This window comes from Phoenix dactylifera, chromosome 6 (genome assembly GCF_009389715.1).
Source record: "Phoenix dactylifera cultivar Barhee BC4 chromosome 6, palm_55x_up_171113_PBpolish2nd_filt_p, whole genome shotgun sequence".
NCBI classification, from domain to species: Eukaryota; Viridiplantae; Streptophyta; class Magnoliopsida; order Arecales; family Arecaceae; genus Phoenix; species Phoenix dactylifera.
In genome coordinates this window covers 4369171-4439707 of record NC_052397.1, presented here as the reverse complement: position 1 = coordinate 4439707, position 70537 = coordinate 4369171, and the positions used below count along the sequence as shown (strand labels likewise).

The 70537-nt window shown below is 38.2% G+C and overlaps 5 protein-coding genes across 12 annotated transcripts in view; 3 read left to right on the top strand and 2 right to left on the bottom strand.

Moving 5' to 3' along the window:
- The window catches only part of LOC103702434 (sucrose synthase 1), a 7542-nt gene extending 1177 nt beyond the window's left edge, over positions 1-6365 (bottom strand). The window contains exons 1-13 of the mRNA XM_008784876.4: positions 6220-6365; positions 3762-3891; positions 3199-3328; positions 2956-3107; positions 2644-2839; positions 1884-2002; positions 1540-1756; positions 1361-1456; positions 1026-1199; positions 804-920; positions 544-710; positions 206-430; positions 1-124 (exon numbers count right to left, since the gene is read on the bottom strand). The exon at positions 1-124 is cut by the window's left edge and continues 195 nt beyond it. Of these exons, the coding sequence (XP_008783098.2) occupies positions 1-124; positions 206-430; positions 544-710; positions 804-920; positions 1026-1199; positions 1361-1456; positions 1540-1756; positions 1884-2002; positions 2644-2839; positions 2956-3107; positions 3199-3328; positions 3762-3859 (1815 nt within the window). The 5' untranslated portion in view covers positions 3860-3891; positions 6220-6365. The remainder of the gene's footprint in view (positions 125-205; positions 431-543; positions 711-803; positions 921-1025; positions 1200-1360; positions 1457-1539; positions 1757-1883; positions 2003-2643; positions 2840-2955; positions 3108-3198; positions 3329-3761; positions 3892-6219) is intronic.
- A 13610-nt stretch (positions 6366-19975) lies between these two features.
- On the top strand, positions 19976-26479 carry LOC103702423 (eukaryotic translation initiation factor 3 subunit K). Its single transcript, XM_008784866.4, has 8 exons — positions 19976-20225; positions 22209-22265; positions 22354-22404; positions 22527-22589; positions 23183-23233; positions 23314-23380; positions 24476-24558; positions 25929-26479. The coding sequence occupies exons 1-8, from the start codon at positions 20106-20108 to the stop codon at positions 26130-26132; spliced, it is 696 nt and encodes a 231-aa protein (XP_008783088.2). The 5' UTR covers positions 19976-20105; the 3' UTR covers positions 26133-26479.
- Positions 26480-27729: 1250 nt separating this feature from the next.
- LOC103702376 (40S ribosomal protein SA-like) lies at positions 27730-32147 on the top strand. Its single transcript, XM_008784788.4, has 5 exons — positions 27730-28004; positions 29743-30005; positions 30090-30287; positions 30803-30983; positions 31783-32147. The coding sequence occupies exons 1-5, from the start codon at positions 27875-27877 to the stop codon at positions 31908-31910; spliced, it is 900 nt and encodes a 299-aa protein (XP_008783010.2). The 5' UTR covers positions 27730-27874; the 3' UTR covers positions 31911-32147.
- Positions 32148-33708: 1561 nt separating this feature from the next.
- On the top strand, positions 33709-41645 carry LOC103702381 (protein WHAT'S THIS FACTOR 1 homolog, chloroplastic-like). 5 transcript variants are annotated; one of them, XM_039127190.1, is made up of 6 exons: positions 33709-33816; positions 33960-34166; positions 36132-37406; positions 38894-38979; positions 40219-40379; positions 41171-41645. In XM_039127190.1, exons 2-4 carry the CDS (start codon positions 33981-33983, stop codon positions 38951-38953), a joined length of 1521 nt encoding a protein of 506 aa, XP_038983118.1. In that variant the 5' UTR covers positions 33709-33816; positions 33960-33980; the 3' UTR covers positions 38954-38979; positions 40219-40379; positions 41171-41645. The 5 variants fall into 5 exon arrangements, with proteins under 5 accessions (XP_038983118.1, XP_038983117.1, XP_038983121.1 ...); XM_039127189.1 differs by having other exon boundaries at positions 40199-40379; XM_039127193.1 differs by having other exon boundaries at positions 38855-38979; positions 40199-40379.
- Positions 41646-41877: 232 nt separating this feature from the next.
- LOC103702399 (phosphoinositide phosphatase SAC2) lies at positions 41878-59522 on the bottom strand. 4 transcript variants are annotated; one of them, XM_008784855.4, is made up of 16 exons: positions 58963-59522; positions 58002-58206; positions 57725-57890; positions 56794-57016; positions 55808-55884; positions 55461-55648; positions 55251-55348; positions 54975-55108; positions 54749-54871; positions 52458-52860; positions 50278-50399; positions 50020-50133; positions 46193-46390; positions 45617-45685; positions 44005-44101; positions 41878-42596 (listed from the first exon to the last, which is right to left on the bottom strand). In XM_008784855.4, the coding sequence occupies exons 1-16, from the start codon at positions 59107-59109 to the stop codon at positions 42477-42479; spliced, it is 2484 nt and encodes an 827-aa protein (XP_008783077.2). In that variant the 5' UTR covers positions 59110-59522; the 3' UTR covers positions 41878-42476. The 4 variants fall into 4 exon arrangements, with proteins under 4 accessions (XP_008783077.2, XP_008783069.2, XP_008783061.2 ...); XM_008784847.4 differs by having other exon boundaries at positions 41880-42599; XM_008784839.4 differs by having other exon boundaries at positions 41930-42596; positions 45617-45772; positions 58963-59521.
- Between the last annotated feature and the right edge of the window lie 11015 nt (positions 59523-70537).

Genomic DNA, 70537 nt, shown 5'->3' with positions numbered 1-70537 from the left:
GTTGACCAATTCCCTCAGACGAGGATTCCTGCCGTACAACTCAACTAGACCGGTAATGTTCTTCACTCGGTCCAGCCTTGCCATGGAGAATATAACGGGTTTGTTTCTGTCCTTCAAAACAAACCTGCAAGAACCTCAAGAGTCAATAACTGAATTGAACAATAACATACGGAAAGACATGCAGGTAATGCAGACACGCTCTCACTTGTGGTCAGAATTCTCGACAGAACTGTAAAGCAACTCCTCGATCTCTGGATGGAGGGAGGTGAGCCTCTTGTGCTGCTCTGTGGCCGGGAAGTAGATGGACATGTCAGCTCCAGGGGATACAATATTGAATTTTGGATCAAAGACATCAATCCCATGCACGACGCGGTAGAGCCCAGGAAGAGTGAAGGCAGTGTGAGATTCATACTGTCCCACAGTATCCTTGCTGAAATAACAGAAGAACATAAAAAGAAACCAGTCAGGTAACGGTAGCATTTTTTGCATCTTAATATGAACGAAAAATTAGTGCATTAAGACACTATCGGCATGAACAGCAACCTTCCAGCAATCTCTTGGAAGGTACTCGTGATGATGAAGTCCGCATGGTTCATTGCAATTAAATCAGCTGTGAACTGGCAAGAGAAGTGATACTGGTTCTCAAACTTCTTCCAGTATATATCTGAATTTGGATACTTTGTTTTCTCCAGGGCATGGGCGATGGTGCACTACATGTGGAAGAACAAAGATTATTAAATTCAGATGAAAAAATAACCACTATTAAGTAGAGCCAGGGGTCAATGATGATCTAGTATCAAAACCTGAGTAACTCCCAATTTATGGGCCAATAAAGAAGCTACTAGGTTTCCATCACTGTAGTTTCCAATTATCAGGTCTGGCTTGGCTTGCAATTCTCCTGTTAGTTCATGTGCAACATCCTACAGCATAAAGGAAAACAATATAAATTTACTTTCGTAACTGAAAGGTAATGAATGGGAAGCAAGTGCAGAGAGAAAGCTTAGAAAGATTGATGAAAGATGTACCTCGGCATAGGTCTCCAGGTAAGGCCATACTTCAAAACGTGAGATCCATTTCCGGATAATCCCGTTCTCTGTTCTAAATGGAACTCGAAGGATGTGTGTGTGCTCTGTTCCAAGGACCTTCTCAAGACGCTGACCACAAGTGGTGCCTACTGCATCAGGTAGCAATCTGGTCACCTGCAATAGATCACAGGGGAGTCACGTCAGAAGACCATTACAAGTGTGGACCATTCCATATTGTTACTAAATTGACACCATGACATTCTCCATGATTTCTATATATTGGAAATAAACAAAGAACATTACAAGAAACCCGCCAGAAATCAATTTGAACTTACAATGAGAATACGAGGTGTGATATCGAGCCCTTGTTTCTTTATTCTTTGTAGCATCTCATTCTCCAAAGCACGAACTTGATCCAAAATATAAACAACCTGCAAATTAAGATTTAAGGTTTTGTATGTTAAAGAAGTGAGCTCAGATATATTTCTAACTCAATTTTATTTTAGAATTATACCTGGCCACCAGTGTCAGGATACCCCAAGACATTAGCTTGGGCAAAGTAGCCATGAGGAGAAAGGATGACAACATTAAACACCATAGGAACCGTCCCCAGGAAGTTCTCCAAGGTACACGGATCAGGTGCCTCCAGAAGATCTAGGAGGAGATGGATGGTCTCATGACAACGCTGAGTTGTGTCACCCCAGCCCTTGTCCAAACCAAGCTCTTGAAATCTAACATCATGCAAATGGGAAACAATGTGAGCAGCTGTGATGACTTAAACTTTCAACTGCATAAGAATCTGTGGGTAACATACTTCAATATCATCAATAACCACAGAAATAATGGCACAGAATTTACCTGTGGTTGAATTCCGAGTATGGGGTGTCTGATGGGATACTCAACAAATATTCCTCGGCCTTCCTTAGTGCAGCTTGGAGAGCACTAAGGCTGTGAATTCTATCGTTTAGCATCATCGACTGCATGGCATAACAATAATATTAGTGTAGGACTTAAACTTAATTAGAAACACATTAAAATTTTAACACTTGGATGATTTATGTAGCTTAAATAAAATTAGCATAGAACTTAAAATTTGTCAGCAATAAATTAAGATCAATAGCTCAGATGGTTTATACAATATGATCCTAGGATGAAACCGAAAGCACCAAACAGGAAATCCCGGTGGTAAAGGGTGTTGATTTTTCCCCATTCACCAGTGCAAAAGTTCTGCTAATGTTTGACCATCCACAGCAGATTAACATCAAGATCTATCACTGATTGAAAACACTATTATCTACTGCTGTTAAATTTATATAATACTTATTACAGAAAATAACAACAATCTAGTTTTGATGGGAAACTCTTCCATTACATAATTGCTTGTAAAATATTCAATTGATCAGCCTAAATACTTTTGCATTGGATCAAATTCTTAATATCATATCCCTTGGTTCAGGTTATTGCTCACATCATACTGGAGGTCTTCTTATTATGTTTCATTCTGGATTCTTAACAGGACCACAGATCTTATAAAAGCAGAGATTCATCAAAATGAACTTTAGGAAAAAAAAAATGAAAGAAAACAGATAGATGCATTATACAGCTGTAGAAAGTTTACCGTCCCCTTGTAGTTATGTGCTCGGAGGAAATTAAGTACTGGGTACATGCTTTCTTTGTCATGGAACAACTTTGAGGAAAGATGACGATTAAGGAATTGCACTCCATTGCCAATGGATTTTGAAAGCGAGGGACGAGGGAAAGAAGCATTGAAGGGCTCGAAGTCCAGCTCCAGCACAAAGTTGTTATTTTGGCTACTGAAAGATGGAAAGGAAAAAAGGGCAGAAATAAGTTACTCAACTAAATATGATGATTTAATCAAAATACATTAGTTTTGCCATGGAAAACGATCTATTGGATTCGTATCTCCTACCTTCCATCCACAAGTTCTTCCTTGAACTGCAAGTACTCGGGCACAGTCAACTCTTCCACAGCAAGCTCGCTCACATTTACCCGTACATACTCCCAGACACCAGGCCTGGGGCGAATAGCAAGAGCAACCCATGGAGGCAAAACAATGGCTTCCTGTATCACAAAAACAATACATAACACAATGAAGAACAAGATTTTAGAAGTTAAGCATAACACGATGCAGTAGGTTCCAGCTATGCTTCACCTGTGCAGCTTTCAGAACATCCTCAAAGACCCCATCCTTCAGCTTTTCTCTATCCCCTTCGGGTATTACAGCTTCGTATTCAGCTAACAACTGATGAGGCAGCAGCATTCCCTTTCCCTGGTTAACAAACCTGCAAAGAAAAGAACGATCAGATAACCCATCAGAAATCCTCATAACCTGTGCACTAAAGAACATATATCACAAGAAAGCCAGTGAGCGTTTCCAGTGATCCAGGATGAATCATGCAATCAAAAGGACTTAGATAATTATGCAGGATAATCCATGCCATAAATAATTGAGGTTATGAGAACTGGAAGAGAAAACTTTGGGGAAAGAAGATATGCAGCTGGGTGATTAGTTCACTGATCTTGGTCTTCAAACATTAAAAGCATAGAAAGCTGTCTCCACAGTAGTTTGAGCATTCATTTGTATGTTTAATATCCATCAAATGTCTAAATCTAAGTATTTAACCCTCCAGATTGACAAAAAATCATGGATGCAAACATTAAATATCAGAAAATTTCCAGAGGAATCGTAAAACACAAAGGGAGTTAAGACACAACCTTGAGAAGAGGGCCACCAATTCATTCGGATGGGCAGACAGAGTGTCACCGAGGCGCTCCCGCACACTGTGAATGCGACTCAAAGTAGGAGTTGCCATGGCTTCTGTTGTTTCCTTCTTCAAGCCTCAGACTACAGCACAACAAAAGCAAAAAACAAGGAAGAAAACAGCAACCAAAGCCTATCAGATCAGAAACAACTGGAAGCAAGACTACTATCAAAGAGATTTTAAGGGGGGGAAAAAATCAAAATAAGACGACCCAGAAGAAAATCTAAAACCCACAGGTCTAAAAACCCCTCCACACGCACCTAAAATTTTTGACATTACGGCACCAAATACAAACAAATTTGAAATTTTGATCATATCTTAAAATAAAATAAAATAAAGATAATGCAAACTTAAAAGGGATGTTTACATTAAAATAATGAAAAAAAAAAGGTAAATCCAAAGTCCAGAAGCAGAGACAAGTGCAGATCTCAGAAGGATATTAAATCTAGAACAGATAAAGTTGGGTAAAAATTAATAACTGAGATAATTAGATATAGATACAAGGAGGGGAATTAAATGTTAATTAAGATAGACTCTTTTCCTCTCTGATATATGCAGTCGGTCGAAATGAATAGTAGTTTAAACTACCACCAATACTGACAGATGGGCTCCATAAAACGACAGGAATTGCGGTCAGAGTGAGCGAGGAAGGGCAGGTGGCAGGTGGCAGGTGGCAGGTGGCAGGTGCCAAACGGCGTTTTCCGAACAGAGATCTATTTTTCCGACACAAAACAAGCTGTATCGCATTCCGAACACGAGAGAAACGAGACCCTCCAAGCTCAAAGCTGTAACAGTTCTTTGGTTTCTCCGGATCTCCTTGGAAAAAGCTTTCAAGCCGACAAAAACTTAAGTTATTTTTTTTAACTGTTATTAATAAGAGAGAAGACAGAGACAGAGGAACTCGCATGCTTATCCATTAGAGAGCAAAAGGGTGACCAGGGAAAGGGAAGAAAAACTTGCTTCAGCTAAAGGAAAGGATACATATTAAGAAACTTAGAATTTTTTACTAAAAATGCAGAAACATAAGTAAGAAACTTAGAATTTTTTTACTAATAAATTGCAGAAACTTAATTTAAAATACATGCATACATATACACAAAGAAATTGATAATGAAAAGAGTTAGAAGAAGAAGAAGACGAAGAAGAAGAAGAAGAAATTGCAGATGCTTGCAATATGAACTGAGAGCAAAAGTATCATTTTTGGCCTTCAATAAGTAGTTCAGTTTCCCATGAAACCCTGAGTTTATACAAAAAATTAAAAAAAAACCATATTTGTGGAAAGAGAGGACGGGATCTAAAAGAAAACAAGATAGGAAGTTCTAAAGAGAAGGATTTTTTTGGCAAATAATCAAGAAGAAACCAGATCTGCCACCAAATTATGATATTTTGCCGAATCTTCACAGATTTCTCAAAAGATCTCTGCTTATACTCGACTAGACAACTTAAATCAGACGAGATCCTAACTAAGTTTGGAGAAAAGAATATAGCTTGTAGAAAAACGTTACTACTGAGAAGATCTCTGATCAAAAGTGGGAAGAAGGCAAAATTTTTTCAGTTACTCTGCGACGACCGACCGAAGCTACCCTATTTCTTACTAGATTTTGGAGAAAAAACAGTGTTGGGCCGTCATCAATCCAAACTACTCCAAAAAGAACAGATTTGTTCCATGCAAACGAGATCGGTATTCAGTACGAAAGAAAGTCGTAATCTTTCACCAGATCAGAGAGAGAAAAAAGAGATGCCGTCATCGAAACAAAGTACTCGATAAAAAACCATGCAGACGAGATCGGTACACGAGAAACTCAAAATATTTCACCAGATCGGAGAAAGAAACAGGTTTCGGCGGCAATAGAACCAGAACTACTCGAAAAGAACAGCTCTCTTTTTCATGCAAACAAGATGTAGTAGTCGACAAGAAGAAGAGTCGAAATCCTGCACCAGATTTTGCAAAAGAACAGAGTTTCTTTACCTAAATCTAACCAAGCTACTCGAAAAGAAACAGCTTTTTCCATGCCACCAAGATCGGCACGAAAGACACCAGATTACACGGAACAGAGTTTTTCGCTGCAACCGAACCAAAAAATAAAAAAATCCGAAAAGAACGTCTCTTTCCCATGCACACAAGATCAGCAAGTTTAAGAAACTCAAAAACTTTGACGAGATCAGAGAATAAACCCAGGGTTTTTTGCTGCAACTGGACCAAACTACTCGCAAAGAAACCGATCTTTGCCATGAAAACAAGATCGACACCAAAGGAAGTCGAAATCTTTCACCAGATCGGAACAGTAACAGAGTCCTATCGTGGAAAACGGGCAGCTACTCCCCCGTACTCGCAGAAAACTCCCCGACCCCCCCTAAGCCCAGAAGACCAGCACTCCCTCCCAAGCAGAGACTAGAGAAGAGACCCTTACCTTCCCGAGAGACCCCAATGGCGCCCCAAAGAGAGAAGAAAAGAACGAAAACAAGAGAAACGAAACAACGCAACAGAGAAAGGGGATCAAGAAAACGGAGTGAACGGAGTTGGGGGCAATGGGATGAAGGAAGCCATCCCCCTGAGGCCCCTTTTATACCCGAAAAAAGATCCCACCTTTAGCTTTGGTGGGGTCCATCTCCCTTCCCGTCTCTCTCCCCCTGTTTCTCCCCACCAATACCGCTCTCGGCCGCTGGTGCCGGTTTTTCTCCTAGCTGACAGAATTTGATAACCACTTCCCGTATTTTCCTGAAGTGCACCCCCCTTGACTCTCGGTATGCTATAAATAAACGAACTCTTTTATGAAGATGGAGAGCATTTATCCTTTTTCGGGTTCGGGTTTTGTAGCTGGGAAGCGGACAGCCGTTGATGGGTTTCTTTAGTTCGCGTTTGCTGAAAATAGAAGGTTTTTTTAATATTTCGAGTTGGTTCGGACTTCAGAGCTCCGACTTTTTCTCATTTTATCCAGCCCGAGTTTTTGACGGTTCGGCGAGTTTGTCAGAATTCTAACATCGAGTCTCTCGTCAAGTCAAGAGATATTTACCTTTCCACCCCTGTTTTCAACTTCCACTCGCCGGGTCGCAAGAGGCTGCCGCCGCTCAAATTTTATCTCTCGGTCTGTTCCATTTATTTTTTATTTACCGAGTTAAGTAGAAGAGAAAAAACAAAAGCATAAAATAAATAAAGTGTGTACAAAATAAGCAGCCAATGGAATATAATGTAATAATGCCCGGTGAATTATAACATCTTAATGCCCTTTTATTGAATGTAATATGTATGAAACCACACATATTTATAAAAAAAGCAAATAATACGGTAGATTGGGTGACTCATTCACTGCCCACCATGCTGGATTCTTTATTTAGGCTGCTCGTGCGGTGGTGCCTCACACTTTTTTTTATTTAACTGGTTGGTTTCATGCCCGATATGGACGAGCCCATGAACTACCGTGGTACCAACAAAAAAAATTATGGCATATGTCATAATCCAGATGAATTATATCTATATTTTTTTTGGAAAAAGTATAAATTTTAAATTACAATTGTATGGAGGGTTTCTTAGTACTATCCAAGATTATTTAAAAAAGGGATGGAAAAGAGCACTAAAAAAATTGTATGCTGAGTAAAACCCGGCAAAAGGCATATCGAATGTACATAGAAAAATTATAGAATAAGTTTTTTTTTCAAGTGATAGCACACTTAGGTTTTGAAAAAAATATTGCAACCTCTTTATGAACCGTATAAAAAAGTATAGATAACAGCATTTTCTCTATAATGCACCATGATATTAGATTTGTGACACCTTGGTTCAAATGCCCATGTGATCTAGATTTGTAACCGAGGAAAATTATTTATTATTTTCTTGAGAACAAAATTTTCAAGTAACGATGGTGTCGAGTGTTAGCCTGCAGTTTTATGAATGTGCTAAAGTCTTTGAAATTTGTGCTAAGAAAAAGCCTCTAAAAAATTATGTGCAAATATAGAACCGCCAAATGCACATAGAATGTACCTAGAAAGATCATAATCTAGTTTCTTCTCGCCTAAAAAACATATCACCTCTCTTGTAAACTATATAAAAAGCCTAGATTGTAATCTTTTTGTCATCTTTCTATATACATGAAATGCCTCTACTTACATCTTTTATTTTTCTTATTTTGCTTTTTTACTTCATGGAATTTGGCATGACTCTTTTTAAACTCACCTAACGTGATAATATCAGAACTTTCAGCCAGTGGATTCTCAAAAGATTTGTTGTTAGCTAGAAGACAATGTGTTGTATTGATATTTTAGTCCATCACTGTTATCATTATCATTCATTTCCGATATCATTAATCTGTTATAGATTTTTTCAGAGCAATATTTTTTTTTTAATCACTTTGTAACTGAGACCAAAAATTTTCTCCTGGAGAGCTAGGTGACTACTAGCTAAGTTAGCAACTGTCAGCATGAACAGTTGAGTAAACAAAAATATAAACAGTGATGAAATTTGATTTGTTTTATTAAATAGAAGATTCAAGTTATTAAATTTGGTTTGCCATAACGTTCCTGATACTTGAGATGGTCATTTTACACTACAAAACACATGCTTCTCGCATACTCATCAACAATATTAATAGCACATTAATTGTATAACCGATCGCTATTATATCATTAAATTCAGCATTGATTGATAAATCACTTATGAATAGATATTAAATGGATACATATTAGATAACGTAATGAACTTTTGACTTTCGAGCAATGTCACCGTGTACAAGATAAGTATCTCGAGATAGTTGATACATATGCCGATCTATACTTCAACAATGACACATCAATATTGTAACCAACCACCTTGTAGTTATACTTGGTTTTAGCATTTATTGATATTAATTAGTTATAATGTAATGGATGTTCAGCCAAAGTTGGATGTGTTGGGGAAAAAAATAAATCGCCCCGAAACACGTGAGTGCATTGCCAGCACATGATTGAAGGCACCCGACCTGAAGGCGCCTGATCTGAAGGCGCCCGACCTCAAGGCATCCGACCTGGATATTCGACCTCAAGGCGTCCGACCTGGATATTCAACCTCAGCATCCTTGATCTCAGAAGCCTGACCTCACTATCCACATGCTACGGTCACATCCTTTTGCAGCTCGAGTGCTCAACCGGGGACCATGCCCTGCAACATTTAATGCACATGGCCTCCGCAGATCTCCGGCTCACTCAACAATCAATGCGCATGACCCCCGTTGATCTCCAGCTCACTCAACAATCAATGCGCACGCTATCTACGGATCTCAAGCCCTCCATGGCAAACAGTTGACCCACTCAGCTACGTTCGGTTAGCCACAACGACTCACTAGCTTCGGCCTGATCTCCCACGGCAATGCATTAATTCACACGATCGTGCATTAATTTACACGACATGTTCAATCATGATGGTAACCCGTTCGCCCCATCACATCACAGGTAATCCTGTACCCCTCTATAAAAGAAAAATTCCTCCCTCTTAGAGCGGGGCTGGACTCTGAAACTCAAAAAGATACTTCCTCTTCTTCTACACATTAGCCCCCTTTGACTTAAGCATCGGAGGGCCGACGCCGGAAATCCTGGCCACCAGCTTTTTATAGGTCTCCCGGAGGACGCCGTCCGCCGACGGACCACCACTCGCCAACTCTCGCCGGAGCTCCTTCTTCTCAGCCACTGGTCACTCCAATTTCCAGCAACAGGATGGATGATCTTTCAAACATGTCCCGTGAAAATAATTAGTAAGGCATACTTTTTTTTTTGACCTGCATGAACCATAAAATTGATAAAATATCATTCCATTAGTCTAATCATTTCCATGTCGATGAAAAATTCATATCACAATAGTTATCATTTTATAAGCCACCCCATCAAGTTTTTTTTTTAAAAAAAACCTTTTAGATAGAAGATCTAAGTACTGTAATTAGATCTATACAATATATTTATCAATACATGGTAGTTATAAATTAGATCGGGCGAGGCGATTATCCCGCGAGCGGCGATTCCTCGGCGCTGGCACTCGTCGGGTTTGGAGTTTGATTACGTCGGTGGTGGTCCCACGGGAGAAGCGGACGGTCAGGCGTGTTCCGGTGGGTTGGATCATGGATGGGTCCTTGTCGGTTGAAAGTTCCAGATGCTGGAGCGAGAGCAGAGCCGTCCATCTCGGCAGGATGCGTCACACCAGAGCACTGGTGAGGGCTCGGTTCACGGGAGGTCTCGCGTTGGAACGTTCTGCATGCCAAGGATAGTCCAAGTGCCAAAATGCCAAATCCCTCTTTTCGAAAATGAAAAAGTTTTTTTTTTAATGAAAAAAGTTTCAAAATAAATCCAAAATCAATCTGAAAAAGAAAAAATAAAAAACCTAAAAAAGCTCTAAAAATACTCTTGAAGTTTCCAAGGATTCACATTTCTAAGCTTGCATCAAGGATGAAACATATGACAATCATGCATTCATCTTGGCGTGCATTGAGTATTGACACGTCACTCATGTGGTATATCAGTATCGAATCGATATTTATACAGTATGATTTATATCATTTAATTTGGACTGATATGGTGTACCAGACTTTCTAATTTATAACTACCATGTATTGATAAATATATTGTATAGATCTAATTACATCCCTACGAGTTTCGGATCCGCAGGGTTTCGACCCGGATCCGGTCCGCACGGCCGGGGTGACCTCGTGCTGAGCTGGCGCGCACGCAGGCGCGGACTCCAGGTTCCGGCGGGCCAATCCGATAAAATCCGTTGGCGGATCCGGGGGGCCCACGATTCTCAAAGCACGGCGATCACGTGCTCCGGCCGCTCTTTCGCTGCACTCGCTGGCAGAGACTCGCAGAGCACGCAGGGTCTTAAAATATTCCATCTACAATGTAGCCTGATGTGATTGGCACAAATATTAAAGATGGAGATAAAATAAAAAATTGTAGCCATAAATTATTTTTTCTTAGAGAATGGACATTTGTTTAGCATTTCTGGGTCGATTATGTGACATCTACGCTGATATTTATGAAAATAGAAAAATAGTTTTGAGGTACAATGTCTCCTCCTCAAGTTCCATTCATAAATGGCTATGGTTGGTTGAGGGATTAGCCACTGCTATAAGCAACATGTTAGGTGCAAAAATTAATGTTAATGACTCTAGTTGTAAATATACAAGAAAGTTGTATTGTATTGTATTTATTTTCCATCCAATGGATAATGGCTATCTAGATTTTTTTGTTTCAAAAAATACTAGTATCCTTTTGTTACATTAGACTAATTACTAACAGTTAAGTTATTTAGATGATGAACTTTTAGAGGCTAACTAGAGGGGGCAAAAATGATAATTCCGCAGCGATGTGTAATGTTCTATATCAAAATAAAGATACAAATAATGTGCTCACTAATTGTTCTTTTCAGTTATATCCTAGGTCCTTTATATAAGATTCGTTCTTAAAGATGGAAAAAAGTTTTTCGATCTCGAATGTAAGATGGTATGTAGCTTTCTGACTTTAAATAGAGGGGAAAAAAAGGAAAATGATAAGTTGGCTCATTGAAATAAAACTAGTGGTATAATTTTGTCCAACTTTAATCTCTTGATTTGCACACCAAATTATGGTTGGTAGTATAAAGTGATTTATTCAAATTTGATAATTTTTAGTCCACGAATTTTTTGGATGATTAATGTGTCGCCTTCCAATCGGTCATCTCTCCAATAATTGATAGTTTAAATGGACTAAAACAACTATTTTTTTTTGCTATATTTTGTCGCCTTGGAATGTGTTCATCAATTATTTATCAAAACATTCAAATAATGCACCTAATAAGTGCTTAAAAAAGACAACCTCCTATGCAATCTTATTATCTAAGATCGTCACCCTGTTTACTTATATCTTGATAAGCTACCTTCAATTTCTCCATCCCTTGCACATTGAAACTTGAAACACCATGCCGCCCCCTCTGTAAACAATTACACTTCTCCATCACAGTAGGACACAAAAGTCTCGCGAAGTAACAACTAACAAAGAATCTCTTCTTCTTACTTTTTGTTATATTTTACTTCCATAAGAAACCATCAACACGGTTGACCTCAAGCTTGCCATCCAAACAAATGGACGGACTCCTTTTAACGTTAATAGATTATTTCTGGTGTCCCGCATTAACAATAGAGCCAGAACAAAACAAGAGCAACTGGGGACTTTCAATCGGGAAGGCTGCAGATCCTATTATTTTTAAGGACGATTCGGCCATAATAGTCGAGTGAATCTGGAAACATAGAAGTACTGCTGAGGATCGACCGTTGATCCAGAAGATTCGTAAATTGATGAAAGAGTGCAACTCCTCCTATCAGACTTCACACGTATTCAAAAATACCAACGAGACAGCCGACTGCGTGGCCTCCTATATATGCGGCCTATTATTTTGGTGGTTTTGTTTGGATGGACAGTAAGTCCGTTTTAGGGCTATTATATGGTGTTTTATTTTCTGATTTTGCTACCAAATTCATAGTGTGTGAGCGGTAGATGCATTAAAAAAAATATATAAAAATATAATAGGTAAGGGTGAGGTGGGACCGCCCTCGACACCGCTTGGAACTGATCCAGCGAGACGCGAGGCCCCTACCTAACCCAAGGTGGCCCGCGGGGTCCCGCCACGTTCCTGGAATTGCACGTAAAGGCTTGCAATTATTCGGCTGCCTAAGCGTCAGAAGCACTCGCGAAAAATCCACCAACTGATGTACCCCACTGACCCAACCGGGGCTCCCCCTCTCTTTAATTTCTACCACGTATAAAGTAACCAATTTCTTACAATAGCCACATGCCCTCAAAATCCATCCTTATCCATGGGCCATGCATGACAGAGATTGAGGAGGGAAACTTATAGCCATCCTTGAGCACCATCCATCTCACCAGAGGGATAGTCATGCCCGTTACCTCTAAGATCGACCAAAGTAAAGATGGTTCATGCAAGTAAAAATCACTCCAGCATCATTTTGAGAGCTCCAAAACTTTAGAATACTGTATGTCTTCATGCGACATTGCTGAAATAATATGCAACTTGATATAGAGGGGATAGGCAAGCTTCAGCTGTTCTTTGTTGGTGCAACTTGCAGCAAGTAGATCTCATACTCTGTAGGCATCCAAACAATCGAGCCAGCGTGCCGATGTAGATGTTTATCCAATAGGGTTTAGCTAATATTGTGACTCTTGAAGAATGATGAGCCATTAAAAGCCCGGGACCATCCAGATCTGGTGAGCTGTGGTTGTTCATGTAGGTGAGATATGATATCTATAACCCAACACCTTTCTTTGTCTCGTGCGATAAATGAAAGAAAAATTTTACCATGTGATTCTATGGTACGTATGTCATATGCTGAAAAATATCAAGTTGCTTGTGTTGCGCCTGCAAAACCGGCTAAAATGACGTGGCTCCACGTGACAAGTCATGTGCTTTGCTCGTTCCAGAAAACGGACATTATTTTATTATTTTCTAATTTGCGCATTTAGGTTATCGATATGAAGGGGTCATTTTGAAGCCTTTATGCAAGTCCTAACCAAAAAAACGAAGTCTAATGCAAGCCAAGAAGGTGGTTTGAGATGTGAAGGACAAGGTTTTTGATGGCCCACATTGCCTTGGATTTACCAAATAGAGTGATTTATTTACTGCAAGTTGGCGAGGTATTAGGTTGGAGGAGGGGAAATCTATGGGCGGTTTTGTTAGTTTATATGGCTTGATGAACTAGGATATTCGTGTTGACATAGGTTTATGAGAAAAACTAATACGCTTCTTGTATGGAGATTAGTGTTTGCTTTTGCCTTGTCGATGAGCTAATAGATCCAAGATGGTTTGCTTAAAGTAATTGTTCGAATGTGGATCGTGTATTGGTCGAGGGAGATAGGTTAAACATATTGCCATCAGCTTAAAACATATCATATCAATGAACAAAATGGATTATGCCCTTACAAAATTTTTTATTTTTTGGTATACTGGATTTATTAAACCAATTCAGAGTAAATACATCCTGTAAGCACAAAACATTCATCAGAAACAAATCACATGAATTGCACTGATTTCCCATGATAACATTACTTTTATGCTTTAATATGCAAATTAGTGTCTTGCATGCTCTTCCAAAATCCCATTTTTTAACCCTGGTTCATTTCTTCAACGCTCCACTCCCCTATCACGACGGGTGCTGTTGCACTTATTGCCTCGATTGATCCTCTTCCTAATTGCCATCGCCTTCCTTGCTGCCAATGTCGTCGGCATCTTCTACGTCCTCTACCACCCTTAGCAACCTAGCATCTCCATTGACTCCTTCTACCTCTCCACCCTCAACATCACCTCTCGCCTCGATGTTGCCGTCTCCATCCGGAACCCGACCAGAATGTCATCGTTCTCTACAATGACATCGCCATCTCTGCCTACTCTAATGGAGTGGAGATTGGGGCTGAGTCGTTCCTGATCTTTATCTACAGCACCGAGAATGCCATCTTTCTCAAAGCGACGGTGCTAAGCACGAGTCAGAGCCAAGAGAGACGGTGGGTTTGACAATGAGGAAGAAATTCCATTGGAGATCGAGCTGAGACAAGGATCAGGATCAAAATTGTAGGGTTCAACTTTAAGCGGATCAGAATTAGGGTATCGTGTGACAGTGTTGCCAAGGAAAAGGCGACAGTTGCTGCCACTTCGTCGGCCAATGCTTGGTGCAAGTAAAGTTTTGAATCAAATATATATATATATATATGAAAATTTTTCTTTATTTTTCTGATTTTTTATATTTTCATAAATTTTAGAAAAACAAAAATATTTATGACATCAGTATGTTGTCATGTTAACGTTACCGGTTGAATTTGTCGATCAAACCGGTCTGGCCGGTGAATTAATGTATTGGCTAGGGCACCAAGTCGCCTTCCGGCCCGGTTTTGAGAATATTGCCAAAATCTAAAGGTGCTATTCATGCATACCAGAGCTAAATGGCGACGACGGTGTGACTAAATCAGGCCAATCAGACGACCTTTTGAGGGAGATGCACATGCAAGGGGCTTGGTCAAATCTATTTGTTTATATTCGCTGTGGATAAGAGCTTTGTAGGATGCAATTAGATTATGTTGCCCTTGTTGTAGTGATATAGATATAAGAAGTTGCATGTTAGGTGAGCAATGAAGTCTTCATTTTTTTGGTCGAAATATTAGGTACAAGATGTGACAGCCCTTGTAATTTTAATGCTCTATGTATTATGTTTTCAGCTTGTAATGGAAATAAATTTTTGTTATACAACATACAACCCTTGCCTGTATGACTTTTAGCCTAGTTTATGCGAAGAGGCAGAAAAAGATGCTCTTAGAACATTGGATATGCGTATTTTGTAGGATATTTTCTTATGCTAATGCCAATTAGAATTACTTCTTAATTTACTTTCATCTGCATACATCAATCAAAATTTTTTGACGCCGGTTTCCGTCATGTCGATGACATGAGATGCTTATGTTTGCTTACAAGTCTCATCCTTTATTCTACCAGCTAGCCAAATGGTTAGTTAAATCTCTCTTTCCCGATGTCTCTTTCTATCCTTACTTTTATAAAGATTTTATTGAGAAATTACATATTTAGCACACAACACATTATTCCTACCTCCTTCCAGTTGTTTATGATGTGTGAATCATGAAGTGCAGTTACCATCTGGCTTTTGTATGCTATTCTCTCAGCAAAGATTTAGTAATATATATGCTTTCACTTCATCAATTATGTCTATTTAATTTTGAGATATAATGAAATGAATCAAATAAGTATTTATTATTTTATGATTTTTTACGTATTTTTTAATAATTTATACATGTAGAATTTCTCCGAGCGAAGAAATAAGGCCATGGCAAAAGAAAATCCAATAATTTCTTTCGAGGAAGAAGATCTTGGGTAGGCTTCTACCAATCACCAAAGAGAGGATGAGATCAAGATTTAGACTCTTGTAAGCAAGGTCACATCGTGTGATCTTGCTTCAATATTTTGGTTGATCAATATTATACTATAGAATTGAAGAAATTTACTCCCTCTAATTATCTTTTTCTACTCTATCTATTTAATTAACGCATAAAAAAAGTAAGGGCGATCTCATCTTTACCAAAAAAAAAAAAAATAAATTTAGAACACCTCAAAATCTAACATAATCACTTATCTCCTGCTCGCGTCTCTAGCTAAATATGAAAAGATCCTTTTTTTTCTTTTTCTTTTTTTTGTTTAATAAATCTATTCCTCCTGTTGCAGGGACGGCATTCTGCCGGAGCCTCACACAACAGCCTAGCCCACATTAAGCTAGCAGAGAAAGAGGACTGCGTTCCTCCCGAGGTATTGTCCGCTTTGGGCGCTCCGGCCTGCGCGTCCAGCGCAGACAGAGGGAGACCACTGCCCTTTGGGCGCTCCGGCCCGCGCGTCCAGCGCAGACGGGGGGAGACCACTGCCCTCACGGTTTTGCCCTTCAAAAGGCGTCTCGAGAGGAAAGGTTTTCCAACCCCCATTTAAGGCACAGAACCTCTGTTGCGGGGACGACATTCTGCCGAAGCCTCACACAACAGTCTAGCCCACATTAAGCTAGCAGAGAAAGAGGACTGCGTTCCTCCCGAGGTATTGTCCGCTTTGGGCGCTCCGGCCCGCGCGTCCAGCGCAGACGGGGGGAGACCACTGCCCTCACGGTTTTGCCCTTCAAAAGGCGCCTCGAGAGGAAAGGTTTTCCAACCACCATTTAAGACACAGAACCTTCCCACTACTAGCCGATGTGGGACTAAATTCAAGGCCCCTCCCCCTCCCGCAACATAGCCCCCCCAGCAGGAAGGTTATTGAGCCTCCACAGTCCTGAGGGGTAGTCAACGGTCGGAGGAGGCGCCCCTACCTGGCGCGCCATCTGTTGCGGAGACGGCATTCTGCCGGAGCCTCACACAACAGCCTATCCCACATTAAGCTAGCAGAGAAAAAGGATTGCGTTCCTCCCGATGTATTGTCCGCTTTGGGCGCTCCGGCCCGCGCGTCCAGCGCAGACGGGGGGAGACCACTGCCCTCACGATTTTGCCCTTCAAAAAGCGCCTCGAGAGGAAAGGTTTTCCAACCCCCATTTAAGGCACAGAACCTTCCCGCTACTGGCCGATGTGGGACTAAATTCAAGGCTCCTTCCCCTCCCGCAACACCTCCAATGGTATAAAGAATATCCTTTCCATACTTTGTTACACACAGGAGGGAAAAATACCAATGATTCAATTAAGAATTGAGAAAACAACTATTCTAGTTTTATTTTTCCTCATGCATATCAATCTCTTTCTTATATTGATCCCTTTATTTTCTAATTCCTCTGTCACATATTTGTCGCAGATGGTAAGAGATTCTTATATTATATATATTTTGTTAGCTAAATCTTTATACTTCGGATGTATAGGCCTAAAATAGGACTACGAAGGATGGCCAACGAGAACAATCGTCGTCCAACAATCATGTCACTGCCTTCCGTGCCCCTTCCATCCAACTCCCATTTTATCAAGCGTGATAAGTTTCTAGGTATTGGTTCATGGCGAAAGGTGGCTGGCTGCATTCAGGGATAAGGGGGGTGACCATGGAGAGAGAGAGTTGGAGCCCCAATAAGTGCTCATTTTTCTCTTGCTTGGATGACAGGGAGAGTTTAGGAATCATGGGAAAGATTTCTTTGAAAAACTTTTCCAGATATATGAGTAATCGGTTCATGTACATGAGTTCGAACTAGGGACCAAGCCTTCGAGACCTGGAAGCAAAATAACTTATTACTATTTGTTGGCCGGCTTTTCCGTCCCATGCAGGCGAGTACCAGAAAACTTTGAGATTCCAATAAACTTAGTTGATCGTTGGAGAATGACATCGAGTTACAATCTTAACGAGGTTGTAGTGTGCAGGCATGTTACTGGCATTTGATCCGCCGACAGAATGATAATAGCAATTGAATGGACGATAGAGAGCAGTATGGATCCAAGTATCTTAATCTCCAAGGACTTTCATCGTCACCGTACCATCGTCTTGAATATGGATAAGGATTATAACATTGGGCTACAATAAAAAAAATAGCATTAGGTTGTGATAGGAGTGTAGCATTGGGCTATTGAAAAAAATCTAAGTTACATCTATTCTTAGGAAAAAAGCTATTAGTAGAGTAAAACTAAGATAAAAGACATATTGGATTGATTGTCGAAGGGTTTCTTCCAAAGCACAATTTTCACTTATTTATTTTTAATAAATAATAACTGCTTATTTTGACGATTGCTCCTACGTCTGGCCTCTACTTTTAGTGGTTCTTGTAACTGTCACCAGTTATCCCCCTACTATATACGTTCATCAGCATGGTTGCTTTACAGTTGTTAGGCCGATAATTATATAACAGTTCTATATTTGAGATTATCTTGAGACTGCTTCAGTCATCTTAATCTATTTCTATGTATCATGGTTGATCAGGGCCAACGTCTAAGTTTTCAGCATGTTTATGACCGAACTCTTCTCTTTCGATCTATACGAAATTTATCATGATCGACCTTTTATCAATCTAGCAAGACTCATATGATCTCTATTGCTCTAATTTCATCACTTTTAATCAACATGGTGCTTGCTCATGGTTGCTAACTAGATTATTGAGATGGGATGGCAATACTATTATTCTTTACTTTTTGAAAATAAATTACTCAACTATATATAATAGAGTGACTTATTCTTAAATTAGGTGGAAACGGGGCTGGAAGGCAAAAACTTGTGCACCAGTATTCATAAATACATATTTTGCCCTTTCAAAATTATCCAACTTAGAGCACTCCAATAACTCTTGTTGGGTTAAACGACTTTTACTCTCTCTCTCTCTCTCTCTCTCTCTCTCTCTCTCTCTCTCTCTCTCGTTCTACCTTCAAATGTAGCTTAGATATTATTATGTAGATTGAATAATCATTTGAATCATGCATGCTGATATATCTATAGCCCTAAAATTATATTCAATGCTCTAAATGTCAATGAATTCTTACTTGAATTGGTTCCGTTAGTCAAGCCAATATAGATGGTGAAGGGGTCAGAGAGTTTTGGCGAGACCAAGTGCATGCCCAACCAATTTGCAGATTTCTTGATCCAGTTTCTTTCTTGATGTTCATGGACACTTTTCTTCTTCACGTCACCGCTGCTTCACCTCTCGCCCATCTTGTGCCGCAGTTGGATTGCAAAACCAATGCCTAAGTTCAAAGAAAAATAGGAAATGGGATTGTGGATAAGAGAGTTTTGTTGCTGCAATCTGACCCATTGGGAATGTTGTATCCCTAAACCTTTTTACGTGCTGCATTTGACACCCTAGCTTTTGACTATAAATTAGGAGTCTTGAATTTTGAAGTTTTGTTTGCGTGATTAATTTTTGAATTGTGATATTGAAAATTCTTTAAACATCACCCGAGTATTCTCTCTCTAGTTTGGGGCAGGGTAGGGAATTTAAAGTAGAGGTGATAAAAACTAACATGGCTTGGAAACTCGGCCTGACCCGACCTATTATCAAGAAATTTTAGTTAAGATCGGGCATGAGTTTAAATTATTCCAAAGCATATGAGAGTCCTCCTCTATTCAGATTAAAATTATTTAGGTCGGTTTGAGTCATGGTCTTGAATGAAAATTTTAGAGTGGCCGATTTTTTTTTTATAATACTAGTTGCTTAATTATTTTAAAAATTAGCTAATAAGAACGGTAAGGATTGTATTTGCTGCATTAAGTTAGATTTATTAGAGATTAAATCTTGCAAAATAAATAAGTTTTAGAATTAAAGAGGTGACTCGAAATGACCTATGGCTAGATATGGATTCGGAGGTCTTGACCTAATACTGGATCAAGTTAGTATGAATTAAGGTTTTCATGTTGCTGTCTTGAACTTCCTCTAGGCTAAAGGGCCTCGCCATCGCCAGGCTAATGGATCTTGAATGACTCCACCTTGTGCGACGCCACGAATAGATGGATGCGATTGTTTCTATCGACACGACGAACGGCGCGGATCAGGTCCCTGCATGGATTTCGGTTGCACGTGGGACATCCACTCCTTCTGGCAGTCAATCCAGGCTTTTCGATCAGTAGTCCCTCGGAAATGAGACTGCCATAGAATGGGACCCATAAATCCAACGGCCAGGATCATCTGATCTGCGGTCCACTCGGGTATATATCCCTTTGCTCGTCGAGGCACCGGTCTCTTGCAAGATCAGGGTCAGGGTTAGGGTTTCTTCAATTCTTCCCCCAGTTCTCCGGTCTCGCCCCAGATCTCTCTCTCGTCTAGGGCTTTTAGGGTTTTTGATCTAGGGTTTCGATCGAGAGATGGTGAGAGAACGAGAATCCCAGCAGCAGCAGGTCTCGTACACGGTGGAGCAGCTCGTCGCCGTGAACCCCTACAACCCCGACATCCTCACCGATCTCGAGAACTACGTCAATGAGCAGGTGAGCTTCTCTTAATTAATCTCTTGATCTCCTACCCAATATCGAGCGTTTATCGGGGAAATGTTGAACTCTGTAGTTTGTTTGAAGAAATATGGATTTTTAGTTTTGTTTTACTTTGCTATATTGATTGCCGGGAAATGTTCTTTGGAGTGATGCTGTTACAATCGGATCTTTTAAGCTTTTGGATTTCAAATTTCGCTATTTTTATTTATTTAATTGCGAAGATGATAGCCTTATTCATTTGCGTGATTGCTGGTCGATCGGCTTCGAGTTTCTTCAGTGAAGGATCTTCATTACAGTGATTATATGAAAATAATATTTATAGAAAACCAATTATATGAATTTCTGTTGTTAAATAGTTTTCTCTAGCTTGGCATTTGGCTTGGTGAAACCTCCAACAATGTTTCATGTCCTCATTACATTAGAAACACATTGTACCAATCAGGGAAAGCTCAAGGTGGATTGGGCGTTTCACTCTCTTTAGAGACCCTTAAGTTGAACTTAGGATGCCTGATTAGGAGGCTGGCTCCATGAACTATCAAATAGAATTGAAAGTTTTGTCTCCATGAACTTAGGATGCCTGATTAGGAGGCTGGCTCCATGAACTATGGCATAGGCTTCTCTATGGTTGCAGACTGTTCTGGAGCTTTAATCCTGGCAAAATAGTTAAATTTCTTTGTGCTCATTTGCCCAATACCTAGCGTTTGATAGCAATGATAAGCCTTGAGTTGTCCAAGCAACCAAATTTCCAGTATTGCTCACCTAGCAATGCCAAATTGACCCTCCTTAACTTGCAAGTTTCTATAAATCGTTACCATGAATTTAGGCCATATCAGGCCTTTTTATGATTAAATGTCGATCCATTTATCTGTTCCTGCCCAAATGTGTATTTTGCTAATGATTTTGAAGCAGCATGAATCTCTTCTAGATTCAAGAACATATTGTTTCATGCCTTTTCTTAGATGGAGCAACTTGATAGCCTGTGAAATATGTTGTTTGGAATTCTTAATTTGCTGAATATTACATTCAACATGATTCCACAAAGTCTAGACTTTAAGTTGATTCTGTAACTTTCTTTTAGGCACAATGTTGCTGTTTTCTGCAACAATATATTGAATTTCTGATACCATCTTGTTTGTTTAATAAAACCAACCTCACAGTAGTCAAAGTCAGATGTCTTGCTTCACAATTGTTGTGATATTTGATAGTATTTAAGTTTGTTTTTACTGAATGTTAGCCATCAATGCCATGAAGCACTTTATTCATTGACCTCATTTATGCACTATGGTTTATGAAAGCACATATGGGTCTTTTCTGCCTCTCCTAATTTGGAAGAAGGTTTAATATTTGTAAAGAGGAATAAGGGGCTAACTTCATCAGATTTAAATAGTCAGGTATATATTTTGGATGCGATCATCTGCTGCAAAGTGGAAACTTAATTTCACTTTCGGCCTGCTTGCTATGCATGGTGGATTTTGAGATATGTGTTTTCCATCACATATGAAAGGGGTATGCTTTAAAACTATTGGACAGCCACTTTGAGCCTGGCTTTCCACTTCATTGAAGACCTAAACCACACTCATATATATTTTCTTTCTTGCTTGTTTATGATGTGCACCTACTGTCATGCTCATCATTGCAGGCGTTTAGTTTATAAGCATGCATTCAGCTAGCAAGCCACCCTTTCCCTTGGTTAAAGATATTATTTAATAGAAAGGATTTATGACGTCTCTTGTATTTCCAATTTCAAATAATAGAGTTTTTTAACAATTCTTTCTGTTAAACTTGAGCTAGAGTTACTTGTATATTATGTTTCCCTAATTTTAGAATCCGGAATCTGAACCAATTGTGAATTCTGACTAAGCTTGCTGCTTATATGTTGCACTTTTTCATTTCTTTCTTTCATTTTTCTTTCTTTTTAATTTTGCATTAGGATTCCTTGTACATGTTTACAAGTTTTTCCTTGATTGCTTCACGTTGCAGGTTTCATCTCAAACATACAGTTTGGATGCAAATCTTTGCCTCCTTCGGCTTTATCAGGTTATTTATACCCATTTCCTTATCTATCGAATATGTGCTTGTAAATATAAGAATAATTTTCCTCTACTGACATTATTTTCTTTTGTAGTTTGAGCCCGAACGGATGAGCATTCCAATTGTAGTTCGGATTTTGATCAAGGTTTGGTTAACTCCAAAATTAACATATGGAAGCAGGATATTAATTAATTTTGAACAAGTTCTATTCCATGCTTTGCCACATCTCATGGCAATATCATCATTTACCTTTTCATCTTTTAACAGGCTCTCATGGCAATGCCAGCACCAGATTTTAACCTTTGTCTCTTCCTGATTCCTGAACAAGTGGTATGTAACCCTTTTTTTGGCAGTGCATCTGTGTATATATCCCTATTGCATGAACCTGTCTGGAGAAAGGTGAGCTCTTGTCAGTCATAATTAACAGTGTTCTTGAAAATGAAATCTGTGCATGAGAGTTTCATGCAAAAAGAAATGAATGATGCTAATGAGGTTGTGCATGCACATATGAAGTTTTTGGATATACACGCATCATTCTAGTGACAAGTACTTTGATAATGGTAAATCCTAATTAGAGAATGGAAAAGATGTATTCCTTTACAATCAAATGGTTAATTTTATTTGGCAATCCCTCAGATCTTTAGCACCCCACCTTTGTAGCTGACATTGTTGCTTGAGGTTAGATATCTTCTATTGCAGATAGCTTGATGGGCAAGTTTTGGCTGGGTTTAGCCCTCTATTCTTGTTTGATATTCAGTGGTCCATGTTACATTACCTAGATTAGTTTACCGCTAAATAACTCCACTTTGAGATCCAATTGTTCACTCCTCACGATTACTGTGCTTTCAGACTTTTGATGATTATTGGAAGTAAAAATCTTATCATTCTAATCTTCTCTTCTTTTCCTTTCTGCCTCTGGACAGCAAATGGAGGAGCAGTTCAAGACACTGATTGTTCTTTCTCACTATCTAGAGGTATGTATCAGTGCTAATTCTGATTTTTGTTTATGTTCAGAATGAACGATGCTAATCTAAAATCCTTTTGATGACTACAGACTGCAAGATTTCGTCAATTTTGGGATGAAGCTGGGAAGAATCGCAGCGTACTTGAAGTTGTTCCAGGTAAAGAGATCGAAATGTTCCCGATCCATCCTCATATGTTAACAAGCTTGCTACTAGTAAAATGTTGTTCAGCATATCTCATCTCGCCTCTCACTTTTTCCTTTCTTTCTTTTCTTTCTTTCTTTTTTGCATGCATTTCTTTTGAAGAGTGGGGTTTATTGCTTCTCAGACATGATTAATTTCAACTTTCAATTAGTGTTCAGTTAGTTATTTGTCCTATTTTTGTCCTTTCCCCCTTAATTCTTTATAATTATGAGTCTCAGCTCAAATGAACTTTGTATAGTGAGCTGGTAATCAGGCATATATATCAATAACAAATATGAATGGAACTATCTTTAAGTTGCCTGAAACCATATATTATGGAGATTCTGCTTCGTTTAAATTTCAACGACTCTCTTGAAATGCCCCTTGAGTTATGGTTTTAAGAGTTCAACTAGTTCCAGAGTAGTTATCCTTCAGAGAACTTGAACTACTTTCCTGAACTTTTATGTATGTATTCTATCCTTCATATCTTTGATATGATCCGAACTGCCTTCTGAAGAAATATGTACCCTTATATTCCTTTGTAAATGCTTTGTATCCTTAAAATGGAAAGCTTATAAAAACCATCCTGTACACCCAATTTTTGTAACAGAAACTTTTGGCACAGGTCATCATAGGAGAGCACCTTTTCTTGATGTTTATGGGCTGACAGAAAGCTTGAACAACATGTGATATTTGGGAGCTTATCCCTGTAGACACTCGCTCACTAACAAAATTTTTAACTAATCCAAACTTCATATGAAGCTGTCAATCGAGCAAACTGGCTAGTTATTTGGCCATGGGCCAATATTTTACCGGATTGGGGAAGTTGATCTGGGAAAAGATATTCCTTTTGGATTTTCTAGCTTGTTGGTGAAGGATCTAGCAGGCATCTTTCTGCCGGGATCTTTTTAACCAAGCTCAAGAACACATCTTAAGCTTTTGTCTCATTTTGCTAACATATAGAAAAATTACTCCCTCCTTTCCTTCCTCTATGCGTGTGTGGAGTGCGCACGCGCACATGTGTATCTATATCATGGTTAAGTTATTTTGACTTAAATAAATATGGCACAGGTTTCGAGCAAGCAATCCAAGCTTATGCAATTCACGTCCTTTCCTTAACATACCAGAAAGTACCCAGGCCTGTACTTGCAGAGGTAAGATTGCTTTGTTCTTCATCTTTTTTCTTTGCTATATTTGGCTTGAATGTGTTTGGTGAATGATGAACCAAGATCCGCCGTACTGGTGTCGGTCGGCAGACCGGTGGCGGCCCGGCCCGGTACCGCCGATATGCTATCGGTTCTAGATTCCACGCTGATTCCGTACCGGTTACATACCGATTCTCCAACGATAAGCTGCCGGTACCGGATTCCACGCTGATCCGGTACCGGATTTCAGGGCGGGCCGGTACGGACCGGTTCAGCAGATCTTGTGATGAACCAATTTTAATAACTTTATGCTTGGGCATAGATTGTTGTTCCATATGCTATGTGATTTGCAGAAGCATACTAACAAGGCAACTGATGTTGAGCATTGCTTCGATACTCTGAGTTGTAGGTCAAAATTTACTGCAGAATAGTAAAGGGCCTAAATTTTGCTTTTTGTTTGTTGTTTGGTAAAGTGAATATATGTTCAAAATGCTAAGGGCTAGCTCAGCTTATGTCTGACTGCATCATTGTGAACTTTTAGATTCAGTTGGCTCCGCTAAGGCCTAAGAATAATTCAGTATTGATGGTTTTCTAGTCCTTTTATCCACTAATCCTCTGCTTATCAATATTAATCATTGTTGGAGCTAATGATATGCTAGACACCACTGTAGTCTTTCATTTTGAATCTTTTTCCAATTTTGTCAGATTTGTGATATTGGCGTGTAGTTAAGAGATTATTACAATTTTTTGATGATCCTTGTGTGTCTTAATCCTTGAATAGTTTCTCTGCAGAACTTGCTATGTATTATGTGTTGTTGCAGAATTAGTTGCATTCTACATGGTGCTCAGGGTAACTTACCATATATACCCTTGACTTTGGGCCTATCCTACTACAGGTTGCTGATCATTGTCCAGACTCAGCATACACAAACCCTTCCACTCTTCATGCCCATACCTCCATCCATTACTAGGGGTGAAACCAGTAACTTGGGAAACATCAGAACTTCCATTTTCTCCTCCCTTAGATTTGCAATCACTGGCATGACTCTGTGATCTGTCCTGTCGCCTGGTTCTCCAACTACTTATCTCATCACCATGTTGCAATGATATGGATTTGTGAATTAGAGTTGGCAGTTAAAATTTGAACTCATTTGACTCATCCTACATGCAAATATTATAAACGCATTGTCACACTCCTAGAGAGAGCAATTAATTCGTGAAAAGTGTTTCATTTGGAAGTCAATGCCTAACGCCAGTAGAAAATATTTCTTTTTCTCCGAAAGCTAAAGCACAGAAAACTGCCTAGACAAATGATTTCAGGTGTCATTTTGCTGTCTGTTCAAGTTCTTGTTCTTAGAAGCCATTTCATGTCCGAGCAGGCCATCAACATTGAAGGTCTCTCCCTGGACAAGTTTCTGGAGTACCAGGTGGCCAACAGTGGCTGGGCCCTCGAGAAGGGTCATGGCCGCTCCCAGCTTATCGTCCTCCCCCGCAACGAGTACAACCACCCAGAGCTGAAGAAGAACACAGTGGACAGCATCCCGTTTGAGCATGTTACCCGCATCTTCCCCATCCTAAGTTGAAAAGATGGTTAGGATTCAATGCCACTTGAAGCCGATGCAGAATCCAGGTATATCGAGGACCTGTCCGATGTAATGGTACAGTTGCTTTGCTCTGCAATTTTGGCTTATAGGAGAATTTAGATGTTGTTTTGAACAGAATATAAGCCAAGTCCATCATCCTCAATATGAGCGATCAAGGATATGTTAGTATGTTGGATTTTGATGAGCATGCAGGAAGTGTTGTTTCTGCCTGCAGGGATGTTGCTTGCTTGTGACCCAATGCATCATACAGGTTATGAGACTTCCCTTTTTCATGCACGTCCTTGTTGTATGCCATGGTGATGAAAGACTATATCTGATTTGGTGCATCGCTAGTATCGGGATAATTCGAGACTTATTTTTCTGAGATTTTTTGCTCTCGTATCAAATATTGGAGCCTCCGAAACCCGCAGGCTCCTACTTTGCAAGATATGCTGTTGTGGCGTTTCCTACAATTGCTAATGCATGCGAGATGAATACAAACGAGGCATCACGATGTGCGTGTAATGTGGTACACAAACTGCTGTAACCCGGACTTCTTTTAAACTGGCTGCGTCACGAAGAGCCCAAAAAAAAAAAAAACCAGAAAACAAAGTGGCTGATTCAAAGCTTTTAAGAGTTCATAATTGGAATTAAACCTTGCCTGTGAGCGTTCGTCTTCATCGTTGACGGGATCATGTGCTTACTGGTCTTTGGGTTGCTTTGCTGACTGGACCTCAATTTGCAAACCTTTATGTTGGCTCTGCCCAGAATCATGTAATCATGAAATTGTAGATGTAAAATCAGAGTGTCTAAATCAAGGCTTTCCAATTAGTTGCTTGTCTCGGAAGTCTAGGCTAGGGCAATATGGAAACTCAAAATTCAAAATGAGTTCGGTCAGTGTTAAGATTGGAAACTCGATTGGATCTTCAATTGACGTTAGTGAGCTGGTTAAAATGCATGGAGTGAGTGTGAAAAGCTTCATGAGGCAGAGGGAGAATGGCATAAGTCTTTCGCTGTTGAGGTGCAGTTCTAATGTAATGAGGGATTTCCAACCGGAGATTGTAGAAAGACGGTAAGGACTACCCATTAGTACCGTGTACGTAGTTGTTAAGATGACTAACTCTCATTCTCAATTGACGAATGCCTAAATAAAAAGCATCGATGAGTTCAAAGTAACTGGTTTGGTTTTCTAATTTGCTCGTCCTAAACACAGTAATTCTATGCAATATGGGCTGAGTGATTTCTCTTTTCCTTGTTAATAATGTAAAACTAAATTTAAGCTGATGTAGTCTTCATTGATGCAGTGAATGGTCCACTAATTAAGAAATACAAATATACTATTCCAATCCATACTAGATTTTGCTCAGACAAGAAAATAAGAAGACGTAATAAGAATCAATTAGTTAGAAACTATGCAAAATATAAACATCTTCTTCAAAGCGGTCTGACCCAATCGCTCAAACCGGCCCGAACCAATTTCTCCGCCTGGTTCACCGATCCATCGGGCAAACCTGGCCCGCTCTTCCAAGGGGGCATTCCAGTCATTTTACTACGGACACTAGGGTTCTGAGAGCACAGAATAAGAGCCCCTCCCTCCTTTCTCCCGCGGCTCCTCCATCGTCGCCTGTGGATTGAAAATAATAATAATAATAAAAAGCGAGGCTAGGGTTTCTGGGATCCCCTTCTCCCTCTACTCCAAAACCATAGCCCTCGAGCTCGGCCTCCAGGGGACTCTTCCAGCCATGGCGACGACTCGGATGCTCTCTCAGAAGGAGCAGGACATCCAGATGATGCTCGCCGCCGAAGTCCATCTCGGCACCAAGAACTGCGACTTCCAGATGGAGCGCTACGTCTTTAAGCGAAGATCCGACGGTATCCAGGCCCCAACCCTAGACCTTAGAATTCTGTTTCCTATCTCCTAGATCTGTAGGTTTATGGCGTTATTGCTTCCGATGAGAAAAGATTGTAGGATGAAGTCTTCATAAATAAGTTTATCAGTTATTTTAAGTTATATTCAAGTTTTACGGATGAGGTTAGTAAAGAATTCAGCAAAAGTTTCGATTTTGTTAATGGTTATAATGTTTGGTTAGCTGCAAGCCTTTTAGTGTTTTTGGGCTGCTTAAGTTCAATCTTACTTTCTTTTTTTTAAAAAAAAATTCTGACGCTTGTTTGATCAGATTCTGCTAGATAAACGGAAATTTGTAAGTCATGGCTCGCGAAGTGTTAGATATTTTCTTACCGTGCCTTGATATAACTGTTGATGTCGCTTTCTCTTATTTTCTTTTATTTTTGTTGGCTTAGAGTTTCTGATAACCTCTCTCGGGTAGGGACAGACTACCCGTGATTTTGTGGGGATAAATCGTATATTTTTTTCCGTTTGTGATTCGTGTTGTTTTTCTTCTATGACATGTTTCATGTAGTTCTTCCTGTTATTTGTTATTTTGTCATATTTTTCTGTATATATTTTCAAACTGTTGAAATATGACTTTATCATATACAAGAATGGATGATTATCTTGTCGAACTGCTGTAAGCTCCTGAAAAAATTTCTTCGATGAAAAGAAATAGGTCTTTTCCTGTATTCCTGGAGAATTTTTGGCGACTTTCATGTATGCAAGGAGAATTTTTGTTGGATAATAATATGATTCCATGTTTTATGGACAAAGACGTCAGATGATTGATAAGGTCATCGCACATAAGATAAGCACAGAATATATGAGAATCCTGTGGTGGCCTGGGGCAAAATCTGCAGTTAACGATAGAAAATAGTACTATTCCTACCTGCTAGAAATGATTGCCACACGTCTTATTGTTATTCAATGTTTCGGACCACAGAGTATATGCATAATTGGAGGGGCCGTTGATGGAAGTTGAGGAAAGATTGTCCATAAAATCTTTACGGTAACAATGGACAATCATTTAACTCTCTATGTATTGGAATGAATCATGTGGAAGGATGTATACCACCAACTACAAGTAGTTGGAATAAAGCTTTTGTGAATTTGGTTTTAGATGGGTCGTGTTATAATTAAGCACCAAAACAGTGTTAAAGTTGCCAGATCTGCCAACTGCAAAGGTCACTGTACCTGTTATCATGAAGTTGAGGGCAGTTTTTGGTAGGACTGCTTTAAGAATTGAGATTTTGGAATGGTAGGTGTGTGGTTTGCTAACACCAGTAACCCTTTATCCTAGGTTATGGCAATACTTTCATCAGTATCATTGCTTAAATCTTTGAAAAGCTAAACACTATCAGTGCATTTCTAAAACAAGCCATATCTATTCATATCTATTTTTAGAAGATAAAAGAGGCCAGATTGCTAAATGTTGTTCAGTCGGTTGGATTTGTATAGCTTTCTGCAACTTTGTGGATCTGAGCTGCTTCCACAACTGTTATGCTTTGGGATTCTTAAATCTAGATGAGTTCCATATAAAAGTAGTGTTTTTTATTATAAATTTGATATATATGTATTTTCAATTACTACTCATAATTGTACTGTGGTTATAATAATTAGTTGCTGTCTTGTTCTATCTCTCTCTATTAACTATTTGCACCTTTTGACTTCCTACATCAGCGAGTGGTTTCTGAAACTCATGTAGTCTTAATTTTTCAGGTATCTTTATCATCAACCTTGGTAAAACTTGGGAGAAACTTCAGCTAGCAGCTAGGGTCATCGTTGCGATTGAAAATCCTCAGGATATTATTGTCCAATCTGCAAGGCCATATGGTCAAAGAGCTGTTTTGAAGTTTGCTCAGTACACAGGTGCTCATGCTATTGCTGGGAGGCACACCCCTGGAACCTTCACCAATCAGCTTCAGACATCCTTTAGTGAGCCACGGCTTCTCATCCTCACTGATCCTAGAACCGATCATCAGGTGAATTTATCAGTAACAAAGGTGTGATTTTATTACTGGCCAAGGAAATGGATTATTAATTCCTTCTATTCATACTACCTGCAGCCTATCAAGGAATCTGCTCTGGGAAATATTCCAACCATTGCCTTTTGTGACACTGATTCTCCAATGCGATATGTTGATATTGGAATTCCTGCAAACAACAAAGGGAAGTCCAGTATTGGCTGCCTCTTCTGGTTGTTGGCTAGGATGGTTCTCCAGATGCGTGGCACTATTGCTCCTGGGCACAAATGGGAAGTGATGGTAAGAGATTATTGACTTGTGTGCTTCTAATTGTTTTCTCTTCGCTTTGAAGCATTATCAATTAATCATCTGGAGGAGAAGCATTTCGATAGGCTATACATTGTTTTAGTCCCAGTTTTCTCAAATGAGTCTTTTGGTAACAAATGTCGAGAGCTAACTACATAGTCATATCAAATCACTGAAAAAACAGATCGAGGTTTTTATGATTTGCAGGAATCATCTTTTCCCTATCATTTTGTGTACATTTTTGGTTTTTGCATAGCTAGAAGTAGCTTTAGTTTCTGCATCTCTTCAGGGTCTGGAAGTGTAAGCAGCGCTCTGTTTTTACAGAACAAGAAATGGTTGATCCATTATTTCCTTGGGTTATCTAATCTCCAGCTTTTCATTTGAAATAGTTCCCCGTTTGCTCGAAATATGATATTTACTCTTTTTTCTGGTTTGCTAATTTGATGATGTTAGATATGCTTCTCTGATTATATCTTTGAGTTTCTTAGTTAGTTTGGTGGTCTGCACAGGTCGATCTATTTTTCTACAGGGATCCTGAGGAAGCCAAGGAACAGGAAGAAGAGGCTCTGGCGCCACCTGAACATGGTGGAATTGCTGATTACACCAGTGTGGTACCCAATGATCAGTGGACTGCTGAACAGTGGGTTCCTGACATGGGAACTGCACCTGCCACTGTTCCTGCCAGTCAAGGTCAGGACTATTTCCAAAATCTCTCATCCTTCTAATTTCACCAGTTCTTTCTCCTCGCATGATTCTTGTTACCCAGATTTTCCTCGTTCATGGAGCTTTATGGTTATCCTGTGCATGAACTTGTGGTCCAGCATATGGAGAATGGTTGTAGCTACCTTGAAATTTGTGTTCACCAACTTAAAACAATTGATACCTGCTAGTATTAAGTGTGCCGTGCTCCAAATGCTCTTAAAAACCGTTAACCCTTCATATTTCCGGCGAGACCATTTTAGCATTCTGTTTATTCTGTTGTAAGTATGCACCTTGTTTGATGTCTGCCCCTTTCAGGTCTTTGTGGCCTTCCTGAGTTATTAAGAGCTTTTTATTTCATAGAGCACTACGAACAGCCTTGTTTCACTGTAGATGGAGTTGCCTACTTCATGAGATGATATTGATCCTTTATGTTCCATATAGTAAGCCTAGCAGAAACAACAATGCGGCTGAGTAAAAGCTCCTTAACATTTTTTTTCCTGTCATGAAATAAGAGTTGTTCTGCAGAGCAATATTTTAGTGTTGCAGCCCCTTATGGAATTGTTTTTGTTGTTTGCTGTCCCCACTCGACGTGTAATTAGATGCAGGTAATGTACTGGTTTATTGCTGAATCTGTATGATGGTCATGCGCCATGTGAAAGTCATGTTGCATTATCTCCTATCATTTTCCTTGCTGTCTGGGGACATGGTTGGTTGCATCGTTGAGCTGTTCATATTTGTTCTAAGAACTTTCTCTCTCTTTTTTTTCCGCTTTCTGTCTAATGAACAGCTCCTGTTCCTGCTGATGGATGGGATGCAGCTGCAGCCCCAGATCCAGCTCTGCCTACGGAAGGTGTTCCTCCTGTTGTGCCCTCTGGTTGGGAGGCTGCCCCACCAGCTCCCTCAGGCTGGGATTAAGTGTAGGCTGATTGCATTTCAAGTTCCTCATGTCAAATTTCCTTCTAGAATTTCATCTTAGATATTTTTAAGAAGCTTTTGTTTAGTATGAGTCTATACAGCCCAGCTATGAACCATCTTGCCTTCAGAGTGTTCTTTCTTTTTTTAGTCTTTTTCAATCTTGAAACATAATGGCAGAAAGAAAATTTCTACGTTCATGGCCTCTTGTTTAATATTATTTGTGCATTATGGATTTTAGTTGAACAAGCTGTGTTATTGCTTATGCTTTGGTTATCACTGCTTCGGGAAGGGTGGTGGTGGGCTATGGTATTCGACGTGAATTTGTAATGCCTCAGAAGCTAATGAGGCTTCTTTTGAAGCACTTTGGCATATTTTATGTATCCAAAAGGGGTAAGCATCTCAGTGTGTTTCTGACAGAAGCATATGAAGGTTCTGAGTTGGCTGATAAATGTCCCTTGGTTCTCTGGAAGGAGAAGATCCTGAGGCTTACTGGTTACAGAGGAAGGAGAAAGAGAATTGAGAGTTTTAATGAGTTCTCTGATGTTGAGGGTGCTCTATTTGATGGTGACTTTGATAATCAAACTACATTTATGAATCTTGAGGATGATGAGATTGATGGTACCATAGACGATTCTTCCCTTGCAGATGATTCTGAGATGAAGGTAGGAGAGGTGTATGATTCTTATAAAGATTGGATCCACTTGAGGTTTGTAGCCTTATGTTAAAAGGAACTCTTACTGTATTTCTTGATTAAGTCTAGAATATTCTGTTTGTTTGCAACAATAATCCATACTTATGGTGGTCTCATCTTGATATTTTGCGGCACAATTTTGAAATCTTGCAAGTTGTTGCTCCTTTCTTCTATCTTTTCCATGCTTTACATGTCATCTCCAATCAGTCTTTGCTCCAAGGTGCTGTCATTATGCTGCATTCTTAATGTGAAATTCTGTGTTAATAAATTTTGATGGGTTAACCTTCTTTCACTTAAAAGAAAGAAAAAAGAAAAGAAAGAAACTCTACTAAACTTATGAACCGCCCTATTTAAATTACCGTTATCTTTTACATTTGCAAAGTTTTGAAATAGGTTTAATGGTCAAAAGGTTTGAAATACTGGCAGGGCAGTGTTCACAAATAAAGGTTCTCTCCACAATGCTATTGACTAGAAGGAGATCATTCATTCAAAGAACATGAGACACGGAGATACATGACCAAAATGTTCGGACTTAACCTCAATAATAAATATCAGGCAGCCTTCAGGGACCTTGGTACCATTAGCTTGCCAAATAATCCTACTGAATAACCTCAGCGAACATCACAATTCAAATAGGCAAACATAAGGAGCCTTAATTTCTGATTCGTTGGTGTTACTGGTATGAACCCCCAATAAATTTGAATTGACTCCTACAGAATCCACTACTACTGACATCTGATCCATTATACTGCCCTTTGGGAATACATAGATCAAATACATATGATTCGACCATGCAAAGCTATAGGGATCTGGCAAATCCAATCCCTAGTATGGCTCAGCCAAGCTGCCAAACCGACTAGTGCAGTGGAACCATCCATCAAGATTCAAGAGCTGTGCTCTTGATGGATGTCAACGCAGACCCAAGTACCGATGGTGAATTGGACTTTTGGCTTGGCCCTTTACATTATCCCTCCAGAACATTTTACTTCGACTGAAACTTCCAATAAGCCGAAATCAAATTTAATTTCCAGACATATAAAATACTCCCTCCTTTCGTACTTTCGCAGCGAGTAGGTTAGTAAAATGGGTTCCCACAGACATTATAACCAAACTCTCGTATAAAACCCAGCCATCTTCTCTCCATTGGCATTCGGCTCGCTAGGGTTGTCCTCTCCGTGGCTCGCTCTCCTGGCGTCAGCAATTCGTGAATTCCCTGTAATCCCTATATTCTTCATAGCTTTCCCCATTTCCATTCTACGGTTCTTCTCTTCGTTATTTTTTCCCACATTTTTCTCCCGAAAATCCCCTGAAAATTTGATTTTTTTTTTTGCATTTGTTATGGTTTAATTTCTTCGCAGTGACCATCGATCCGTACGTTGATGGAGGCTGTGCGATTCTCTGGATCTGGAGTGGTGAGGAGGACGAGCCTGCTGTCATTCGACGGGCTTCGCCTCTCGCTGGTGCCTTTTAGGATTCCTTCCTCGGTGGGAGCGTGCGGGGTGGGGCTCGGCCAGAGGAGCTTCCGTGGCCTCACCGTGAAGGCCGCCACTGTCGTCGCCCCAAAAGTAAACCCTATGTCATTTTATACGGTCCCGGCACTAGTGTTTTGCCCCATTGGTTAGGCTAAATTTTTTGATTTGATTGCTCTGATTTTTCGGTTATCATTTTGGGTTTTAATGGGCTTGTAGGGTTGCTAAATTAGAACTAAGCAAAGTGATAAACCCTATGTCATTCTATACGGTCCCGGCACTTACGTTTTGCCCCATTGGTTAGGATAAATTTGTCGATTTGATTGCTTTGATTTTCCAGTTATCATTTTGGGTTTTAATGGGTTTGTGGGGTTGGTAAATCAGTACTAAGCAATAAGTTACTGGTATTGGAAATATGAATATCGTAAAACGTGATGGAATTCTGTAGTTTTGCACAGCATTTTTAAGAAATCTTCTGATGGGGTTTATGGAAATTCTTTCAGCTCGTTTTGCGTTTAGTTGCTGTAGTTGCATTATTATGCATGGATTCTAGTATAGTATTACTTGGTAAAGCAGGGCGCTTTTGAATTACTTTTAGGTTAAGTTGGATTAGACTTGATAATCTGTGTTTTTGGTTCTTGTATCAAAGTGCTAGGGGACAGAAAATCTGGATTTTCTGTAATAAATTGGTGCTTTACGTGCATAAGTTAACAATTGCATGTTCTTGTTATTGGTGTAGATAATTTGCTGAATACATCCTCCAAATTTGGCAATGTAGGAAATGTAATTAGATGAAAGCATGCTTCTTAGTTATTAGGAGCATTGTGATGCCGATCGCTGTACATTGTAGTACATTAACGTGTTGGAATCATTTGGTCAGCCATCTGAAGCTTGTATACATGGGAATATGCATACACATGTTTGTATGCATGCGTGCAACATGGTTCACACACGCAGGGACATTTGAATGCATATATTTATGCATGTGTATATGGGTGATATGTGTATGCATATTAATGTACGTATATCATTGTGTCTGTCTGCGTTTTGTTTGGGCACATGCGCTGTACATTTGCATGATGCTCAGCTGACCGCCTGCACACATTATTGAATATAAGAGCACTCTTCATTGAATGTAAGTGTGTTTTTGTGTGTGCACACATGCATTTGGGCAAACATGCTTGTTCATGTGCATGGCGCTTGCCTGCCTGCACAAATGCACATCTCACTGGATGTAAGAGTACTCGCCATTGAATGCCTGATGAGGCAGCATTGGAGTGCAGCTTTGCTTATTAACGTGCTCACATTGGATGAGGGAGTAGTTTAATATGGAGAGGTGGTGGAAATACGGAAACTCAGGGAGCATCATAAACAGAGTGGCACTCAGGAGTTTTTCTTATACAATATGCAGACATGGTTTGAAAATTTATGGGGTTTTTATTGTTTTCTTGTTAAATATAGATATTTCTGTGCCTTTTTTTGGGAGGCATGTTGAACATCAGAAGTATTGAAAATGTTTACTAACTCAGAAGATTATTAACATCTGATATTTTTATTTAAAAGTTAAAATGGAAGTTTACTCGGTTCTGTACATTGAGATGATTAGCCGTGATATCTTATCCTGTTTACTTTGTTATCTTCATATAAACTTATTTGCTTATTGTGTTTCTGGGAAACTAATATTTAATTGTCAAAAGTACTTTCCTAATACTTGTTATTGTTGTACACAATCACTATGGCTAATTACATAAATAAATAATTATGTCTGACTTGCTTAAATGGACTATCTGTAATACTGGTTATATACATTATATTTAAGCAATATTAAGCTATGCATATTTTTCTTATTTTGGACTTACTAAATCATTTTGTGAAGACTTTTTGGGATGTGTTTTTTAATCTACCTTTAAATCATAGAGGATACCAACAATATTGTCAGTCGATTTTCAACGACTTATTATTTGTTACTTGATTGCTTAAATGCTTGGTAAATATGTTGAAGGCAAACAGTTCTTGTTTCTTTCCTGTTTATCTGATTGGATCTGTTTCCTGATTTAACAGTTTCTGATTCCTGCTGGTAACATGTTGAGAGAAAGCACTGGATTGTCTTTTCATTGGTTCTTCATGGCCTCACAAAAGCGCACAATGACAAAAAGTAGAAGGGTGCAAGATCGCAGCAAGAAGAAGAGGGTGCATGATCTTGAGATAGCCACAGAGAGGTCAAAGGTTACTTCAAAAGTGTTAGTTGTGATTGAGGCATTGAAGAGAGAACCCGAACAAGTGATACCACTTAAAAGATTGGAGCAGTATCGGCAGCAGATTAATCTGAGTAAGCCACATAAGGTCGTGCACTTTATCCGCAAGTCCCCAAAGCTGTTTGAGCTGTACAGGGACAAGAAGGGAGTGATATGGTGTGGGCTAACGAAGGAAGCTGAGGATCTTGTGGAAGAAGAGACTAGGCTATTGGAAGAGCATTCTGAGAAAGCAGTTGAGTATGTTACAAGGTTATTGATGATGTCAGTGAATAAGAGGCTTTCAGTTGATAAAATTGCACATTTTAGACGAGATTTTGGTCTTCCTTATGATTTCAGAAATCGATGGATCCATATGTTTCCAGATCACTTCAAGGTTGTAAGAATTGAGGATGCTGAGTATTTGCAGCTTGTTTCTTGGAATCCCGCTTGGGCTGTTACAGAGCTAGAGAAGAAAGCTATGGCAACAGGAACAATCTCCGATATTTCTTCTGAATCTGAAGTTCTTTTCCTTCCTTTTCCAATGAAATTTCCTTCGAATTACAAGAAACTCTTTAGATATGGCGGTAAAATCGAGCATTTTCAGAAGAGGTCACACTTGTCTCCATATGCTGATGCTAAAGGGCTCTCACCTGGCTCGCAAGAGTTTGATAAGAGGGCTGTGGCAATCATGCATGAGATATTGAGCTTTACCATCGAAAAGCGGCTGGTTACTGACCACCTCACGCACTTTCGACGTGAATTTGTAATGCCTCAGAAGCTAATGAGGCTTCTTTTGAAGCACTTTGGCATATTTTATGTATCTGAAAGGGGTAAGCGTCTCAGTGTGTTTCTGACAGAAGCATATGAAGGTTCTGAGTTGGCAGATAAATGTCCCTTGGTTCTCTGGAAGGAGAAGATCCTGAGGTTTACTGGTTACAGAGGAAGGAGAAAGAGAATTGAGAGTTTTAATGAGTTCTCTGATGTTGAGGGTCCTCTATTTGATGGTGACTTTGATAATCAAACTACATTTATGAATCTTGAGGATGATGAGATTGATGGTACCATAGATGATTCTTCCCTTGCAGATGATTCTGAGATGAAGGTAGGAGAGGTGTATGATTCTTATAAAGATTGAATCCGCTTGAGGTTTGTAGTCTTATGTTAACAAGAACTCTTACTTTATTTCTTCATTAAGTCTAAAATATTCTGTTTGTTTGCAACAATAATCCATACTTATGGTGGTCTCATCTTGATATTTTGCTGCACAATTTTGAAATCTTGCAAGTTGTTGTTCCTTTCTTCTATCTCTTCCATGCTTTACATGTTATCTCCAATCAGTCTTTGCTCCAAGGTGCTGTCATTATGCTGCATTCTTAGTGTGAAATTCTGCGTTAATAAATTTTGATGGGTTAACCTTCTTTCACTTAAAAAGAAAGAAAAAGAAAAGAAAGAAACTTTATTAAACTTATGAACCGCCCTATTTAATTTACCCTTTACATTTGCGAAGTTTTGTGATAGGTTTAATGGTGTTTGAAGTATTGGTAGGGCAATGCTCACAAATAAAGGTTCTCTCCACAATGCTATTCACTAGAAGGAGATCATTCCTTCAAAGAACGCGAGACATGGAGATACATGACCAAAACATTCGGACTTAACCTCAATAATAAATATCAGGCAGCCTTCAGGAACCTTGGTACCATTGGCTTGACAAGTAATCCTACTGAATAACCTCAGTGAACATCATAATTCAAATAGGCAAACAAAAAGAGCCTTAATTTCTGATTCGTTGGTGTTACTGGTATCAACCCCCAATAATTTTGAATTGACTCCTACGGAATCGGCTGCTACTGCCATCTGATCCATGGTCAGAAACTAGGTTCATTTTCCCTATTGGTGGAGGCCCCACTTGAAGATATGCTTGCTTTGTCTAGGGTTGAGATACATTTGTCCTTGCACTACTCAAACCTGACTTACTGAAATTACCTTTTTGTTTCAATGAACCCAAAAGTTCAACTTGTTCTGTATACTAACCATAAGCAAGCTAATGGAAATGTTATTTTCATTAGGGTCCTCTGGTTCCAGTTATCTCTGAAGTCCTAGTCACAAATAATGTCTACCAGAAACATTAGCTGTGCGAAAGCTCTTCTGACCTATATTAAATGAAGTGTCATGGTTAACAATACTCATGAGAATACCAAGGACCTTGACAGACTGTCAGTTCTTGCTAGCCATGGAGAAAAAGAAAAGGAAAGATTGGTGGTGAGGTGGGATTGATGGCTGAAAAGCACCAATGTACAAATTACAATTCAAGGGCTTTAGATATTTTTTATTTTCTACTGAAAGATGTCACAGGGGGTTAATATGTTAAGCTACCAGCACCCAATACTTGAGGAGAAATCCTTTTCCAACAAAGACGCTTGAAATTTGCATCACCAAATTCTGGAGCCGACAACTCTTAAAGTGAAACAATCCACTATTTTGACTCTGCTTTGATTTATTTGGTTTTTTTTTTTTTTTTTGTGGTAACTGAGCTTGTAGCTTGTGCTGCAGGCTGAGCAATGGATGGATGCTGACTGAGCTATATTTCAGGCCTCAAACAAGAACCACCATGCAGCCTATATTGGATTTTACACTTATATAGCATGTTGAAATTCTCATAATTAGAGAATAAGGAGGTAAGAACAACTTCTCCTTCATCTTTAATGTGTTTTGCTGTGCCTTAGAATTCAATGACAGTTCAGTCTCCTGTATGATAGATTTGATATAATCAATATGATTGCCAACACCAAATCAGCATCAGATCAAACTTTAAAGGGAGATTTCTAAATAGAAGCACATTTTTTTTTTTTTTACATTGAAAAGCTGTTAAGATGCATTACGTCACCAATGAAATCCAATATTGCTATGTGCACTTTATCGGGATTATGGATGGTTGTATATGTGTATCTATGCTATGGATTGATTTAAATACATGCGGCAATGCACATATACATGTATATATGTAGCTGCATGCTTTGATTTCGTAAACATTTTCCCAATAATTGAAGACTAGCCATCCAAATAAATAGCACATTGAACCACCCATTGGATGCAGCCTCCAATTTAAAATCGATAGATGGACAATTTTAATTGTGCACAAGAATGAGGCATGAATTTTTTCAACTTAGATGTTAAAAAGTGGAAATCAGTAACTTTCAATGAAAAAACTGCTTTCAACATTTAAGTTTCGTTCTCTCTACTTTTTCTCTTGATTAGAATTGTTTGCTCTAAGAAAATATCATCATTAGACTCCCTTAATCCAGTTCTTGTGCCCCTTCTTCTTCTTGGTTTTTGTCCTTGAGTAACTACTCTACTGTATAGTTGATCCGATTGGAAAGAATGATGATTTTTTTTAACCCGCTCAACTCGAATCTCCTAGAAAAAAATTAAAAAAAGATAGAAGAATTGGGAAAGTAGGGCTTAAATCCCCTTTTCTTTCATTGTTTTAGTCCTAGTTTTCTCAAATGAGTCTTTTGGTAACTAATGTCGAGAGCTAACTACATAGTCATATCAAATCACTGAAAAAACAGATTGAGGTTTTTATGATTTGCAGGAATCATCTTTTCCCTATCATTTTGTGTACATTTTTGGTTTTTACATAGCTAGAAGTAGCTTTAGTTTCTGCATCTCTTCAGGGTCTCGAAGTGTAAGCAGCGCTCTGTTTTTTCAGAACAAGAAATGGTTGATCCATTATTTCCTTGGGATCTCTAATCTCCAGCTTTTCATTTGAAATAGTTCCCCGTTTGCTCTAAATATGATATTTACTCTTTTTTTTGGTTGGCTAATTTGGTGATGTTAGATATGCTTCTCTGATTATATCTTTGAGTTTCTTAGCCGGTTTGGTGGTCTGCACAGGTCGATCTATTTTTCTACAGGGATCCTGAGGAAGCCAAGGAACAGGAAGAAGAGGCTCTGGCACCACCTGAACATGGTGGAATTGCTGATTACACCAGTGTGGTACCCAATGATCAGTGGACTGCTGAACAGTGGGTTCCTGACATGGGAACTGCACCTGCCACTGTTCCTGCCAGTCAAGGTCAGGACTATTTCCAAAATCTCTCATCCTTCTAATTTCACCAGTTCTTTCTCCTCGCATGATTCTTGTTACCCAGATTTTCCTCGTTCATGGAGCTTTATGGTTATCCTGTGCATGAACTTGTGGTCCAGCATATGGAGAATGGTTTTAGCTACCTTGAAATTTGTGTTCACCAACTTAAAACAATTGATACCTGCTAGTATTAAGTGTGCCGTGCTCCAAATGCTCTTAAAAACTGTTAACCCTTCATATTTCCGGCGAGACCATTTTAGCATTCTGTTTATTCTGTTGTAAGTATGCACCTTGGTTGATGTCTGCCCCTTTCAGGTCTTTGTGGCCTTCCTGATTTATTAAGAGCTTTTTATTTCATACGAACAGCCGTGTTTCACTGTAGATGGAGTTGCCTACTTCGTGAGATGATATTGATCCTTTATGTTCCCTATACTAAGCCTAGCAGAAACAACAATGCGGCTGAGTAAAAGCTCCTTAACATTTTTTTTCCTGTCATGAAATAAGAGTTGTTCTGCAGAGCAATATTTTAGTGTTGCAGCCCCTTATGGAATTGTTTTTGTTGTTTGCTGTCCCCACTCGACGTGTAATTAGATGCAGGTAATGTACTGGTTTATTGCTGAATCTGTATGATGGTCATGCGCCATGTGAAAGTCATGTTGCATTATCTCCTATCATTTTCCTTGCTGTCTGGGGACATGGTTGGTTGCATCGTTGAGCTGTTCATATTTGTTCTAAGAACTTTCTCTCTCTTTTTTTTCCGCTTTCTGTCTAATGAACAGCTCCTGTTCCTGCTGATGGATGGGATGCAGCTGCAGCTCCAGATCCAGCTCTGCCTACGGAAGGTGTTCCTCCTGTTGTGCCCTCTGGTTGGGAGGCTGCCCCACCGGCTCCCTCGGGCTGGGATTAAGTGTAGGCTGATTGTATTTCAAGTTCCTCATGTCAAATTTCCTTCTAGAAATTAATCCTAGATGTTTTTAAGAAGCTTTTGTTTAGTATGAGTCCATGCGGCCCAGCTATGAACCATCTTGCCTTAAGAGTGTTCTTTCTTTTTTTCTCGAAACATGATGTCAGAAAGAGAATTTCTGTGTTCATGGACTCTTGTTTAGTATTATTTGTGCATTGTGGATTTTAGTTGAACAAGTTGTTTTATTGCTTATGCTTTGGTTATCACTGCTTCGGGAAGGGTGGTGCTGGGCTATGGTATTCTGAACCTGGTTCAAGGGAAAATGTTTTGTGATTTATACTTTGGATTGAGATTTTTTGTTTCTGTTGATAATAATTGGCAGGAGGCTGTCAAGGTTATTGATTTCTTTTTTGTGAATGGGGTTTGCTTTGCTACAAGTTTCTGAGGTCAGACGGAGTACATGAATTGTGTGGTCTGTGGCAGCAACATGTGCTGACGAACATAAAAGCACACGATATCGGTATCCAACTACGAAAATAGCATTATGGAACATGTTGAAATCGGCAATGAAGCCTTGTAAAAAATAGTTTTTGCTGCACTTACACAGTTCAGCAAAGGACATGATGCTTACAACTGAGTCCAAGCGGGCGCTAAAAAGATTACTGCAAAAAATTAACAAATAAACAGTTACTCGTTTGCAAAGACAGCACCAATGGATGCACAAGATGCGCCCGCCAGAGGACAGCTTGGCCAGATAAGCAAACCCAAAGGGACAAAGTTGCTGCCAAAAAACAAAAATATTTGTACAACTATATTTACAAGAGAACATCAAGAGCTTTTGCCGAATGGAGCATGGGCTTGAAAAAATTTTAGCTATTTGCCTACGAACTATCAGACTATGAGCGCTACTTATGCCGCTGTGACCAGCAATCCAGTTGTTGGTGCTGCTGAATAATGTGATTATGATGGATGAGATCAATATACAAGTGAATGCCGCAACTCTTGTTGTCATTGCTCCCCGTTCTCTTTCTCCCTCCATCCCAGGGCTGGACGATTCTCAGAGTTGAAGGTCATTTGGTGATCTCTCTCTCTCTCTCTCTCTCTCCATTGTTCAATCCTCAGCGAGATGAAGCATCCTCGAAACTGAAGATCGGATGGATCAAGGAGTGGATGTCTTCACATCAATAACAAAGAGTTTCCCCATGGGCCACCCATTCTGCAAATCTTTCAGACAATTCATCAGGAATGGCGGAACTTTCAGCCATATCACAGGGCGGTGCTCTATTGGTTTCTTCTTTTTGCTGCTGCCAAGAAGAAATAAACTGTGTTTTGAGAAACTGTACAAGAACAAAAGGTAGCCGAAACTACAAAATGTTGTGCAGAAAAATCACGTCTGTTTCATCCAACTGCTGTCAGAATTAAATCTAGCTGAAGAATTGTGTGAGCATCTATTTGTGATTCGTATCATGTACATGCATCAAGTACACTAGGATTAAATAGAATTACCAGTTTAGGTACTTGAGGTCCTTCATCAAGTGATGAGAAAATAAAAACATTCAATTCAATGTTCAATCAGAATTGCTGCCCCTTTGCCTTGTTCGAAGCTCAAAATAGCACAACTATTGACTCATGCGAGAAAATAATTCAAATTAACAGCTAACCAAAATTTAAGAATTACTGCTTGTCAATGTGCGGTTTCAAGATTTCAACATTTTGAAAATACATATGTCAACACTCATTGCATCCAAAAAAAATGAAAGCATACATATAGACACTTAATGGATACCATGCTTACATCCAAAATATTAATGCATGATCTATTTGTTACACTCCAATACATCAGCCATAAACCAATAACATTCATGCATAACATGCATATGCATAACGCAGTCATGCAAGCACCAAAACTTTCATACACAAAAAACCACGCATAAATTAAAGGCGAAACAATCTAAAATGGCATAAACCTCCAGAGTTGCTTCATAATTTCTCAAGAAACCGTGAGCCAGTTATACTAAAATCATGACTCAGAAGAGCCTCTAGCTACTTTAAAACATTCGAAAATGGCACCCTGAATCATTCCCTTTCATTCAATATTAGATAGTACCTCTACTGCGATCATTTGACCAACCAATCAACAAGAAAAATTAACACTTATGTGGGATAAAATGAATCAATTTAGCGGTTCTTAAAGTTCTAGGTTTGGATACTCCAATATCTAATAAATGACAGCAGTTCAAGCAACTTATTTTCAACTCAAAAAAGGAAAAAGAGAAGTATGACAAACCAGCTTTACTTTGAGACCACTAAAATGAACACTGTAGAATGTGAACTTACTAATATCCACGTTCCTACCATGTTTCAAGTGACTAGTCTATTATGCCGGCTGCATTTTGTACAACAAATAAAAACATCCAGAGAGCACCTTAAAATCTTTTCTTTAAAACATCATCATGCTAACAACCTATTTGCAGTAAAATGGTGCTAAATCAGTTAAGATGCTTAAGAATGTGCAAGTTATGTTTTCCACCTAACATGGTCGTCTATCAATTTTCTGACATGGTAACAGTGATTGTTCAATGGTTGATTGTATATTTTGAAACTACATTAATTAATAGACCAATTTCAACTAAACAAGAACTTTGGCTTATGAGTCATCCTCAAGTTAGAGGTTCAAGATAAATCATTTGTAGGAGAAGAACTACCGACCATATTGCCAGACCCTTCCTCTCTTGTTTCAGCATTCACAGTATTCAAGACATTTTCAGTGGAAAGATTCTCAATAGGTGAGTTGATAAGCGAGGACCTGCAGGGGGGAAAAGAAAGAAAAAACCCATGAGAGTCAATAATAAGTCTTGTTGCCTGAAGTTTGCATGAAAAGTTACTATCAATAAAAGCAAATAAGACATCCAAGGTTTCACACCCCATGAAAAAAGACTCATTTAGTCTTAAAATACAATTCAAACATGGGTTGTTTGCTGATTTAGGCAATGTGATGTTTTAATCAAAAAGTTAGCTCATCGTCCAATAATCAAATGTCTTGAATGATCAAAACATCCACATTACATACATGAATATCAAATTCCATATTCATTCAAATGTCCGATTATCAATTCAATGGGTTCATGTGCTTTCACACCAATTATCAGCTCATTTCAAAATAATCAATTTGTAACCGCTCAACATAAAGGCAAGAAACATTAGAAAAATCTAATGCTTTACAGTATTCTAGGCATTGAAAGAACATTATCAATTGCACCAATTCTCTGATAAGGAGCATCTTGTATTTTGCAGAAAGTCCAAGAAAAAAGTTCATTTGCACACAAACAAATGGAGTTATGATGCTCTACCTAGAGGATTTCTGCTTACTCGTACCATAGTGGGACCCTTCTACCCCAAAAAGTACAGGAGTTCATCATCAGACAAATGGGTGCATAACAATCTTCCTACCAATGTGACAATTGCAATAAAAACCAATTGTAATTGTAGACATCTATGCCATGTGTGCATGGATGTGCACATATGCGAGTTGTGCCCATTAAGCATTCAAGTCTTGGTATTGGGCCTCATCTTGATTTGCTACTGGGATGGTATGGTTCCGGGATGGTAATATCAGCATGGACCAAAGCATTTAGTAACAACAAAAATAAAAAGAAATTTTTTTTAAAAAAATGCACTCTACAGTCAATCCCAGTGCACCCCAATTGTCGGGACAAACATAGGATGGTTGAGATGGACCGGATAATCAGAACGTCCCAGTTCAAGAGAGAACCAGTGTCCTGCACACATCCTAGTCTCAAATGGTGAGGTACCAAGGACACTGACTATTCCATGAAGATATAATCTTCGTTGCCTATGTTGTATCCAGCTAGTCACCTTTATTTTTCTAAAGAATAAAAGAAGAGACATAGAAAATAGGACAGATCCACAAAATTTGCCCGCAAAGCTCTGCACATCTTAATTATCACTCAAAGCTCTATTTTCCGCCAGGAAGCATACATAAAAGTTCTATGTGCCCCCTAGAAGCATGATAGAGACATGTAAAGCACACCAAAAAACTCGTCTCGCACCAGAAACTTTTCTTTTGGCCAACAACGCCTACTTCGTAGATAGGCTGTCTGGCTTGAAAACAGAATAATTCACAGCATGCGCACACACGCACATACCACACAGACACACAAAGCAGAACGTTTCAGACATAATGTGAAAAAACATCACAATTTGGGGAGGCACAAGTAGGATTATAGAAATCTCGAAAAGAAGAAAACTAAAAAATGCAGCAGTGATGAATAGCATGCAAAGCAGCATCAAGGAATACCACCTTTCAAAATTTTCCTCCTCGCATGAATTCCCAGATGACGATAGCCAATCAAGGTCCAGAAAATTTGAACTGTTTGATTCATCAAATCTATGTTCAGTAAAATAACTATGTTCGCTATCTGCAAAAAGAAGCCTGCGAGATATTACCGGCATGTACCTATAATAAAGAAGGAACAAAAGGCAATTAACATCACCGGAGATTCAAAAGCAACATTCAATCACATGTTTCTAATGTGATGATAACCACTGCTATCTACTGTAAGGTTAAAATGAATTGTTCCTATTTATTGCCCATTTAAGAGTAAAGAAGGATAATGTGTCCACATGTTTTAAAACAAGAAACATCAGCCTTCTTTTCTAAGAAGATAGAAGTCAAATTAACAAAATCAATGCTTTTAGATGTTATATAAGAATGATTATTAAAAGAAAAAACTTTATGCAATCTATTTCAAGTAGGAGTATGAAAGTAAGTAAAAGGACGCCAGCATGGAACCCTCCTGTTTGATTAGGGAATGAAGAAAGAATTTAAAAAGCAGGTTTAAATAATGTGTCAAATATGAACAATGAGGCAGCCAACCTAGAATATGACACGTCGCTTTCGCAAGTTGAAATATCTGGCGTGGAATCACAAAGACCTTTGGCACCTTCCTGTTGGTGCACTTGTGGAGGCAATGCTGAGTTCAGCAATTCTTGTTGTCCAACAGTGCAGCTAGATACGGCCACGCAACTTTGACATAGAATATTGCCATCTGATAGGGATCTTTTGATAAATGACCTGCGAACAAAATGTTTGAATGTTTACCAAGAATGTGTCCTTTTATACCTAGAAAATATATGTACGCATATATAACACAAGCTGGGTCATAATGTGAGGACTTTACAATTCTATTAGTAAAAAAAAGTATATTTCCGAGACCCCTTGACCAAGCATCAAGCCAACCCAAAGTCCACGGCGTATTGTATCACTAACATGCATGGTGCAGTCAGGCACATACATACACGTAGTAGCAAGAGTGCATCTGCAAATGCTTGTGGAGCCAATAAACAATATAAGAGTTATTAGGAGCCCATGGGAATGCATGCATCAGATCCAGTCAAAGTCCTATTTCTTTTGCTTAACAAAATTGTTTTGCTGTACCGAACCTACATATGGCATTTAAGTAAAACCTAACTTGTTGAAAAAATTCATGTCTTGAATCATCTTTAGAATGAATGTTCGGTTATAGGTCAACTTGCTACTTATACCCTTATATGAGGAATCTCATCAAATGGACAATGATAACATTTTTAAGGCAGAGCAACAAGATCTTGGTCAGTCTTCCTGGAGCAAGAATCTAAAATTCCTATTCTGAGGGAGGATGAAGAAGGAAATGAATGATGTCAAAGGCAATCATATAAATGAGTCTTAGACATGATATATTTTTACCCAAGTCCAAGGTATGAAGTCTTTAAGTGCTTAAGGATGAAAGTTTAATCCTTCAGAGAGTAAAGTTTGTGGTTTCCTTTGAAGTCAAAGACAAAATGAGATCTGGAGTTGTAAGAGCAAACATTATCTGTATCACATCATTGCACAGAAACTGGAAAAGTGGAAAGCCTATTGTGCAGGTGATTTGCCATACTTTATGCTGATAAGCACTTAAAATCACAGGAGTAAACATGCAATGCCTTCCATGGTGGTGAAACTGCTTCTGGAATTTTTTATCTCTATGACCGCATACACAAAAACAAATGGAAGAAAAGCAGTCCTGCATAAATATAGATATGCTAAATTAAATAATTCTTTTTCTGAAGTTAGACAAACTCGACCAAATTGCAACCTAACCGGCCCTAATCTTCCATACAATTGAGATTCTCAATTAGAATAACATAAAACCTGAAATAAGCTCAAATTTTCAACTCTTTAGAGGATAGGCTGTGGTATGAGATTGGTGTTGGGGAAATGTAGATTAGACATGAATGGTTTATATCAAAAACGTATATTGATGGGTGTAAAAGTTTCCAAAGAAGCCGACACACATTCCCAAGTTTTTATATATTGAGATTGATGATGGCAATTTGCAACCTTGCTGCAATGTTTGTCGACCACACATATACAGAGAGAGACAAATGGTGCTGCAGACTAGCTAGACAATTTGGTAAGTATCAAGAAAATAATGCCTTTGGAATAGGACCTTCTCAGTGAATTGACGCAAATTGCTGAGAGACATTCTAGTCTTTTGAAAGAGTAATATAATTGGTGTATGCTTGCACCAGCCACCTGGCTCAATTTTTTTTAAAAAAAGGAAAGAAAGAAAAAGGTCTGGGTAATTCTTTCAAGCCCAATGATGTCGAACTTTTTTTTGACAAAGACCCTTTGTTAATAAACTTAATTCATGCTATCCATCTCATTCACCATCGTTGATGCATTAATATAAATAAATACTTAATTGTCATTGTGTTCTATAAAATAGCTTTATGCAAGACACTACCATGGCAATAACACCTGTATCATTATGTTTATTCTTATGATGTTTAAAAGATTTATATGAGAGGACCCACTTATTACACGGCATCTATGCTAAGGGCGGGAGGGTGGGGGAGTCAATCAGAAAAAGGAGCATGTTTAATATTTAACAAGAAGAACTAATACAAAATTATAAGACCAGTTGTCAAAATCCACAATGAACAAAGGGAGAAGGGAGGTATACCAGCATGAATTTTTTTTGCCAGGGCTATGAAATGTTTTACAAAAGCAAGTAGCCCTTTCTGCTATCCAACCAGTTTTTTAATTTTAAAGATTGTTCTTTAGAGACATCCCCCGCGGGGGGGGGGGGGGGGTGTGGGGGGGGGGGTGGGGGGGTGGAGAGAGATGTTGGTAGCAAGGCCATAAGAAAGGAAAAATATAGGAATTACATAGCTTTGGTTAGGTTCATAGCATGGAATTTGGATTGGGATGTTTAGAAGAAATTAGCCAAATCCAAAGGTTTAATCGAAAGGCTGGAAGTTTAGATACAGTCCCAACAGGATTGTGTCAATTAGGAGAAATTGGAAAGAGTTAGAGATGGGTGTAAATCTCAAACATGATTTCAAAGCCATGGTGATAGTGCTTTAGTTTGGATTTAGCGTTATGAGCAGCTTTAGCTTGAAGGGTTTGATTTCAATAAAAGATCACCTTAACTAAATCAAAGGGTCAATATGGCAAGTAAACCAAAATTCTTTATGCTCTTAAATTGTATTATTATATGAGCTAGATTACCTAGATGTCAAATATTTGATAAGACATTCAAAACCAATGAAGAACCAATCCAAATTTAAGGTCCAAATAACTGAACATGATACGTCATGAGAAAGGCATGAAACCAAAAACCATATCTGCTCTGGTGGTGTTTAACGTAACCACCATGTGGGAGCAAAAAAGGATGGTTTAATAGCATGATAGTCTGGTTTGCTATGATCTAATTATTGAAACCTATTAAATTCAGATTGAACCATGTTTTAATATGTGTAGATGATGATTAATGGAATGGATTTTCAATTAATGTGTCCTATTATGAATTTTAGCATCATAGTGCAACTGATAACACTTGAGGTTGGAGATCAGGAAAATATATAATTTTTAGTTTCTATGGAATGAAGGGCAGGGAGGGAGGGTGGGGGGGGAGAGAGAGAGGGCAGGTCAGGGGTGGGAGGGAGAGAGAGGGGAGGTGGGGTTGGGAAGCCCATTTTTAGAGAGAGAGAGAAGGAGGGTACATTGGAAGAGGAGAGAAATAAAGGATGGGTTATGGGAGAGGGGGGTGGTTTTTTCAAACATGGATTCAGCGCTTGGGGGGAGGGGGGGGTGGTTTTTTTCCTTTTCGAAAGACCCCAACTAATTTAAGTCTGTAATCTGATAAACATTGTTAAATAAAGATAAGGAATTTAAATTTAATTTTTATTTTGAAGTGTATATGTAAGAGAAATATTTTGAGAAATGGAGTTGTATTCTTTCTTGCCAGTTACTAAGGTCTTTTGGTCACGAAATACAGAATATGTCAAAAAATAAGCCAAAATTTGAAACTATACATATGTGATTGTGCAGGAAATCTAACGGGGGTAGTTGTTTGCAACATCAGTTATGCCATGACTATATAAGGAATATATAGATCATCATGCTAAATCAACGTTACATGGGTATGTCATGCATTTAAGCATGCAATGGACATGGCACATAGTATCCAATGCAACTTTCATTCTATGCCTTTGCATGCAATGTTCTTTTGATTTTCAGAGGTACATCACATTAAATCTCCAGAGTCACAAGAGCGTGACGTATCGGCAGCATACTTCTTCTACATAGTACAATTATATCTTAATACAGAGAGAAATCACAGATTATGTCCACGAGCAAAAGCAGATGATTATGGTCACGACTTAAGATTTCAGTACCTCGCATTTTCATCAGCAAAGGCATGACCATGCCTACCAATACTGTAATGCTGATCTGAATCCAGTTCCCAAAGTGCTGGTTTACCTTGGTGGGGTTGGAAGTGCCCCAGGAACCTGTATTTTCAGAAAGCCATATCCACTCAAAAATCAGTCTATGATGTAACAGCAATGGAATCTTATTTACATATTATTTCTAACTAGTGGTAAGCATGCATGAGGTCATAGCTAGTTCACAGAACAAAGTTGTTATAAACTTACACGTTTATAGCATCCTGTTTTTCAGCATCCATGTATGCGTTGTTATAGTATCGTTGAAGAGTCCTGAGGAACTCCTGAGACTGGGTTGCTGCTTTCCATTGACCTCTTCTCTCAGAGAATATCTATGCATCATTACCAAATGAATGATTAAGAAGCAACTGAGTGCAGTTGAAGAATTTATTCAAAAGAAAATATAAAAATAAACCAAAGAATAATCTACTTCACTAGTAACCTAATTCAAAAAAGAAATAGTAAAATGTTAATAAACACATCACTGTTAAATGATGAAATGGAAATAAAAAGATATACACATGTTCTAACAAATTGCAATATAGCAGTCGTTAGGTTATTACATGAAGTTGAAGCAGCTCTTGATAGTCTCACATTTTTTTTTGAAGTGACAGTGCCCCTCTTTTCTCTCTCCTCCCCCCTCCCTCTCTTGGGGGGTAGAGATTGAAGACTGCATTCATGGTAACATCACGCTAATTTATAACTCATAAAATCTATATTCGTATATATGACATACTAAAGACAAAAAAAAACAGTAGCTTGCCCGGGATTTTTTATTTAGATCTTCAACTACTTCCGAGAGGGTCTCATGCTACGATACGACTATACATTCATCGACATATTTCAGCCTCTTTGTATGGCCAAATAAGTAAATGATGAAGCAAAGGGCACACAAGCAGAAGCAGCAGAGGAAAAAACAAAAATTCACCCAGCCACTATTTTTGGATATACTCCCCAAATAAATAATTTAAAAATAATAGCAATAAAAACTACAGTAACCTTGTAGCAATCAAATCCGACTACAAAGGCTGAACCTGGATTGCTTAGGCATGCTAGCAACCATGATATGGCTTCAAATTAGAATATTGAACATTTTCATCAAGAAACGGCAAAGACATCCATCATCACATTACTCTAAATGCCAAGCCACAGCAAAGACATCCATCATCACATTACTCTAAATGCCAAGCCACTCAAGACTCGTCATTTCCATAGTTCTCCACTTCCCCGCTATATGAATTTCTTAAAAGCAATGATGTACAAATAACCAATTTAAGAAGAAATCTGGAATGAGGTTAATACCCTGAGGGAAGCTGATGTTGGAATCCAGAAGCAACCCTTCAGCCATGGCTACCAAATTCATACTTGGCATGTAGGCCTAGACTGCTAAATTCTGAATTCAGCACCCTATGGCTCCCTCTTCGACCAAATCAGCTTTTCCGCATCCCTGTTTTGGGAATCGCGATGGATAATTTGCTATATCAGCATGTCTAATCATCGATATATGACCACCGCATCTTGATTGGCTCGATATATGTGAATATGATTTTATTCTATCTCCTTATCCTTCTCACACTTGCCAAAAGGCAACCAAAAGCATGATGCGAAGTTCTGTGCAGAGTAATAGTACTCCAAAAGAAGCAAAAACAACCTTATATCAATTCGTAGTACTTGTCCACAGTCTTAGATGACAAAAGCAGAAATTATTTAAGTTTCTCACTGACTGCCACAAAGCAGATAATTACTACCATGATGACCATGATGCAACATCTCCCAAGACTGCCATGCCATAATTATTCTGCTCCGCTATATGATTTCCACCAAGTAAATTATCCATCAAAATAACCATTCCTATGCATAAACTTACCTAAGCACCAAAGGCAAATTAACATCATATGTTCAATATTATCAGATTCATATAGCTACTAGATAGGACTTGATGGGAATAGACGACAACAACATAATTGTTTAATCCATCTTTTTGACACATGACATATGTTTCACTTCTAGAACCTAATGATCCTATTTACAGTATGTCTGATAGCTTGCGATAATGTCATTGATATTAGATCGTTGCAAGAGTCTGCAGGAATAAATCATTGTTTAGCCAGAAGGTGAAACACTTCTTATAGCATATAGTACTAGCATCAACCAAAAAAAGGTCAAAAGTGCAGATGACAAACATTTGAGTTTGGATGCAAACCGTACAAACTAAAATAAAACCTCCAGAACAAAAAATAAGACTACAATTATAAACAATCAATTCCATCTAAACCCCTGCAAAGTTAATAAAAAGCATATATATATATAAACTAATTATGATATTGAAGGAAACATAAATGGTACTCTCAAGAGCACGATCATCTTAGTCTCTCCATTCCAGAAAGTACCTTGTTGTGGGCAGCAGATCCACCATATTGTAGAGCAAGGGTATCACCCATCCTCTCATAGAAGACCATCAGATCAGCAGCCAAAGGGGCATCTAGATCAACTCTAGGGACATCTATAAAGCCCAGGGCATGAAGCTGGTGCCCAAGAGCGGCTAAACCATAGGCATATTGGGCAACATTTGTGCGATCCAAGCAGTCTATACAATTTGTCCTGAGGACACCTTTTTGAAACATGGGTAGTTTGACCAAACAGCTTCCATCCCCTTCAGACTTATCTGCAGGACATTCCCTTCCAGAGATATCAGAATTCTCTGTTTTATCTTCTGTGGATCCATTTTCAGAATTAACGTCTTCTGCTCTGCTGTCATAAATACTGCATGGCCTGTCACCAGCATTATCTTTCCTGTAACAATCACATATAGATCATATTTAGAATTTAAGCACAAGCAGCTGACAATAAAAAAGGTAAGAGAGTTGGATATAAATTTTGCAGCAACAACACAAATTATAAGTCTGAAGGTCCAAGAACAATATTAAAGACAGACAGGTCCATCAAACTATTAAGTCCATTAGAAATTATGAGCAAAACTAATGTTCTTAACATGGAAATGAATAACAGAAGAATACTAGAAGTCATCTTTAGTAGTGAAAGAACTTAACAATAAATAGCTTACAAATATTCAAGCTTGAGGATGCATACAATCTTCATAGGGTTCTGCTTTGCCAACAAAAAGAATATGCTGAGTTTTTTACCTCTAGACTCATACACCTTTTGAGCTTCATCTAGAGTTTCTCCAGGAACATGGTGAGCCCTTGACTAGCCCTATGTGACACTAGAAGCTTTTCTGGAAACTATTTAGCTCTCTCTCATTATGAATTGCCTATGATGTTCATGTGGCTTATCAACCTTCACTACATCCCAAGTTGGTTCTCACAACTCCTGATTTTTTTTTTGGTACAGCACAACTCTTGAAGAGTTAGGAAGCAAAAACCATCTCTTAGTCAAGGCAGAGAGCCATATTAATTAAAAAAATTGTAGCAGAGCTTGTTTAGCTACAAAGCTTGATCATGTTCACAAGTATCCTCACAACATAGCTACTCCCAAAACCATGACAACCAAAGTGCTCTTCAGATTGGTCACAATCCGGTTTTCAGTACCACACACTTTAAGATCAACCACCACTTTAGTTATCATCACTACCTTACTTAGATGCTTTCAGTATTATGCATCTCCTCTACATAGCAGATCGGTGACTTCTTCATTAAGTCACGTGTACTTCAGAGATTCTCCTTCCTATTAAGCAAACTCTCACATGATTCCATGGGCTTTTACTCCACCAAGCATTGCACATTGTACCACTGTGGCTCTCTCCTTCCCTACATCCCTTATAGGATCCTCTGTAATCTAGATCCCTCTCCACTTTCTAAAGTTCCTTTAGTATCACATCAAAATTAAGTCACGACAAACACAAGGCAGAAGGATAATAATTATTGCTAGGGCTCTCAAGGGGCTAACCAGGGGACCTAATCATATATCATTTAATGCTAGGTCTTTGTCTCGGTCATATTCAATATGTAGACATGCTTTGCCGAAACGCTGCCCTTAAACTGTCGATTAACAACCAAAGTAAACCATGGCCTGGATGCTTTGCCTCGATAGTATAAAACTTTTCACTGATAACTACTCTCACTCTATCTCTCCAAAATCTAATTCGTCAGTGATCATGGCACATTGCTAACTTCTTTCGCATAGTAATCCATCCCCCAACACCTGAATCTTCAAAACCACTTTGGGAGAAAGAATAAATCATTCATCTCAACAATCCACTTGATAATGAACCTTCTCTCTTCATCCTGCAACAGCGGACCTTGCAAGGTAACTTGCGTGGCATGACTCCCTTATGAGGATGATCGAGTTAAGTTTAAAAGCTCTTTAAGAATAAAACATGGATGCTTGGAGTTGAAGGTGAGATATTCACTTCACAAGATTCCAATGAGACCACTAAACAATTAAAAGTACTTAACTAGATTCCTAAAAAAAAAAGCCCTAGGACACTAGATAAAAGTGGTACTAAATGAATCTTCCATAAAATATCTTTTACAACATAGTATTTTTATAAGGTATCTAAGGCAGAATTGTTGACTATGCAAACTAAAAATGAATCTTTAATGTTGATCCGAGAAGGGACTGCTAAAAAAATATTTCGAACATGTAAACAATAAGTGGCAATTGAAAAGGTTTCGAAAGAATAAATGCCTAATCAAAAGATATTGCACTATAACCCACTTACACAGTGATTGGCCCCATTAGAGCACCTGTTAAACCTGGTGTTACTTGACAATAAAAGAAACCAGTTAGATCCAATGCATATGCTGCCACTTTGCCCAATAATGCCAGCACATTTGTACCTTTTCTGTAGAAATTTTAGTTTTTATTGTTAGAACCAATCATTACCAGAAGAAAGGAAAAAGGAACAACATAGAATAGAGAGATAAATAAACGAAGAAACCAGATACCTTCGGGAGTGTTTTTGAAGATCCCAATGTAAGAATCTCAAACGACTTTCCTCTGGTAAATCTTTATTTATATAATCAATTGCACGTGCAAATTCTGCACGGAGCAGAGATTCTCGAGGCTTCTTCTCACGTGTCTGATTATATCATATTATGAAAACAAAGAGCAGTATGCAGATGATCAAGAATTGATTATAGGTTACTAGCAATCTTTTTTTGTTGGATAAAAATTGAATACCTTTTATATAAGAATGCACCAAAGTCAATTTTGAGACCCACCTTAATCAAGTTCAAAATAATTATTGGATTCCCATATCTCCTTACAAGATTGTCAAAGTGAAGCCTCGTAGCATCATACTTCTGGTCCTTCTTATGCACTGAATTTTATTTTTGATGTGTTAGTGAGTGGGGGTTGAGAGGAATTGAAAAAAAAAGAAAAGAAATCCCCAAATGTAATAGCAAACAGAATTTAATATGTTTAAAACTTACAGATGATATCAGGCCTGATATTCAGTCGTGAAGTTTCTTGGGACCAAAACAGGGGTATGGAACCTCTGTTTTGTACAACAGAAGTTATCTGTGTAGGAACTTCTCCAGGCATATCTTCAAACACAATCTGTTCTGTCTCAACATCATTGGCTACTCTGCCCTTTTCATTAACACCACGCTTCAGGTACCTGAGAAGAAAAGAAATAGATATATATCAAAGATTGGCAAAAAGAAATGGATATTACACACTAGAATCTCGATTATAACTACTTATTTAGTCATAACATTTCCAATGACAGTATTGGAATAAAACTTTGCCTTCACTTCCAAACACCTAACATATTAACCTGGTTCCTGCAAAATGGCGTGAGCGCCTGGCAATGAGTGTTAATCTGAAATCCTTCCCAGAGATCGAGAGTTTGGCCTGCATGGATAAAAGTAAATCCATCATATATTTATGGATTCGGAATAACAAAATGTAAACTAGACAACTAAGAGCAACACGAACAAGCACTATCATCAACTTCCATAACGTAGAGAAACTGGGCCTACGTTTACACAAGAACAGGGAGATTTAAATGATCATGCAGAAGTTAATGCACTATTCCTGCCATTACCAGAACAGTAGGAATGTGATTAGGTTATCTGAATTCTGCAACAGGTCATTATAAAACTATGGATTTTACTGCTAAAACTAAGTCATATATGTAGAAAAACCGGTACGAACAAGCCTTTTGTTTGGGTAGTCTCTTGAGTACAGAGCCTATTAGCTTAAGGCAAGCACTCTAAATACATGGAAACATATGCAAAACAGAAGAAAGCAAATGTAGACAAAAGAAGTGCTTCATCAGGGAATAAAGTCAGAGTGAGAGTAACAATTTATGAGCAGGGGTGAAGACTTCAGAGTTGCAAAGAAAATTCACCATGATTTTCCATGTCCTGAATCATTCCCCCCAAATTCCGACTGTGCAAACTGCTCATATTCCAATACAGTTCCACAAACAATGATTTGAATAAGTGGTATATAGGAGGGGTAAAAATGGTAACTTATACAATTTAAGATCCATTTATCCATACAAGCAGGACCAGTATTAATTAGTGATCATAAAATTAGGTGTCTTTTCATGAGTCGGCAACATGACTTAACAAGAATGGAGGCTCCAAGATGAGCTTGTGCTTATGCCAGACTTGACATTTGAACAATGGATGGTAGATTCTCATACATATATGATACAGCCATACTCATTTTCACAGAACATGCCAACAAGAAGAAGCAATGACCCACTGTATACTATTTCTGGACATATCCTAAAACTAGTCTTTCAAAATTTACCTGATTAAAAAATCCATAGACCAATGCAACTGTCCATATAGTGTTTTTGAGATGATTCCGAATCCCACGTGTCAAGAACTCGTTCCAGACAAACATTGATTCATAAATAACGTGTCCTGTCTCCCCGTTGCATACATTCTTTTGAAGACTATGCATGATGTTGTATGAGTAACTGAAGAAGAAATCCTTTGTGAGATCTACTGTGCATAGGAGCCTCTTGTATCTGTGACATAAATGAAAGAAACAAAATTGTGAATGCCTTTGTAAATGTGCAGTAAAAACAAGGAAAAGATTGAAAAGAACAATTTTGTGATTGGTCCAACTGTTTTCCTGCAGTAAGAACAATAAGAAACCTGAACTTGTCAGTGATACCTCGTATCAAATGAATATTTTATGACAACCTCAAAATTGCATGGAAGTTGCCTCGGTACATAAGAAGTAACCGATCTGGCATATAGGCCCCAAGAAACTGTAATGACTTGAAATTAACACATATGTCCTCAATAAATGAAACAAACTCAAGGGAATGTGGAATACTTACAAAGACAATACTTGACTCTTATTAAAATTTACATCTAGAGCTGACAAAAACAATTAGACAATTGAATCATTCAAGTGTGGGAGGAATTGGACAATATAAGCTAGTGAATGGATTACACAAAAGCAAAAATAAAATAAATTTTGGAATATTTTCATCATTACAACAAATATAATCCCCGCAGTGACTTGGGATTGTCAATCAGAAATGGTAGTCCTTGATAGTTTAGATGATCTGTTGAAAAATGAAATGCTTAAATACCAAGAATAGAAGTTTGACATTATAACACTTCTGGGCACAGTATGACACACTGTCTTAGCACTAATGATTACGGTCGTCATTAGAAGTACAACAGACATTACATATTTTTCACATTCAGAATAGACAAAAGACCTGTTCTCATCCTTAGAATAAGCCATATTGGACTGCACGGCAGAATGTGGAAACGAAATCATCTTGCTCTTCGAGACAGCATACACTGCATGGCCACATATAGTACCAATTTTCCTCCTCCTTGTAATGAGCAACATGTTGTAAGGCCCTAGGAACTTGACAAACCCTGAGAAAAAAAAATGAACGCCATCTCATTATCAGCATCCAAAATGGTAGCTTATTAGTAATGCAGCATCTTTGCAAAGCATTATATAAAAAGAAACAAGGCTATACATACCAACAATTCCATAACATTTTGTGACAAATTTTAATCCCCCAGTCGACCTGTTCCCATCATGTGTTCGCTGCAACAAGTCAATGCATTCGATTTCTGAGTACACGGTGGGGTCCTCACGGATGTTCAACTCATAAGGCTCCAATCTATCAATTGTTAGCACTCTCCACAGCCTTCTACTCTTGTCTCTTCCAAGCATATAAAATTTCTGCAGCATCATGCAGCAAGAGCAAGCCATTATCATAATGAATGGATACAGATAGTGGACATATAACACCTTTGATTTGTTCATGCAGCTAAGAACAGACTGTTGGAAAAAAAAATTATCATCACATCATTCAGATGGAATGCACTAAACAACATAAAATAACTTAGAAACTAACCAACACAGTGCTCCAAGATGAGATTCGTCAGACATTGGGGAGTTTTCAATACTACAATCAATCGAAACAAACCGCAACTGCTTAGGTTGTTTTATTATGCCCAATTACAAAGCTCATAATAAGAATAAAATTTAGAAGGTCGAGAATTTTTCCATTCTCACTAAATCACGAGCCCCAAAGCAAAAATTTTATCAAAAGAATTGCATCAAGATGCAATCTTTACAAGCGACCATACACCAGATTATCAACGAACCAGCAGGGAAAAAAAGCTACAGCTATAAAATTACATTGGAGGAAAACAGGATTTTCTCTCCTTCTTTAAATACCAAGTAGAGATCAAAAGATTTAAGAAATCAAACCCGACGAAATTATAAAACTGGAAACAAGCTCAGAAAAATTTTCCCCTAAGGTTATTAGGGAAACAAACAAAGATACTTAATTTCACATCCTCACAAGATTGAAGTGCCAGAAAGATCCACTGACAAACAAGAATTGATACCAAACAGAAATAAAAGGACAAAAAAAATTCAAGATAAGAGTTTGAAGAATAAATAAATTCTAAGCCAACGCCATTCGCTTACCGATCTAGTCTCATAAAGCCTAAATTTCTGAAGGTATCCTCTCCCGGCGCCTCCGTGCGCCTCCGCCGCCGCCCAATCCCCCGCCACCACGCTGTCCGCCACCACCCGATCCAGATCCCGATCATCCCTCCCGCTCGGGAACCCCATCGATCTCACATCAATTCCCTCTCTCCACCTGAAAACTTCCACGCCGTATCCACTCCTCCTCTTCCGTCCGCAAGACGAAAGAGATCCCAAATTGGAGCACCAAGACCACCTCTCCCCCAATAAAAGCGTACAAACAGCCCCAAATCTTGCTAAAGAAAGACGATTTTTTTTTTTTTGGAAACGAGCTAAAGAATTGAATCAAAGTAGCAAAAAAACAAAAACAATCAAAACTTTCTCTCCTCTCCTGCTCTAAAAAAGGTGAAAAAAACCTTCGAGAAAAACCCACTTTTTTCTCTCTCTCGATCTCTCTCGTTCTTTATAAGATTTTAAGACGGAGAGATATAGAGGAATCGAGGGCGAAAAGGAGAGCGAACGAAGACCACAGAGCTTGGCCGACGCCTCCCAGTCCACAAAAACCCCACGCGATGGAGAAAGCGAATAATTAAAATAAACGAAAAAAAATGCGAACCTTCTTCGCACAAACTCTGTATATAAATGGACTCTCCATTTTTGGTAAAATACGTACACTATTTCTTCAGCGAGCTGTACACTTTTAAATAGAGGAGTACGAATATCACACCGCTTCTTATCTTAAAAATTGTTTTTTTTTTATTTAAGTGTACTTATCTTAAAAAATGTGAACATTTGGAAGCCAAACAAAGGACGGCTTTTTTGGATTAGACTGGCGTGGTAAGTTACGAGCGGTAAACTATGTTAATTTAACGCAGGGGGAATCGCGAGGGGAATCGGATTTCGTTGATGCGAAAAAATATGCCGTATTTCTTGCGGCACCTGAGATATTGTTCCGGATTTTTCTCATCTCATACATTTTTTTTCTGATGATGAGAATGTTTTCTTTGACAGTTAACTGGATTTTTGGATGGTAGGAAATAAAGGGAAAATGGATTCTCGATACATGCGACAAGGATTTTAGCAGGAGAATAAATGTAATTGTTAAAAAAAAAAAAACTAAGAAGGAGGAGAACGGGAGAGGGGTGCAATCAAACCAAAACGAGCCAAGTAGAGTAGCTAGAGGCTTAAGTTTAATTCGATTCAAGGTATTCAGGCTCGAAACTCAACGTCGAGATCGATCGAGCCTTAATATTCAAACTTGGACTCAAACTCGATAAAAAAGAAACAATACTCGAAATCGGCTTAACTTGACTTGAATTTCAACCGAGCCATATTAGAGCTCAAATTCTAGCCTTAGTCATAATTAAAAAATAGTAAAAATAAAATAATATATTATATTATATTTTAAAATAATTTATAATATATATAGTATCAATAAAAATAATATTACTAAAAATATGTATACTCCGCTATGCTTATAGGCCTTCAAGCCGAGTATTTTACTGCTCGATTTCAATTCGAAAAATTATCCGAGCTACTTCAGCTCGACTCGAGCTCGATAATAACCAAGTTGAGTCAAGCTAGGACTGGAGTCCAGCTCGAGAAATTTGCGATCTTTTTTGGCTTATTTGTACCTTTAGAATAAGATATGGAACGAACGAATTATATGTTTTTTTAGACTTAAGTTTTTAAAAATTTTCAATTCCAGAAATATTTGGCTCTATTAAAGTTTCAAATTATTTGTATAAAAATTCTAATTAGATTTGAATACTGCATGAGTTTTATACGATGAGAGCTTTTCTTGCTAAGATAGGAAAAGGATGGATGGTGCCTATATAGATATGCTCTATCATGCTAACTTTCGAATTAATATGCGAGAAAAAACCTGATTTTTGGCCAGGTGCAAGTGAAATATAATTTATCAAAAAAATAATTATGAGTTCGATTGTTTTTTATATCATTCAAAATTTAAATTTAAGTAAATTACCCCATACTTAGATCTTTAATAGGCACATACATCTGATTGTGCCCCTGAAAACAATTCTATTCGGAAACTTCGAAACATGGTAACCATGGCATGGTTCCTTTATGAAAAATTATAAAATTTTCATATTGAATAATACACAGAAAAAAAAAGATAAATAAAATACTGATACTTGATTTATTGCTGCTTAGACAACTGAATACACCATTATTTATACCTTTCCACAGTAATATGTATTTTAATTTAAAATTCTACGAGACATTGGAAGGTGAGATACATATTAAGGATAGAATAAGAAAGAACATAGGGTAATGTATTAATAGAGTTTTTACAAGTGCCACCTGGTCTGCCTTTAAATACTCTAATTACTTGCACCAAAAATTTGAAATGGGTTCAGTGGCGTTCGAAGAGAAATACTCTTGCTGACTTGGCCTCAACAATCTACACTTCCAATCTAGAAAGAAAAAAGTCAATGCGCATCATCAATATCATTGATTCGACAGCTATAAATTATTCAATATTATGGTACGTAGTTTTATATCTCACCTAGCGTGCTATTTAGATTTTTTTAGCTCTATATAACTATTCAAAATTTACCTACTGTATGATTGTTGCGGGATTAAACACATGTTTCATTTGGTGAAAGATCTTCTACATACATCATTTTCATTACCAGCTAATATTATATAAATTAATAATTAAATCGAGCAAGATCATGGCCATTCATCTTCTTGATTTTTTTTGATGAAAACGGTAACTCACACTAACCTAGTATGAACACAACTAGCTACATCAGCATCAAGCAAACAATATAAAGCTAAAGGAACAAAAGACTGGTGCGTCCAGAGAAGATTTCCGGAGTGGTACGCAACGAAGGAGGCGACTCAGTCAGCCGCCTGGTTCGCCTCCTATAGGATATGCCTCTGGAGAACTCGACATTTTTGTAGCATCCGACGAATGCCGCCCAGATGCGAATGCTCCACCTCCTTTCGCCTCTCCTCTCTTCCATCTTCTTGGTTGATGTGCATACAATGATTTAATAATATTTGTTCCTTTTTAAGATATGTTACGTGCAACTTACGCATTGTATGTGAGCAAATCAAGATTAGTCCAAATACAAAGACCGGTTCAAAATTCAAACAAGCATGAGAGCAACGTGAAACTTAGTTAACACGCCATGCTGGTTGGGTCAAGAGGGTGATTTGGTCCAAAACCATTACATATTGCAAATTGCCTGATTAGCTGGCATTTAAGTTGTCAATTAGTAATCATTACGTTCCGTGCGATTGATGGCATCTCGAATATTCTCTCTAATTAACAACAGGTCCCGTCACCTCCCGAAGAGTCGCCCGGATCATTAATTGAAGATTTTTTTTCATAAATAACCCTCTAAATATCAGATTTTACATAAATCTTTTTTTAAAATTAATATTTACATACATATCTTTATAAAATACTTATTTTATCACTTTATTTTTTTATTTTTATTTTTGCATATGTACCCACCGACATTAAAAAATTAAAAATTTCAAATTAAAATTACTAAAATTTTCTTAATGGATAGCCATCGTGATCCCGATAAAAAAGAAGGCAGAAACAATAGTATAATTTTAATTTTTTATTATATTTTTAATTAATATAAATATTTTTTTAAAATTAACTATTATATTACGGACATTTATGTAACAACAAAATTTGATGAGGTATCCATCCCCAAAAAAAAAAAAACTCTTAATTCAATGGTTCATAGCTGATGGGAAGAAGCTGTTCTGTGTGTCGCTTCACCCGGCGCGAATAGTCTCCCATCTGCATTGCGCATAGCGAACGCGTGGAAGGCACTGACTGGAGGGACGGGATGTCCGCTGTTCCATTACGACGAGCTTATCGAACCGCTTCTCGTGACCCTCCGACTAGAAAAATAGCGGTGCGGTTCTCCGCGGTGCGCCAAGGATTAGATCGTTGAGTCCAACGAAGCACAATAAAAAACTAAAACGACAAACGGTCTGAACTGCGGTTTCGACGTGGAGCAATTTGATTGGGTTATGTACGGCCAGAGGGGCGGCCGGAGTTCCACGTGGTAGAAAATGACTGGCTAATTAAAGTAATGCCGAAGACGCTTTGTGCGGTGGGTCCCGCCATGTCGAATCCGTGCAAGCCAATCGGAATGGCAGCCGAAGGGAGCAGAGTTGCGTGTAGGTTTGTGCATTGAGTGGGTCCCATGGTGACGACAAGCCAATAATTGAGAACGTGGAAGCCTCTCCCGTTGGTGGTACGACTCGGCTCTGGAAGGTTCTCTCTCTTAACCCCGTCAGCTGTGGCCTAAAATAACAGCCGTATACAGCTGCTGTTACGTAAGTAACGTAGCCGAAGAGAAAGAAAAAAAAAATGCCGTTATATAATACATCACAAATACATCAAGATTCATATTTTATATAATTAGGCAGTAGACCTTGACCCCAATGTTGATATTGACAATACCAAAGATGGCAATTCATCTAAGTAATAAAAACAATGATTGATGAAAAAGAGAGAACACCATTATTTGCCTCCACAAAATGATATATTTTTTCATCGCTGGTAGTGTAATTTTATGATAAATTTAAATTTGTATAATTACAGTATAATTGGCCTCCTTCGAAATAAATCTGATAGATATTATAATATTATAATAAATGTTACATTAAATCAAGATGTTCGTATATAATAAAATTTTAGAAGATAGTCGTTGTTTAACATTTTATCCTATATACCATAATTATTTTTAAAATAATTATCTTATATTCCACCAAATGGTGCCTGACAATTGCATGGCCACATAAAAAAGTAAAACTTTATCTAGTAAACAAAATATGTTACTATTTTTTTCTTCCAATGCAATGGCTAATCAATTATAAGTAATCTATCTATATATATATATATACATATATAACAAAAAGCAGGTTCATTGAGGGACTATTATTTTTATTTATTTAGCATATCGATAAAAATTTTATTTTATTAGTTATAAAAAAAATTAAGTCCTACTTTATTCCACTATTGTGAATATTATTGTAACAACAGTCTGAATGCGTATGATATTTTTTTTTTTTTTTTTTTTGGAGGAAAGGTAGGGTTTACTCCTCATCTAAGCGCCGGCAGGAATTGAACCCAGATCACAACTGCTATTTTTTTTTTCTGTTCTTCTAAAGAAAAAGATAATTTTGATTGATAAGTTATTGAGACCATAAATTATGGTGCTTTTTACCCCACCACAACCTGTTGGCACCAGTGGTGGGGTAATGTCATTATAATGTAATACAACTAGAAAGGAAAAAGTTCGCAAAGTTAACGCTACAAAACAAAGTTTCCATGACCTGTTATAATTTTTTTCTGCAACAATAATGAACGCAATCCATTGTTTAGAATCACATATGGTTGGTGACTTGGCACTTGATAAGAACATAGAGAAGTGGTGGATGCTTATCTAGTTCATCTTTTTGGGGTAGAGATGGTGATAGAAAAGTGCCATCTGTGGAGGGAAAGACAGCACAACGAGCGAGGAACAAAAGGTTGGGGACGATGCCAAAAAGGCGCCCAGAAAAAAGAAGGCCCTTTAGCCTAGTGGACGAGACTTTCCAACAACTTGCTATCACCAAAAACAATGTATATCTATCTGAAAGGTCTTCCATTTTATCCCTCCCTCCTCCCACTTTTTCCTTGGGAAATTGCTTGAAGAACCCATTGAACTCCAAATATAATCAACATTATTTTGAAAAGGAGGAAGAAGACTGCATCCCTGCAATTGGAATCTCATGTGGAATTAGAAACACTATGTTTTAAGGACTTTCTAATTTGCAATATATTAACAAAAGAGCATTGGGCATGTGGGTTTGTTAATTTTTGTATCGCAACTACAATCATTAATAGTGATGTTAGGTAAAATTTATTAAGATTTTAGTATTTTGATCTTCTCTCGAGAAAAAGTCTTCGTCATGGTAGTATTCCTTAAACAGTTAAACCTAACCAAATAGTTTTCTTGGATTCTGGTTGGTACGGGACTAGTGTTGGTGGATTTGTTGACTAGAAGTGCACGTATCAATTTCTAATCTCGGGTTGACAAGTCTGCAACAAGCTAAAAAATGAGGGTTCTTATCTGATCCTCGGACAAATAAAAAGAAAAGTAAAGATTTGTTGATCTCAAGGTACCCTAATAGTTGGAACAAGTCATGCTTAAGCAATAATATTAACTTTTTCTAGATATTTTTTAGTTAAAAATTATTAGCCAAGTTTTATGATTTAATATATATATAAAAAACTATTTGTTCCTTACAAATATTTGTTCTCTAAAAATCACTATTTGCATGTATATATATGTGTATATATATTTTTTATATATGCATGTGCGTAACCTCTCATTAGATTTTTGGCTAGCGATGTTAAATAAATAACTATTTTAAGTGTAAAATAATTTAATTTTATTTTTTGCATTAACATCTTTGAAAAATTTATAGCACTTTTTAATACGAATTGAATGTTTTTTTTTTAAGTGGCATTATCATAAAAGTTAAAGTGTTAAACGATACTCCAAATTGTTATTTATTAATATTGTCAGCCAAAAATTCTAATAGGAGAGGTATCTGGAAAAAAAAATAAACAGTGAATTTTGGAAGATAAATAAGTAATAAGCCGTCTTACCCAAGTCCAAGCAAAGAATATTAATAAAAATCCTCGCATTCATGCGCCCTTTTTTTTTAGCTTTACCAAGTACTCAGGATATTACAGTGGAGAGGATGGGATTCTCTCGCCTCACTTTGACCCTCTAAAACCAAAGATTCTGCAGTGGGGTCGTGTGACTCGTGTCGATGCAACACGCATCACTCCATCCTTTGTATAAAGGGGATCCCAAGAACTACAAACCCTAAACAGAGTATAGGGGTGACGACAATGAGCATCCACTGCTCTATGATATTTGAGTTATGGTGAGAGAGAAGAAGCTTTTCAGGCTAAGTATATTTTTCGAAAATCTAAAACGGTTACGGATTAGATGACTATTTATATAGCCAATCACTCCGAAAATATCCTATGGGCTGGAGATGATAAGGTATTACGAGCACTTTGTGGCATTTTATTTTTTGGTTTTTTTGAATGTATTTATACTCATCAAATATGAATCCATCCGTTTTAGAAAAAATAATAAAAAAAACTATGAACCTATGAGACAGAAAATGTTTTTTCTATTCTGCAAGCACTTTTTTAATACAAAAACGAACAGAAACATTCACATATTATATCCGCGTTTGGCCCTGCACGAGCCATGGGCCGCTATGGACGTCCAAGTCATTTATTGGAGACTCTGTCACGCAAGGTCATAAGAATCCACTCATTGGGAAACTCTCCACTTTGCTCCCCTTCTTTCAACCATTCAAGCCTTCTTCCATCCGTCCCATTCAACCAGCATATGTCCAATCATTAGTTAAATTTCATGTGACCGATTCATTGAATGCATGATGGCAGAGAGATGTTTGTTCTTGAAAGGTGCAAGTCTTCAGGGACACCAGGCTATAATGGCATCCTTCTCTAGGACGGGTTCTCTTTTTGTTTCTGATAAAGAGGACTGACCCAATGCAAGTGACATGGGACCTTGGTCAGTACTCACATGTTGCAACCAATAGTATGATCATTGCTTATAACGCTCAGAAATCTTTGGGTGGTGCAAGTTCTCTGTTTTGCGTCTTTTTATACTGAGAACTCGGAAGCTTGGAACAAATGTGGGTGGGATATTTGCGTTGGTATTGTCTTTGCTGCATTCCAAACTCTATATTTGAATTGAATGAGTTATTTGTTTAGCATTATTTCGTTCAATAATGATCCAAACTCTACTTTGGTCATGTCGATAGACTGATTGGCAGACCATAATCTCGTTAGCCTGGGCTGTATCACTGGGTCGGGCTTGATCGAAATCCATCTTCCACTCTTCTGGACTCGGCCAGTTATGAGAGCTCGTTCAAACTTGAATATATTTCCAGTATGCTTCATGTTTTGATAAGTTGCTTCGGTTCTTGGAAAGTAAGTATTAGTTCAACAACGCTCACCCTTGATGATCAATATAAAAATAATTGGAAATTCTGCCAACTGTTTTGCTCTCGATCTACCTTTCTCTTTCTTAAGTTTAGAATTAAAAGATGTAGAACCTTGATTCGATATAAAATATTTGAAAATTCAACCAACTGTTTTACTCTTGATCTACCTCCTCTTTCTTAGGTTTAGAATAAAAAAATGTTGAACCTTGATGATCGGTATAAAGTAATTGAAAATTCAACCAACTCTTTTGCTCTTGATCTACCGTTCTCTTCCTTAGGTTTAGAATTGAAAGGCGTAGAATGATATGATTTTCGGTGTAAATCAAACATGCTGGCCTAAAATTTAGAATAAATATTAATTAAATCAAGTAGCAGAAGAAATATTTTGGAGAGAGCAAAATTTTAATAAAAACACAAAAGACCGAGACAATGTAGTCAAAAAAAAAAAAAAATCAGTTATGTTGAACCAAAAGTTCAACCTAAGTATCATAACAAGCACTAAAAGACAAAAAAAAAACTGTTTTATTGTTGAGTTGGTCTCCAACGGGGGTTGACTAGCTGCCTTGTCAAGAAGGAATCCAATGGACAGCTGCGACATTTGGTCAAGCATCCGGCGATGGGCTCAAGTCCACCGAACATGTTCGCATTGCACGAGCTGGCCCAATACAGGAAGCGAATGCACGAGTGGCCCAAATTTTCATAGAAAGCTCAGCTCTGTCAAAACCCAAGCATGGTTAAGGAAGCCCGGCTTCCCTTTCTTCACTAGTGGCCACTGCGTTAGCTGATGACTTTTCTGACATTTTCCCCAAAGGAAGAGATGGTGATGTGTGCGTATGTGACAGAGAGAGAGAGAGAGAGAGAGAGAGAGAGAGAGGATATGGCCAACGAATCACAAACCACACAGTTGGATGCTTGCAATGAGAGGGCAAAGAAGAACTCATGTGAGGCACTTTATGAGTTCAACCGCTTCTTGCTCTATCTCAAACTGTCTAAAAGCATCCACTAAAAATTGCCACCATCCTAGATCCCAGAAAAACCTAAGTATTCAGGAACAATGCCTTGAATAACCTCTCTATCCATACCTAATTTTGAAAATATATTTTACTTCACCAATTTTCTTTTATGCCATTTTTTTTGGGTTAGATTTTCGCATGAATTTTGAAAGAGAATGTTTGTTTTACTTTGCTTTTCTCCTCAAGCGTTTTCTATACGCACCCAGTAGTTTTAGGGATCAACTCGGGTCTCTCAAATTATTTCTCATTATTAAGAAAAGATAACAAAGATAAAATACGAGCTTGTTTTATAGCAATAGTAATTCAAGAGCTACTCATCATCATCATCATCATCTTCTGTTGATAGTTGGTATGATGTTTTCGATACTTGGGTACATTGAATTGCCATGAAATCCAAAGGCATAGCACCCCACAGCTTCCAAAACTTCTGCACTGGGGAAGACAGAGACTCAGAACGCCATTGTCCTCTCTCCATGTGATTCTCTGATGAAGACCTTGCTTAGGTTTCACGGTGCATTGAAAGGTCTTAAAAGTCATAAAGGCCAAACAGAAGGAGGACAACCCACGTTCCAATAGCTCAGAGTTTCATGCACGAGCTCAACATTTTTTTCGGCCATTGCACCACTTTATTAGCTTCCCAGCGTGAAATATTAATCGCAAAATATGGACAGAGTGAATACAGAATACCACAAGTACTGAAAGTTGTGTCATAACGATTGTGAATTATGATCGAAAGGTCACCAAATGTTCTTTATATTTGTATAAGGCAATCTTTCTTTGTTTTTTTTATTTATGAACTCCATTAAGCTAGTCAACAAATCCACAACCTGCACCTAAACATGCCAATTGAACTGCCTAATTACATTGGGTCAACTCTCTCAAATTGTTCTTCGATCGTATCACAAACTCTGCACATTGCACCAGTTGCACCATAAAGTCGTTTCGACTGTTTTCTCAGACCGTTTCATAGGAATTTAGCATACAACTTTTGTCTTAGAAGGCTGGCAACAAGCCAGCTTACCTAAATGGTTGTGGAGATACTTATCGAGAATTTGATAAATAAAAAATATAAAAATAAATGAATCTCTGACCATTTTTAAACCAGCCAATAGTTTGGAGCACATGATAGGTCAATCATGCAAAAATATACGCTGAATGCTCAACCACATGCTCTAGATTCTACAAATCTTGCTCGAGATCTTCATGGATAGCCTCCTCATGTACGGTATGCATAAGATCTTGTATCACCATCTTTTTAGCTAATCGTAGTACCTTGTGTAGGGTAAACCGAGGACTAAATGTTGGGCCTCAAAAATTTACCCCCAAAGAAGTACAAGATGCTGCTAAGTCAAGACTATCATGCAGTTCTCCCATACAATATCACAAATTCCATGTTGGGCAACGCGAAATTGCCTGTTTTTTTATGATTGCTTGCACATTATTTTAGAGCACTGCAATTTTTAGAGCAAGGAAACGGTGTCATGAATCTTCTTAGGATGGTACTTGAATGTGGAATGCTTGTGAGAGGATCTGCGAATAAATTCAAGAGGATAAACAGCCGATGTCTAGAACTTAGGGAGTGAAATTTCTGATCACATTTGGTAATCTACCGTTCTTTTTTACCAGATAACACAGAAATTAAATTTTTTCTCCTTTCGTGGACAATTTATTTCCTCCACAAAATTTTTTTATTTACATGGTACATAGTAATACATATTACGACATTCAAATTGCTAAAACAACTTTCACAGATAATCCATCTGAAGCCAAGTTAGGACATAAGTAACTGCACTTGGGTTTGGAGAGCCATGCGTCTTGGTAGAAGTTCCTTTATGGTCGTTGGTACAATCGATGGATAATTGCTTAAAGATTGAAAGAAATTTGTTGTTGTTGTTGTTGTTGTAACGAGATCTTAGCTCCTTCTTATTATCAAATATAAAACCCAACTTTCACAGTGGTATGTGAGAGATTTCGCTCAATTTGATTTCTATCTTTTCACCCATAATTAAACATTTCTTGAATATGTTAGCACCTGGATTGTAAAGAATTTCTTAGTTTGATTAAAAAAAATGGTGCCTCATAGTATCTCACAGTTATTCTTAAAAATGTATGAAAAATAGCTAGTATTCACTCTCATTTAAGTAATATAGAACTATTATCAATTTACACAGGTCATAAATTGTTCTCTACTTGCACAGGTCTCCAATTGAACCAGAGTGATAATGAATTGCCACCATATTCTCCATAAAAAAAAAAAATGAAATTTTGTTTGACTCGTTGGAAATTTATTGGACTTCATTCCTAGAGTTCTGGCCCCTGCACCCTTCATCATCCGTAAATCATAGAACACAAGCTCTCTTTCTGTCTTCTCTCTCTCTCTAGGCTGTGTATTTTGTGGATGTTTGTGATCACAGTAACATCTTGTGCCTTATTTGCTTTTAGATTTTTTTAAAAAACTATCTGTTTTTATATTTGTTACAACATAATTTTGGAGAACTTGGTTCAACATAATATCAAAA

What these genes read in the sequence shown, in the direction of transcription:
- LOC103702423 (XM_008784866.4), top strand. Translation starts at nt 20,106, where the DNA reads ATGGTGAGAGAACGAGAATCCCAGCAGCAGCAGGTCTCGTACACGGTG. An exon ending in AGAACTACGTCAATGAGCAG is followed by an intron (nt 20,226 to 22,208) that starts GTGAGCTTCTCT and finishes TTCACGTTGCAG; the next exon opens with GTTTCATCTCAAACATACAG. An exon ending in CGTACTTGAAGTTGTTCCAG is followed by an intron (nt 23,381 to 24,475) that starts GTAAAGAGATCG and finishes AATATGGCACAG; the next exon opens with GTTTCGAGCAAGCAATCCAA.
- LOC103702376 (XM_008784788.4), top strand. Translation starts at nt 27,875, where the DNA reads ATGGCGACGACTCGGATGCTCTCTCAGAAGGAGCAGGACATCCAGATG. An exon ending in CTTTAAGCGAAGATCCGACG is followed by an intron (nt 28,005 to 29,742) that starts GTATCCAGGCCC and finishes TTAATTTTTCAG; the next exon opens with GTATCTTTATCATCAACCTT. An exon ending in GGCACAAATGGGAAGTGATG is followed by an intron (nt 30,288 to 30,802) that starts GTAAGAGATTAT and finishes TGGTCTGCACAG; the next exon opens with GTCGATCTATTTTTCTACAG.
- LOC103702381 (XM_039127190.1), top strand. Translation starts at nt 33,981, where the DNA reads ATGGAGGCTGTGCGATTCTCTGGATCTGGAGTGGTGAGGAGGACGAGC. An exon ending in CCACTGTCGTCGCCCCAAAA is followed by an intron (nt 34,167 to 36,131) that starts GTAAACCCTATG and finishes CTGATTTAACAG; the next exon opens with TTTCTGATTCCTGCTGGTAA. An exon ending in CAGATGATTCTGAGATGAAG is followed by an intron (nt 37,407 to 38,893) that starts GTAGGAGAGGTG and finishes GCTATATTTCAG; the next exon opens with GCCTCAAACAAGAACCACCA.
- LOC103702399 (XM_008784830.4), bottom strand. Translation starts at nt 59,109, where the DNA reads ATGGGGTTCCCGAGCGGGAGGGATGATCGGGATCTGGATCGGGTGGTG. An exon ending in TATCAGGCCTGATATCATCT is followed by an intron (nt 55,349 to 55,460) that starts GTAAGTTTTAAA and finishes AATAAAATTCAG; the next exon opens with TGCATAAGAAGGACCAGAAG. An exon ending in AAACAGGATGCTATAAACGT is followed by an intron (nt 50,134 to 50,277) that starts GTAAGTTTATAA and finishes CTGAAAATACAG; the next exon opens with GTTCCTGGGGCACTTCCAAC.